General features: G+C 35.4%; 4 protein-coding genes and 1 pseudogene across 4 annotated transcripts; all 5 read right to left on the reverse strand.

Annotated features, from left to right (window-relative positions):
- Nucleotides 1-6,293: 6,293 nt before the first annotated feature.
- Nucleotides 6,294-6,780, reverse strand: LOC128869421 (probable fatty acid-binding protein). Its single transcript, XM_054111972.1, has one exon. The coding sequence runs from the start codon at nucleotides 6,742-6,744 to the stop codon at nucleotides 6,490-6,492; it is 255 nt and encodes an 84-aa protein (XP_053967947.1). The 5' UTR covers nucleotides 6,745-6,780; the 3' UTR covers nucleotides 6,294-6,489.
- Nucleotides 6,781-13,786: 7,006 nt separating this feature from the next.
- LOC128869265 (probable fatty acid-binding protein) lies at nucleotides 13,787-14,248 on the reverse strand (annotated as a pseudogene).
- Nucleotides 14,249-21,319: 7,071 nt separating this feature from the next.
- Nucleotides 21,320-21,661, reverse strand: LOC128869543 (probable fatty acid-binding protein). Its single transcript, XM_054112110.1, has one exon. The coding sequence runs from the start codon at nucleotides 21,608-21,610 to the stop codon at nucleotides 21,335-21,337; it is 276 nt and encodes a 91-aa protein (XP_053968085.1). The 5' UTR covers nucleotides 21,611-21,661; the 3' UTR covers nucleotides 21,320-21,334.
- Nucleotides 21,662-28,265: 6,604 nt separating this feature from the next.
- On the reverse strand, nucleotides 28,266-29,116 carry LOC128869544 (probable fatty acid-binding protein). The gene has a single exon (XM_054112111.1). The coding sequence runs from the start codon at nucleotides 28,997-28,999 to the stop codon at nucleotides 28,745-28,747; it is 255 nt and encodes an 84-aa protein (XP_053968086.1). The 5' UTR covers nucleotides 29,000-29,116; the 3' UTR covers nucleotides 28,266-28,744.
- A 6,601-nt stretch (nucleotides 29,117-35,717) lies between these two features.
- Nucleotides 35,718-36,498, reverse strand: LOC128869319 (probable fatty acid-binding protein). Its single transcript, XM_054111847.1, has one exon. It carries the CDS (start codon nucleotides 36,446-36,448, stop codon nucleotides 36,173-36,175), a length of 276 nt encoding a protein of 91 aa, XP_053967822.1. The 5' UTR covers nucleotides 36,449-36,498; the 3' UTR covers nucleotides 35,718-36,172.
- Between the last annotated feature and the right edge of the window lie 35,591 nt (nucleotides 36,499-72,089).

Genomic DNA, 72,089 nt, shown 5'->3' on the forward strand with positions numbered 1-72,089 from the left:
TACTTATGTTTCGGGTTTCAAAAAAAAAGGAAAAGAATTATGTCATTGAAATTAAAGAGTAGAGTAAATTGAAATGAAAAAAAGGAAAAGAACTATTGTATGTCATTGAAATTAAAGAGTAGAGTAAATTGAAATGGTTAACATAATTTAAGTTTGAGTTCATTTACCTATTAAAAATATATTTAAAGAATTCGAAAGAAGTTTGAAAGTGAAGTGAGGGTACTCTTCACCCCTATGGTTAAGATTGAAAATTACTGTGCTAAAAAAATTTGGTTAAATTTCGCAAGTTCAGTAGTTTTCAATAAAAATAATTTTATGACTTTAAAAGTTTCTTAGTATATTTAAATTTATTTTTAATTGTACGTTTTATAGTAAATTTTTCTTTAATTTGTTTAATATGATAATATTTTAGGTGATTTTGTATTTCTTAAGGGTATTATTATGATATTCCTTAAGCTTATTGTTAATTTGTAATACAGAATTGACTCCTTTACGCTCCACTATGAGATAAGGGCCATGATATGGACTTTGCTGTTTTCTTCTACTTTCTAGTTTTACAAATACCCAGTCACCTACTTTTAATTCTGATGTGTTACTGCTCTTGTCATATAGTTCTTTTCTCTTTTGTTTTGTTAGTTTTATCAGCTCTTGTGCCCTAAGAAGTGACTCTTTTAGTCTAAGTTTCATCTCATTTGCGTAATTGTTTAAGTTATATACTGGTTGATTGTCCTCGATTATGTCAGTTGGTAAGCGTGGAAGTTTTCCGTATATTAACTCGTACGGTGAAAATTCCGTCTCTATGTTCGGTGTGGTATTAAAAGCAAATGCAAAATAAGGTAGCCTTTGGTCCCATTCGTGATTTTCTACGAAGTGTAACAGAAATTCATTTAGGACTCTGTGACTCTTTCAACTGTTATTGTCTGATGGTGATAGGGTGCTGAAAAGGTCTGCTTTATATTTAGTATTTCGCATATATTTTTCATTAATTCATTTGCAAACTCTGTACCTCGATCAGATTTTAATGTATTAAAAAGTCCGTATTTTAGTATTACCTGTTCTACTAGTGTCTTTGCGATAGATATTGCTTCTTTAGTTTTCATTGGGAATAAGATTACGTATTTTGTCAGTTCGCATTGTACCGTTAAAATATATCGGAAACCATTTGATATAATCAATGGTCCTACTGTATCTATGCTTAAATTTTCAAACCTTGTACTAGGTGTGTCCGTTATTGTAATTTTTTCTTTTATGTACAATACTTTGTCTGTTTGTTTCGAGTACATACTTTACAACTGTTTATATATTGTTTTATTATTTTTCTCATGTTCTTCCATATGTATTTTTGTTTTAATTTTAAGATAGTTTTTCTTATACCCAGGTGTCCTCCTAGTGCTGAATTGTGATACTCAAAGATTAGACTTTTTATAATTTCTTCGTCATTAATTTGTTTTGGGGCTTTATATAAAATTATTTTTAAGGGTCTTAAATTTTGTTCTAATCTTTCAGTTTGCAACTTGTTGAATGCTTTCTTAAAATTTTCAATATTCATTTCTCTTAATAAATTATCTTTTTCTAGCGCTAGCTTTTCTATATTTCTTTTAGTCGCTATTGATGATAGTTTCGCCATGATTGAAACGTATTTCAGAGGCTCCTCACTATATCGGACTATTATATCCCCATTTTTATTTATCTGTATTTCGGATCCTTTAATTTTTTCTTCGTATACGAATTTTAATCCTTTTATATTTCTTATATCGGCTGTGGACTTACAATCCAGAATGTGAAGTTGGCCTGACTTCGAATGAGAGTTGTAGTTCTCCTTGTCTACCCTGGTGTTATTTTTGGCAGACATTCCCCTTGTTATTACAAACATTTTATTATTGTCATCACAATCCGTTGGTATCATTTTTTTTTAGTATGTCTGAGTCTATCTTTATTCGTGACTAGCGTACCCTCGCCCGCTTCGCTAGACGATAAATTCAATGATTTGCTGAAAGAGAATAAAATTAATACGAAACAAAGCAAATTCTTTGATACAATTCATCTTTCGCGTGAATAATGACGATGGTTTGCCAACTCGTCCGCAAGCTACATACAATTGTCCATGAGAAAAAATTGGGTATTCTAAATTAATACCGCACATTTGTAGAGACTGTCCTTGCGCCTTATTAATTCTCATAGCGAAGGCAAGGCGAATAGGGAACTGCAAACGTTTGAAATCGAATGGTAAATCCGCCGGAATCAGTGGAATTCAGGGTATCAAAATGTCTTCTCCTTTGTACTTCCCTTTCAAAATTGTTGCTTCGATAACGTTACCCATTAGCTTCTTCACAGCGAGTCTGGTACCGTTGCAAAGTCGGGGCACATTACTATTGCGCAGCATAATAATCGGTGCTCCAATTTTTAATCGTAAATTAAATATGAGGTGGTAAGCCTGGCAAATCGAGTGAGTTTAAGAATTCAGTTGGATAATTTACGACCTCATCTTGATCAGTAATAGTGTCCATTGACTTATACGCAACTATGTCACCAGGTATTTGATCTAAAATAGCTGAATTTATATCATTGACGTCCTTATTTTTCCCAGCTAAAATTGCTCTTTCGCTGAGTCAATCATGGTTTTTGTAATGTTGAACTATGTTTGGAAATACACTCTGTATCAATGCCTCTTTAGACTGTGCAAAAGTGCAGAAATTGTTGGGCAATGTTATCATTCCTGTTGTTTTTGAAAAAAGGTTTTTTTTTTGGTTAAAAAGTGTTTTTTGAAGTTTTGAAAAACACTTCGCTCTAACAAATTTCTTCTCAGTTAATTGCTGAAAATTAAATATTTTGAAAAAACTATTTTTTTTTTAATTTAACGTTTTTGAGAAAATTTTGTTCTTGAAAAAATGTCAAATTTTTGTAAAAGTTTAAATTGATTTGTTAAAAAAGATTTTTTTACGCTTTGAAAAACACCCCCTCGAAAAAATGTATTCTCTATTAATAGTGGAATATGAAATGCTTTGAAAACACCTTTTTTTTTTAAATTTTATTTGGTTTTCAGAAAATTTTGTTTTGAAAAAATTTCATACCCTTGAAAAAGTTTTATTTTATTTTATTTGTTTAAAATTTTTGAAATTTTTTTTTTTGTAATTTTAGAAAAACACCTCTTCGAAGAAAGTTCTTTTATCTTTTTGAGGAAAATTTGGTTTTGAAAAAATTTCATGCTTTCGAAATTTTTTTATTTTACTTTATTTCTTCAAAATTTTTCAAAACAATTTTTTTTATAATTTTCGAGAAACACACCTTTGAAAAAATGTTTTTTATGTGTCATAGTGGTATTCCATTAACTTTTAGGATTATAGTCAAATACTTACAAATATCTACGCTTTCACAAATAGCAACAATAAACAAATTTCCTCAAAACCAAAAAATTTACTTTTTTTCTAAAAAAATTCTAAACGAACAACGTAATAAATTTAGAATTTTGTGTTCACGAAAAAACAGTATTGTTTTTATTGTATTAACTGAAAACCAAAATGTTGCAAAAAATCAAAACAAAACTAAATTATTTTTTTGTGTTCATTTGGTCCATATGTTCCATAAAAAGTTGATATGGTAAATAATATGCAGGGTCTGATACACGCAAATTTCCATTGACCATTATAGTGACAAAATTATCGATCACCAATTCCAACAGGATTTCAAAATCAGAGTTGGAATGAGTTGTTGTGTGGTGTACTTCTGAAAAAATGAGAAATAAACAAAATAAATCTAAAAATTCGAATTCTAACTTTATCTTGTGTATGTTCTTATTACCTTTGAATTTTTCCAATGAAGCACCATTCATTTTAAATTTTCCAAGAATTTTTTTTATCATTTCGCGTTTCTTTCCTTTTTCATTCGATTCCAACATTTGTTCATAGCCGAAAATATTGCTCAATTGAATTGAAACATTATTTTCATAAATACTTAGGACCTTAACTAATGCACCTTGGTACATACCTAACGCAGATATTCATCGCGACCTTGACATCGATACTATTGATGAAACAATACAAAGCGCTAGCAGAAGACACATAAATAGACTATTAACGCATACAAATCCTATGATGAGAAGACAACCAAATAAAGAAAAATCTACCCAAAGTCGGCTTAACCGTCAAACACCAACAGATCTTGCAAAATCCTTGTAATCAATTGTCAACTAATCGTATATGTCATTGTTTGTTAACCACTTGTTTTTAAATAATGTGTATATATTTCTTCTAAATGAGCTTGGGGGCATTGGCCCTTCAATATCACTCTCATTCCATCTTTTTGTAAATCAAATTACTTATTGTCTAACGACAGGTGTAATATTTTATGGAAGAAATAAAAAAAAAAAAAAAAATTTCATTCGAATCATTTGAAATTTCTGTATACAATAACGAAAAATTCAAAAAAAGTTGTACACATAAAATGAATGTCGATTCGAAACTTACTTTAATCTAAGAATCGAGCAAGTTTTGTTTTGTACAATATTTTGATTTTTTCTTTTTTTTATATGAAGAAAATATTTAAAAGAAATTTTTTTTTGCTAAAAACCTTCCCCTAGTGGATCCCTATAATATGAAAAAAGAACGAATAAAATTGGCCTCGTATCGGCCCAAAAAAATGCGTACAAACGAACATCATTTCATTTTTATATATATAGAAGATAATGCATCGGCATTTGTGTTCATTTTGCCTTGCTTGTAGACCATTTCGAAATCATAGTCTGACAAATCAAGTCTAATCCTTGTCATCTTGGACGAAGGATTTTTGTGTGAAAATAAGGAGATAAGAGGTCTGTGGTCCGTTACCACGGTGAATTTTCTACCCATTAGGTATGGACGGAAGAAGTTTATTCCCCAGTGAATCGCGAGTAGTTCTTTTTCTATGACCGATTTATTTATATCATGTTTTACTAAAGTTTTGCTTGCATATGATATAGGCAAATCTTTTCCTATTTCTCCTTGACTAAGTACTGCACCGAGTGCGAAATTAAATGCGTCTGTTGTGAGCACAAATGGTTGCTCGAAATTTGGATATTGTAAGATAGGTGGATTGATTAGTTTTCTTTTTAGTGATTCGAATGCTTTCTGACATTCGTCAGTCCAATCAAATACTTGTCCCTTCTTTACAAGATTATTTAGGCACTTGGTTATTTGAGCAAAATTGTGTACAAAACGTCTATAATAATTGCAAAAAGCTACAAATCTCCTAACCTCGTCACTACTTTTGGGTACGGGGTATTTTTTTATCACTTAAAATTTTGATGGGTCTGTTTTTATGCCATTTTGCGTGATCAGATGTCCTAGGTACACGACTTCGGATTTTAAAAATACGCATTTTTTCGCATTTAGTTTTAAGTTATATTTTCGTAGTCTTTCAAAAACTGCAATTAAATTACTGTTGTGGTGTTTTAGACTACAGCCAAACACTATAATATCGTCTACGTATAAAAATGCATTGCTATCTAAACCACTCAAAGCTATTGTGAGCATTCTTTGAAAGCTATTGCTAGATATTTTGAGTCCAAATGGTAAGCGTTTAAATTGGTAATGACCTTGTCTTGTGGAGAATGCAGTCAGGTGTCTTGAGTGTTTGTCTAGCGTTATCTGGTGAAATGAGCTTGTCATGTCGAGCGTTGAAAAATATTTTGCGCGACCCAGTTTGTCTAGTACGTCTTCTATTCTTGTCAACGGAAATTTCTCATTAATAATCTTTTTGTTTAGTTGTCTATAGTCTACTACAAGCCTCCATTTCTTTTTGTCTCCGCTACTTTTCTTTGGTACAATCAAAAGAGGTAAATTATAGGCGCTCACTGATGGTGATTTTTTTTTTTTTTTAACGCCATTGTGCATTTTATTAAAGTTAATACAAATTCTACACTTTTTTTTTCACTAAGGTGCACGAATATTCAATTTAATGTTTATTTAACTGAATGCAAAAAGTCACATTTGTTCTTATGCCGGTTTTGCGCTTAAATATTTGTCAATGATACAAATTTTAAATTAAATGTTAATATAATATATTTAAATGCATTAGCGAAAAATCTCTATTCAACAATATTTATCATAGCATGTGTGAACAATTTGGTGCGCGTCGTTAATAATATTGAGAATTATTTCACTTTAATTAGCCGCCTAATCACATAAAAATAGTTAATTGCTACCTAATAACAACTTCATACTTTTAATTACATTATTTTATGCATTAATCAGCAAATAATCAGCCATAAACAAAATTGGGATATTCACAATCCAAAATATATATATATGTATATATAATTATATAAAGTACAATGTATGCTGTATGATAGTTAGTTTTTCAATCATTAGTTTATCGCAAGAAGTGGCATTTTTTATTTTAAATTACTTTAGCTTTTTGTTACTGTTGTTTTGAACTTCGCATGTAGCGCACTGCGCATTTATACAGCCTTGTAGACTCTGACGGACTTCACGTCGTTGGGGGTGAGAGTAGTCACTAGGAGTCAGTGAATTCACGAATAATGGTCGGTGGTTTGTCACCCTTCTGTTCTTGCACCAATTTGTTGCCATCCAGAGTGAAGACGCTCTTCACTTTGCGACCATCAAGTGTCTCTTCATCGAATTCCTCGCCCAGCTTGAAGTTGACCGTAGTTGTCTTAAAGGTTGAGGTAGTGGTGAAAGAGTAATTATCACCATCCTTCTTCAGTTCAACGGTGGGGCTGACACTGTTACCCATTTTGCGTAGAACCATACCGACACCCAATTCCTGTATTCGTCGAAGTTTTCACTCTTTTCTATTTAATTTGTATTTCTTTCCTTCCCAGACAGCCATTTTTACTAATGATTTATTTAGCGTTTACTTTAAAATTGAAAATAGACTTTTTCAAATATGTTCAAAAAGGTATTTCAAAATTTAAAGATCGACCGCAGGATCGCCATGAAAAGTACTTTTCTTCGGGGAAGAGCTTTAGAGCAAACCTGCCGACTAAAGGTTCACCACGAGAAGTCTTTACTATCCGGGAAGAGCTTTAGAGCAAACCTGCCGACTAAAGATTCCTTTTAAATAAAAGATTTCTTTTTATTTAGTTAGGGCAAATGACTGCCTTCCAACTACCAGACTGCTACTAAGACTGAATTGCCCGCCTTCTGATAGAATGGCTTTATTTTATACTTTCTTTTTGCCTTGTCATCAATAAAATATATAATTACAACCAAACATAGTTACAAGTAGAAATCAATAACAAAATTATAAATTCATAAAAATACTATACAATAAAATTTTGCTTAGGTTGACTTAAATTTTGCTTAGCCAGACTTACTTCACAGTAAGCTATGGTTTTGCTTTGGAGTGAATGTATTTGGTGTGTGCCATGTGTTTACTTATGTTTCGGGTTTCAAAAAAAAAGGAAAAGAATTATGTCATTGAAATTAAAGAGTAGAGTAAATTGAAATGAAAAAAAGGAAAAGAATTATTGTATGTCATTGAAATTAAAGAGTAGAGTAAATTGAAATGGTTAACATAATTTAAGTTTGAGTTCATTTACCTATTAAAAATATATTTAAAGAATTCGAAAGAAGTTTGAAAGTGAAGTGAGGGTACTCTACACCCCTATGGTTAAGATTGAAAATTACTGTGCTAAAAAAATTTGGTTAAATTTTGCAAGTTCAGTAGTTTTCAATAAAAATAATTTTATGACTTTAAAAGTTTCTTAGTATATTTAAATTTATTTTTAATTGTACGTTTTATAGTAAATTTTTCTTTAATTTGTTTAATATGATAATATTTTAGGTGATTTTGTATTTCTTAAGGGTATTATTATGATATTCCTTAAGCTTATTGTTAATTTGTAATACAGAATTGACTCCTTTACGCTCCACTATGAGATAAGGGCCATGATATGGACTTTGCTGTTTTCTTCTACTTTCTAGTTTTACAAATACCCAGTCACCTACTTTTAATTCTGATGTGTTACTGCTCTTGTCATATAGTTCTTTTCTCTTTTGTTTTGTTAGTTTTATCAGCTCTTGTGCCCTAAGAAGTGACTCTTTTAGTCTAAGTTTCATCTCATTTGCGTAATTGTTTAAGTTATATACTGGTTGATTGTCCTCGATTATGTCAGTTGGTAAGCGTGGAAGTTTTCCGTATATTAACTCGTACGGTGAAAATTCCGTCTCTATGTTCGGTGTGGTATTAAAAGCAAATGCAAAATAAGGTAGCCATTGGTCCCATTCGTGATTTTCTACGAAGTGTAACAGAAATTCATTTAGGACTCTGTGACTCCTTTCAACTGTTATTGTCTGATGGTGATAGGGTGCTGAAAAGGTCTGCTTTATATTTAGTATTTCGCATATATTTTTCATTAATTCATTTGCAAACTCTGTACCTCGATCAGATTTTAATGTATTAAAAAGTCCGTATTTTAGTATTACCTGTTCTACTAGTGTCTTTGCGATAGATATTGCTTCTTTAGTTTTCATTGGGAATAAGATTACGTATTTTGTCAGTTCGCATTGTACCGTTAAAATATATCGGAAACCATTTGATATAATCAATGGTCCTACTGTATCTATGCTTAAATTTTCAAAGCTTGTACTAGGTGTGTCCGTTATTGTAATTTTTTCTTTTATGTACTTTGTCTGTTTGTTTCGAGTACATACTTTACAACTGTTTATATATTGTTTTATTATTTTTCTCATGTTCTTCCATATGTATTTTTGTTTTAATTTTAAGATAGTTTTTCTTATACCCAGGTGTCCTCCTAGTGCTGAATTGTGATACTCAAAGATTAGACTTTTTATAATTTCTTCGTCATTAATTTGTTTTGGGGCTTTATATAAAATTATTTTTAAGGGTCTTAAATTTTGTTCTAATCTTTCAGTTTGCAACTTGTTGAATGCTTTCTTAAAATTTTCAATATTCATTTCTCTTAATAAATTATCTTTTTCTAGCGCTAGCTTTTCTATATTTCTTTTAGTCGCTATTGATGATAGTTTCGCCATGATTGAAACGTATTTCAGAGGCTCCTCACTATATCGGACTATTATATCCCCATTTTTATTTATCTGTATTTCGGATCCTTTAATTTTTTCTTCGTATACGAATTTTAATCCTTTTATATTTCTTATATCGGCTGTGGACTTACAATCCAGAATGTGAAGTTGGCCTGACTTCGAATGAGAGTTGTAGTTCTCCTTGTCTACCCTGGTGTTATTTTTGGCAGTCATTCCCCTTGTTATTACAAACATTTTATTATTGTCATCACAATCCGTTGGTATCATTTTTTTTTAGTATGTCTGAGTCTATCTTTATTCGTGACTAGCGTACCCTCGCCCGCTTCGCTAGACGATAAATTCAATGATTTGCTGAAAGAGAATAAAATTAATACGAAACAAAGCAAATTCTTTGATACAATTTCATTCGAACTTTATTGTAACACTTTTTGGTAGACAACGTTTTTGGTTTTTTCATCTTTCGCGTGAATAATGACGATGGTTTGCCAACTCGTCAGCAAGCTACATACAATTGTCCATGAGAAAAAATTGGGTATTCTAAATTAATACCGCACATTTGTAGAGACTGTCCTTGCGCCTTATTAATTCTCATAGCGAAGGCAAGGCGAATAGGGAACTGCAAACGTTTGAAATCGAATGGTAAATCCGCCGGAATCAGTGGAATTCAGGGTATCAAAATGTCTTCTCCTTTGTACTTCCATTTCAAAATTGTTGCTTCGATAACGTTACCCATTAGCTTCTTCACAGCGAGTCTGGTACCGTTGCAAAGTCGGGGCACATTACTATTGCGCAGCATAATAATCGGTGCTCCAATTTTTAATCGTAAATTAAATATGAGGTGGTAAGCCTGGCAAATCGAGTGAGTTTAAGAATTCAGTTGGATAATTTACGACCTCATCTTGATCAGTAATAGTGTCCATTGACTTATACGCAACTATGTCACCAGGTATTTGATCTAAAATAGCTGAATTTATATCATTGACGTCCTTATTTTTCCCAGCTAAAATTGCTCTTTCGCTGAGTCAATCATGGTTTTTGTAATGTTGAACTATGTTTGGAAATACACTCTGTATCAATGCCTCTTTAGACTGTGCAAAAGTGCAGAAATTGTTGGGCAATGTTATCATTCCTGTTGTTTTTGAAAAAAGGTTTTTTTTTTGGTTAAAAAGTGTTTTTTGAAGTTTTGAAAAACACTGCGCTCTAACAAATTTCTTCTCAGTTAATTGCTGAAAATTAAATATTTTGAAAAAACTATTTTTTTTTTAATTTAACGTTTTTGAGAAAATTTTGTTCTTGAAAAAATGTCAAATTTTTGTAAAAGTTTAAATTGATTTGTTAAAAAAGATTTTTTTACGCTTTGAAAAACACCCCCTCGAAAAAATTTATTCTCTATTAATAGTGGAATATGAAATGCTTTGAAAACACCTTTTTTTTTTAAATTTTATTTGGTTTTCAGAAAATTTTGTTTTGAAAAAATTTCATACCCTTGAAAAAGTTTTATTTTATTTTATTTGTTTAAAATTTTTGAAATTTTTTTTTTTGTAATTTTAGAAAAACACCTCTTCGAAGAAAGTTCTTTTATCTTTTTGAGGAAAATTTGGTTTTGAAAAAATTTCATGCTTTCGAAATTTTTTTATTTTACTTTATTTCTTCAAAATTTTTCAAAACAATTTTTTTTATAATTTTCGAGAAACACACCTTTGAAAAAATGTTTTTTATGTGTCATAGTGGTATTCCATTAACTTTTAGGATTATAGTCAAATACTTACAAATATCTACGCTTTCACAAATAGCAACAATAAACAAATTTCCTCAAAACCAAAAAATTTACTTTTTTTCTAAAAAAATTCTAAACGAACAACGTAATAAATTTAGAATTTTGTGTTCACGAAAAAACAGTATTGTTTTTATTGTATTAACTGAAAACCAAAATGTTGCAAAAAATCAAAACAAAACTAAATTATTTTTTTGTGTTCATTTGGTCCATATGTTCCATAAAAAGTTGATATGGTAAATAATATGCAGGGTCTGATACACGCAAATTTCCATTGACCATTATAGTGACAAAATTATCGATCACCAATTCCAACAGGATTTCAAAATCAGAGTTGGAATGAGTTGTTGTGTGGTGTACTTCTGAAAAAATGAGAAATAAACAAAATAAATCTAAAAATTCGAATTCTAACTTTATCTTGTGTATGTTCTTATTACCTTTGAATTTTTCCAATGAAGCACCATTCATTTTAAATTTTCCAAGAATTTTTTTTATCATTTCGCGTTTCTTTCCTTTTTCATTCGATTCCAACATTTGTTCATAGCCGAAAATATTGCTCAATTGAATTGAAACATTATTTTCATAAATACTTAGGACCTTAACTAATGCACCTTGGTACATACCTAACGCAGATATTCATCGCGACCTTGACATCGATACTATTGATGAAACAATACAAAGCGCTAGCAGAAGACACATAAATAGACTATTAACGCATACAAATCCTATGATGAGAAGACAACCAAATAAAGAAAAATCTACCCAAAGTCGGCTTAACCGTCAAACACCAACAGATCTTGCAAAATCCTTGTAATCAATTGTCAACTAATCGTATATGTCATTGTTTGTTAACCACTTGTTTTTAAATAATGTGTATATATTTCTTCTAAATGAGCTTGGGGGCATTGGCCCTTCAATATCACTCTCATTCCATCTTTTTGTAAATCAAATTACTTATTGTCTAACGACAGGTGTAATATTTTATGGAAGAAATAAAAAAAAAAAAAAAAAAATTTCATTTGAAATTTCTGTATACAATAACGAAAAATTCAAAAAAAGTTGTACACATAAAATGAATGTCGATTCGAAACTTACTTTAATCTAAGAATCGAGCAAGTTTTGTTTTGTACAATATTTTGATTTTTTCTTTTTTTTATATGAAGAGAATATTTAAAAGAAATTTTTTTTTGCTAAAAACCTTCCCCTAGTGGATCCCTATAATATGAAAAAAGAACGAATAAAATTGGCCTCGTATCGTCCCAAAAAAATGCGTACAAACGAACATCATTTCATTTTTATATATATAGAAGATAATGCATCGGCATTTGTGTTCATTTTGCCTTGCTTGTAGACCATTTCGAAATCATAGTCTGACAAATCAAGTCTAATCCTTGTCATCTTGGACGAAGGATTTTTGTGTGAAAATAAGGAGATAAGAGGTCTGTGGTCCGTTACCACAGTGAATTTTCTACCCATTAGGTATGGACGGAAGAAGTTTATTCCCCAGTGAATCGCGAGTAGTTCTTTTTCTATGACCGATTTATTTATATCATGTTTTACTAAAGTTTTGCTTGCATATGATATAGGCAAATCTTTTCCTATTTCTCCTTGACTAAGTACTGCACCGAGTGCGAAATTAAATGCGTCTGTTGTGAGCACAAATGGTTGCTCGAAATTTGGATATTGTAAGATAGGTGGATTGATTAGTTTTCTTTTTAGTGATTCGAATGCTTTCTGACATTCGTCAGTCCAATCAAATACTTGTCCCTTCTTTACAAGATTATTTAGGCACTTGGTTATTTGAGCAAAATTGTGTACAAAACGTCTATAATAATTGCAAAAAGCTACAAATCTCCTAACCTCGTCACTACTTTTGGGTACGGGGTATTTTTTTATCACTTAAAATTTTGATGGGTCTGTTTTTATGCCATTTTGCGTGATCAGATGTCCTAGGTACACGACTTCGGATTTTAAAAATACGCATTTTTTCGCATTTAGTTTTAAGTTATATTTTCGTAGTCTTTCAAAAACTGCAATTAAATTACTGTTGTGGTGTTTTAGACTACAGCCAAACACTATAATATCGTCTACGTATAAAAATGCATTGCTATCTAAACCACTCAAAGCTATTGTGAGCATTCTTTGAAAGCTATTGCTAGATATTTTGAGTCCAAATGGTAAGCGTTTAAATTGGTAATGACCTTGTCTTGTGGAGAATGCAGTCAGGTGTCTTGAGTGTTTGTCTAGCGTTATCTGGTGAAATGAGCTTGTCATGTCGAGCGTTGAAAAATATTTTGCGCGACCCAGTTTGTCTAGTACGTCTTCTATTCTTGTCAACGGAAATTTATCATTAATAATCTTTTTGTTTAGTTGTCTATAGTCTACTACAAGCCTCCATTTCTTTTTGTCTCCGCTACTTTTCTTTGGTACAATCAAAAGAGGTGAATTATAGGCGCTCACTGATGGTGATTTTTTTTTTTTTTTTTTTTTTTTTTTTAACGCCACTGTGCATTTTATTAAAGTTAATACAAATTCTACACTTTTTTTTCACTAAGGTGCACGAATATTCAATTTAATGTTTATTTAACTGAATGCAAAAAGTCACATTTGTTCTTATGCCGGTTTTGCGCTTAAATATTTGTCAATGATAAAAATTTTAAATTAAATGTTAATATATTTAAATGCATTAGCGAAAAATCTCTATTCAACAATATTTATCATAGCATGTGTGAACAATTTGGTGCGCGTCGTTAATAATATTGAGAATTATTTCACTTTAATTAGCCGCCTAATCACATAAAAATAGTTAATTGCTACCTAATAACAACTTCATACTTTTAATTACATTATTTTATGCATTAATCAGCAAATAATCAGCCATAAACAAAATTGGGATATTCACAATCCAAAATATATATATATGTATATATAATTATATAAAGTACAATGTATGCTGTATGATAGTTAGTTTTTCAATCATTAGTTTATCGCAAGAAGTGGCATTTTTTATTTTAAATTACTTTAGGTTTTTAGTTACTGTTGTTTTGAACTTCGCATGTAGCGCACTGCGCATTTATACAGCCTTGTAGACTCTGACGGACTTCACGTCGTTGGGGGTGAGAGTAGTCACTAGGAGTCAGTGAATTCACGAATAATGGTCGGTGGTTTGTCACCCTTCTGTTCTTGCACCAATTTGTTGCCATCCAGAGTGAAGACGCTCTTCACTTTGCGACCATCAAGTGTCTCTTCATCGAATTCCTCGCCCAGCTTGAAGTTGACCGTAGTTGTCTTAAAGGTTGAGGTAGTGGTGAAAGAGTAATTATCACCATCCTTCTTCAGTTCAACGGTGGGGCTGACACTGTTACCCATTTTGCGTAGAACCATACCGACACCCAATTCCTTCATGTATTCGTCGAAGTTTTCACTCTTTTCTATTTAATTTGTATTTCTTTCCTTCCCAGACAGCCATTTTTACTAATGATTTATTTAGCGTTTACTTTAAAATTGAAAATAGACTTTTTCAAATATGTTCAAAAAGGTATTTCAAAATTTAAGGATCGACCGCAGGATCGCCATGAAAAGTACTTTTCTTCGGGGAAGAGCTTTAGAGCAAACCTGCCGACTAAAGGTTCACCACGAGAAGTCTTTACTATCCGGGAAGGCTTTAGAGCAAACCTGCCGACTAAAGATTCCTTTTAAATAAAAGATTTCTTTTTATTTAGTTAGGGCAAATGACTGCCTTCCAACTACCAGACTGCTACTAAGACTGAATTGCCCGCCTTCTGATAGAATGGCTTTATTTTATACTTTCTTTTTGCCTTGTCATCAATAAAATATATAATTACAACCAAACATAGTTACAAGTAGAAATCAATAACAAAATTATAAATTCATAAAAATACTATACAATAAAATTTTGCTTAGGTTGACTTAAATTTTGCTTAGCCAGACTTACTTCACAGTAAGCTATGGTTTTGCTTTGGAGTGAATGTATTTGGTGTGTGCCATGTGTTTACTTATGTTTCGGGTTTCAAAAAAAAAGGAAAAGAATTATGTCATTGAAATTAAAGAGTAGAGTAAATTGAAATGAAAAAAAGGAAAAGAACTATTGTATGTCATTGAAATTAAAGAGTAGAGTAAATTGAAATGGTTAACATAATTTAAGTTTGAGTTCATTTACCTATTAAAAATATATTTAAAGAATTCGAAAGAAGTTTGAAAGTGAAGTGAGGGTACTCTACACCCCTATGGTTAAGATTGAAAATTACTGTGCTAAAAAAATTTGGTTAAATTTTGCAAGTTCAGTAGTTTTCAATAAAAATAATTTTATGACTTTAAAAGTTTCCTAGTATATTTAAATTTATTTTTAATTGTACGTTTTATAGTAAATTTTTCTTTAATTTGTTTAATATGATAATATTTTAGGTGATTTTGTATTTCTTAAGGGTATTATTATGATATTCCTTAAGCTTATTGTTAATTTGTAATACAGAATTGACTCCTTTACGCTCCACTATGAGATAAGGGCCATGATATGGACTTTGCTGTTTTCTTCTACTTTCTAGTTTTACAAATACCCAGTCACCTACTTTTAATTCTGATGTGTTACTGCTCTTGTCATATAGTTCTTTTCTCTTTTGTTTTGTTAGTTTTATCAGCTCTTGTGCCCTAAGAAGTGACTCTTTTAGTCTAAGTTTCATCTCATTTGCGTAATTGTTTAAGTTATATACTGGTTGATTGTCCTCGATTATGTCAGTTGGTAAGCGTGGAAGTTTTCCGTATATTAACTCGTACGGTGAAAATTCCGTCTCTATGTTCGGTGTGGTATTAAAAGCAAATGCAAAATAAGGTAGCCATTGGTCCCATTCGTGATTTTCTACGAAGTGTAACAGAAATTCATTTAGGACTCTGTGACTCCTTTCAACTGTTATTGTCTGATGGTGATAGGGTGCTGAAAAGGTCTGCTTTATATTTAGTATTTCGCATATATTTTTCATTAATTCATTTGCAAACTCTGTACCTCGATCAGATTTTAATGTATTAAAAAGTCCGTATTTTAGTATTACCTGTTCTACTAGTGTCTTTGCGATAGATATTGCTTCTTTAGTTTTCATTGGGAATAAGATTACGTATTTTGTCAGTTCGCATTGTACCGTTAAAATATATCGGAAACCATTTGATATAATCAATGGTCCTACTGTATCTATGCTTAAATTTTCAAAGCTTGTACTAGGTGTGTCCGTTATTGTAATTTTTTCTTTTATGTACTTTGTCTGTTTGTTTCGAGTACATACTTTACAACTGTTTATATATTGTTTTATTATTTTTCTCATGTTCTTCCATATGTATTTTTGTTTTAATTTTAAGATAGTTTTTCTTATACCCAGGTGTCCTCCTAGTGCTGAATTGTGATACTCAAAGATTAGACTTTTTATAATTTCTTCGTCATTAATTTGTTTTGGGGCTTTATATAAAATTATTTTTAAGGGTCTTAAATTTTGTTCTAATCTTTCAGTTTGCAACTTGTTGAATGCTTTCTTAAAATTTTCAATATTCATTTCTCTTAATAAATTATCTTTTTCTAGCGCTAGCTTTTCTATATTTCTTTTAGTCGCTATTGATGATAGTTTCGCCATGATTGAAACGTATTTCAGAGGCTCCTCACTATATCGGACTATTATATCCCCATTTTTATTTATCTGTATTTCGGATCCTTTAATTTTTTCTTCGTATACGAATTTTAATCCTTTTATATTTCTTATATCGGCTGTGGACTTACAATCCAGAATGTGAAGTTGGCCTGACTTCGAATGAGAGTTGTAGTTCTCCTTGTCTACCCTGGTGTTATTTTTGGCAGTCATTCCCCTTGTTATTACAAACATTTTATTATTGTCATCACAATCCGTTGGTATCATTTTTTTTTAGTATGTCTGAGTCTATCTTTATTCGTGACTAGCGTACCCTCGCCCGCTTCGCTAGACGATAAATTCAATGATTTGCTGAAAGAGAATAAAATTAATACGAAACAAAGCAAATTCTTTGATACAATTTCATTCGAACTTTATTGTAACACTTTTTGGTAGACAACGTTTTTGGTTTTTTCATCTTTCGCGTGAATAATGACGATGGTTTGCCAACTCGTCCGCAAGCTACATACAATTGTCCATGAGAAAAAATTGGGTATTCTAAATTAATACCGCACATTTGTAGAGACTGTCCTTGCGCCTTATTAATTCTCATAGCGAAGGCAAGGCGAATAGGGAACTGCAAACGTTTGAAATCGAATGGTAAATCCGCCGGAATCAGTGGAATTCAGGGTATCAAAATGTCTTCTCCTTTGTACTTCCCTTTCAAAATTGTTGCTTCGATAACGTTACCCATTAGCTTCTTCACAGCGAGTCTGGTACCGTTGCAAAGTCGGGGCACATTACTATTGCGCAGCATAATAATCGGTGCTCCAATTTTTAATCGTAAATTAAATATGAGGTGGTAAGCCTGGCAAATCGAGTGAGTTTAAGAATTCAGTTGGATAATTTACGACCTCATCTTGATCAGTAATAGTGTCCATTGACTTATACGCAACTATGTCACCAGGTATTTGATCTAAAATAGCTGAATTTATATCATTGACGTCCTTATTTTTCCCAGCTAAAATTGCTCTTTCGCTGAGTCAATCATGGTTTTTGTAATGTTGAACTATGTTTGGAAATACACTCTGTATCAATGCCTCTTTAGACTGTGCAAAAGTGCAGAAATTGTTGGGCAATGTTATCATTCCTGTTGTTTTTGAAAAAAGGTTTTTTTTTTGGTTAAAAAGTGTTTTTTGAAGTTTTGAAAAACACTTCGCTCTAACAAATTTCTTCTCAGTTAATTGCTGAAAATTAAATATTTTGAAAAAACTATTTTTTTTTTAATTTAACGTTTTTGAGAAAATTTTGTTCTTGAAAAAATGTCAAATTTTTGTAAAAGTTTAAATTGATTTGTTAAAAAAGATTTTTTTACGCTTTGAAAAACACCCCCTCGAAAAAATGTATTCTCTATTAATAGTGGAATATGAAATGCTTTGAAAACACCTTTTTTTTTTTAATTTTATTTGGTTTTCAGAAAATTTTGTTTTGAAAAAATTTCATACCCTTGAAAAAGTTTTATTTTATTTTATTTGTTTAAAATTTTTGAAATTTTTTTTTTTGTAATTTTAGAAAAACACCTCTTCGAAGAAAGTTCTTTTATCTTTTTGAGGAAAATTTGGTTTTGAAAAAATTTCATGCTTTCGAAATTTTTTTATTTTACTTTATTTCTTCAAAATTTTTCAAAACAATTTTTTTTATAATTTTCGAGAAACACACCTTTGAAAAAATGTTTTTTATGTGTCATAGTGGTATTCCATTAACTTTTAGGATTATAGTCAAATACTTACAAATATCTACGCTTTCACAAATAGCAACAATAAACAAATTTCCTCAAAACCAAAAAATTTACTTTTTTTCTAAAAAAATTCTAAACGAACAACGTAATAAATTTAGAATTTTGTGTTCACGAAAAAACAGTATTGTTTTTATTGTATTAACTGAAAACCAAAATGTTGCAAAAAATCAAAACAAAACTAAATTATTTTTTTGTGTTCATTTGGTCCATATGTTCCATAAAAAGTTGATATGGTAAATAATATGCAGGGTCTGATACACGCAAATTTCCATTGACCATTATAGTGACAAAATTATCGATCACCAATTCCAACAGGATTTCAAAATCAGAGTTGGAATGAGTTGTTGTGTGGGGTACTTCTGAAAAAATGAGAAATAAACAAAATAAATCTAAAAATTCGAATTCTAACTTTATCTTGTGTATGTTCTTATTACCTTTGAATTTTTCCAATGAAGCACCATTCATTTTAAATTTTCCAAGAATTTTTTTTATCATTTCGCGTTTCTTTCCTTTTTCATTCGATTCCAACATTTGTTCATAGCCGAAAATATTGCTCAATTGAATTGAAACATTATTTTCATAAATACTTAGGACCTTAACTAATGCACCTTGGTACATACCTAACGCAGATATTCATCGCGACCTTGACATCGATACTATTGATGAAACAATACAAAGCGCTAGCAGAAGACACATAAATAGACTATTAACGCATACAAATCCTATGATGAGAAGACAACCAAATAAAGAAAAATCTACCCAAAGTCGGCTTAACCGTCAAACACCAACAGATCTTGCAAAATCCTTGTAATCAATTGTCAACTAATCGTATATGTCATTGTTTGTTAACCACTTGTTTTTAAATAATGTGTATATATTTCTTCTAAATGAGCTTGGGGGCATTGGCCCTTCAATATCACTCTCATTCCATCTTTTAGTAAATCAAATTACTTATTGTCTAACGACAGGTGTAATATTTTATGGAAGAAATAAAAAAAAAAAAAAAAATTTCATTCGAATCATTTGAAATTTCTGTATACAATAACGAAAAATTCAAAAAAAGTTGTACACATAAAATGAATGTCGATTCGAAACTTACTTTAATCTAAGAATCGAGCAAGTTTTGTTTTGTACAATATTTTGATTTTTTCTTTTTTTTATATGAAGAGAATATTTAAAAGAAATTTTTTTTTGCTAAAAACCTTCCCCTAGTGGATCCCTATAATATGAAAAAAGAACGAATAAAATTGGCCTCGTATCGTCCCAAAAAAATGCGTACAAACGAACATCATTTCATTTTTATATATATAGAAGATAATGCATCGGCATTTGTGTTCATTTTGCCTTGCTTGTAGACCATTTCGAAATCATAGTCTGACAAATCAAGTCTAATCCTTGTCATCTTGGACGAAGGATTTTTGTGTGAAAATAAGGAGATAAGAGGTCTGTGGTCCGTTACCACAGTGAATTTTCTACCCATTAGGTATGGACGGAAGAAGTTTATTCCCCAGTGAATCGCGAGTAGTTCTTTTTCTATGACCGATTTATTTATATCATGTTTTACTAAAGTTTTGCTTGCATATGATATAGGCAAATCTTTTCCTATTTCTCCTTGACTAAGTACTGCACCGAGTGCGAAATTAAATGCGTCTGTTGTGAGCACAAATGGTTGCTCGAAATTTGGATATTGTAAGATAGGTGGATTGATTAGTTTTCTTTTTAGTGATTCGAATGCTTTCTGACATTCGTCAGTCCAATCAAATACTTGTCCCTTCTTTACAAGATTATTTAGGCACTTGGTTATTTGAGCAAAATTGTGTACAAAACGTCTATAATAATTGCAAAAAGCTACAAATCTCCTAACCTCGTCACTACTTTTGGGTACGGGGTATTTTTTTATCACTTAAAATTTTGATGGGTCTGTTTTTATGCCATTTTGCGTGATCAGATGTCCTAGGTACACGACTTCGGATTTTAAAAATACGCATTTTTTCGCATTTAGTTTTAAGTTATATTTTCGTAGTCTTTCAAAAACTGCAATTAAATTACTGTTGTGGTGTTTTAGACTACAGCCAAACACTATAATATCGTCTACGTATAAAAATGCATTGCTATCTAAACCACTCAAAGCTATTGTGAGCATTCTTTGAAAGCTATTGCTAGATATTTTGAGTCCAAATGGTAAGCGTTTAAATTGGTAATGACCTTGTCTTGTGGAGAATGCAGTCAGGTGTCTTGAGTGTTTGTCTAGCGTTATCTGGTGAAATGAGCTTGTCATGTCGAGCGTTGAAAAATATTTTGCGCGACCCAGTTTGTCTAGTACGTCTTCTATTCTTGTCAACGGAAATTTATCATTAATAATCTTTTTGTTTAGTTGTCTATAGTCTACTACAAGCCTCCATTTCTTTTTGTCTCCGCTACTTTTCTTTGGTACAATCAAAAGAGGTGAATTATAGGCGCTCACTGATGGTGATTTTTTTTTTTTTTTTTTTTTAACGCCATTGTGCATTTTATTAAAGTTAATACAAATTCTACACTTTTTTTTCACTAAGGTGCACGAATATTCAATTTAATGTTTATTTAACTGAATGCAAAAAGTCACATTTGTTCTTATGCCGGTTTTGCGCTTAAATATTTGTCAATGATAAAAATTTTAAATTAAATGTTAATATAATATATTTAAATGCATTAGCGAAAAATCTCTATTCAACAATATTTATCATAGCATGTGTGAACAATTTGGTGCGCGTCGTTAATAATATTGAGAATTATTTCACTTTAATTAGCCGCCTAATCACATAAAAATAGTTAATTGCTACCTAATAACAACTTCATACTTTTAATTACATTATTTTATGCATTAATCAGCAAATAATCAGTCATAAACAAAATTGGGATATTCACAATCCAAAATATATATATATGTATATATAATTATATAAAGTACAATGTATGCTGTATGATAGTTAGTTTTTCAATCATTAGTTTATCGCAAGAAGTGGCATTTTTTATTTTAAATTACTTTAGCTTTTTGTTACTGTTGTTTTGAACTTGGCATGTAGCGCACTGCGCATTTATACAGCCTTGTAGACTCTGACGGACTTCACGTCGTTGGGGGTGAGAGTAGTCACTAGGAGTCAGTGAATTCACGAATAATGGTCGGTGGTTTGTCACCCTTCTGTTCTTGCACCAATTTGTTGCCATCCAGAGTGAAGACGCTCTTCACTTTGCGACCATCAAGTGTCTCTTCATCGAATTCCTCGCCCAGCTTGAAGTTGACCGTAGTTGTCTTAAAGGTTGAGGTAGTGGTGAAAGAGTAATTATCACCATCCTTCTTCAGTTCAACGGTGGGGCTGACACTGTTACCCATTTTGCGTAGAACCATACCGACACCCAATTCCTTCATGTATTCGTCGAAGTTTTCACTCTTTTCTATTTAATTTGTATTTCTTTCCTTCCCAGACAGCCATTTTTACTAATGATTTATTTAGCGTTTACTTTAAAATTGAAAATAGACTTTTTCAAATATGTTCAAAAAGGTATTTCAAAATTTAAGGATCGACCGCAGGATCGCCATGAAAAGTACTTTTCTTCGGGGAAGAGCTTTAGAGCAAACCTGCCGACTAAAGGTTCACCACGAGAAGTCTTTACTATCCGGGAAGGCTTTAGAGCAAACCTGCCGACTAAAGATTCCTTTTAAATAAAAGATTTCTTTTTATTTAGTTAGGGCAAATGACTGCCTTCCAACTACCAGACTGCTACTAAGACTGAATTGCCCGCCTTCTGATAGAATGGCTTTATTTTATACTTTCTTTTTGCCTTGTCATCAATAAAATATATAATTACAACCAAACATAGTTACAAGTAGAAATCAATAACAAAATTATAAATTCATAAAAATACTATACAATAAAATTTTGCTTAGGTTGACTTAAATTTTGCTTAGCCAGACTTACTTCACAGTAAGCTATGGTTTTGCTTTGGAGTGAATGTATTTGGTGTGTGCCATGTGTTTACTTATGTTTCGGGTTTCAAAAAAAAAGGAAAAGAATTATGTCATTGAAATTAAAGAGTAGAGTAAATTGAAATGAAAAAAAGGAAAAGAACTATTGTATGTCATTGAAATTAAAGAGTAGAGTAAATTGAAATGGTTAACATAATTTAAGTTTGAGTTCATTTACCTATTAAAAATATATTTAAAGAATTCGAAAGAAGTTTGAAAGTGAAGTGAGGGTACTCTACACCCCTATGGTTAAGATTGAAAATTACTGTGCTAAAAAAATTTGGTTAAATTTTGCAAGTTCAGTAGTTTTCAATAAAAATAATTTTATGACTTTAAAAGTTTCTTAGTATATTTAAATTTATTTTTAATTGTACGTTTTATAGTAAATTTTTCTTTAATTTGTTTAATATGATAATATTTTAGGTGATTTTGTATTTCTTAAGGGTATTATTATGATATTCCTTAAGCTTATTGTTAATTTGTAATACAGAATTGACTCCTTTACGCTCCACTATGAGATAAGGGCCATGATATGGACTTTGCTGTTTTCTTCTACTTTCTAGTTTTACAAATACCCAGTCACCTACTTTTAATTCTGATGTGTTACTGCTCTTGTCATATAGTTCTTTTCTCTTTTGTTTTGTTAGTTTTATCAGCTCTTGTGCCCTAAGAAGTGACTCTTTTAGTCTAAGTTTCATCTCATTTGCGTAATTGTTTAAGTTATATACTGGTTGATTGTCCTCGATTATGTCAGTTGGTAAGCGTGGAAGTTTTCCGTATATTAACTCGTACGGTGAAAATTCCGTCTCTATGTTCGGTGTGGTATTAAAAGCAAATGCAAAATAAGGTAGCCAATGGTCCCATTCGTGATTTTCTACGAAGTGTAACAGAAATTCATTTAGGACTCTGTTATTGTCTGATGGTGATAGGGTGCTGAAAAGGTCTGCTTTATATTTAGTATTTCGCATATATTTTTCATTAATTCATTTGCAAACTCTGTACCTCGATCAGATTTTAATGTATTAAAAAGTCCGTATTTTAGTATTACCTGTTCTACTAGTGTCTTTGCGATAGATATTGCTTCTTTAGTTTTCATTGGGAATAAGATTACGTATTTTGTCAGTTCGCATTGTACCGTTAAAATATATCGGAAACCATTTGATATAATCAATGGTCCTACTGTATCTATGCTTAAATTTTCAAAGCTTGTACTAGGTGTGTCCGTTATTGTAATTTTTTCTTTTATGTACTTTGTCTGTTTGTTTCGAGTACATACTTTACAACTGTTTATATATTGTTTTATTATTTTTCTCATGTTCTTCCATATGTATTTTTGTTTTAATTTTAAGATAGTTTTTCTTATACCCAGGTGTCCTCCTAGTGCTGAATTGTGATACTCAAAGATTAGACTTTTTATAATTTCTTCGTCATTAATTTGTTTTGGGGCTTTATATAAAATTATTTTTAAGGGTCTTAAATTTTGTTCTAATCTTTCAGTTTGCAACTTGTTGAATGCTTTCTTAAAATTTTCAATATTCATTTCTCTTAATAAATTATCTTTTTCTAGCGCTAGCTTTTCTATATTTCTTTTAGTCGCTATTGATGATAGTTTCGCCATGATTGAAACGTATTTCAGAGGCTCCTCACTATATCGGACTATTATGTCCCCATTTTTATTTATCTGTATTTCGGATCCTTTAATTTTTTCTTCGTATACGAATTTTAATCCTTTTATATTTCTTATATCGGCTGTGGACTTACAATCCAGAATGTGAAGTTGGCCTGACTTCGAATGAGAGTTGTAGTTCTCCTTGTCTACCCTGGTGTTATTTTTGGCAGACATTCCCCTTGTTATTACAAACATTTTATTATTGTCATCACAATCCGTTGGTATCATTTTTTTTTAGTATGTCTGAGTCTATCTTTATTCGTGACTAGCGTACCCTCGCCCGCTTCGCTAGACGATAAATTCAATGATTTGCTGAAAGAGAATAAAATTAATACGAAACAAAGCAAATTCTTTGATACAATTTCATTCGAACTTTATTGTAACACTTTTTGGTAGACAACGTTTTTGGTTTTTTCATCTTTCGCGTGAATAATGACGATGGTTTGCCAACTCGTCCGCAAGCTACATACAATTGTCCATGAGAAAAAATTGGGTATTCTAAATTAATACCGCACATTTGTAGAGACTGTCCTTGCGCCTTATTAATTCTCATAGCGAAGGCAAGGCGAATAGGGAACTGCAAACGTTTGAAATCGAATGGTAAATCCGCCGGAATCAGTGGAATTCAGGGTATCAAAATGTCTTCTCCTTTGTACTTCCCTTTCAAAATTGTTGCTTCGATAACGTTACCCATTAGCTTCTTCACAGCGAGTCTGGTACCGTTGCAAAGTCGGGGCACATTACTATTGCGCAGCATAATAATCGGTGCTCCAATTTTTAATCGTAAATTAAATATGAGGTGGTAAGCCTGGCAAATCGAGTGAGTTTAAGAATTCAGTTGGATAATTTACGACCTCATCTTGATCAGTAATAGTGTCCATTGACTTATACGCAACTATGTCACCAGGTATTTGATCTAAAATAGCTGAATTTATATCATTGACGTCCTTATTTTTCCCAGCTAAAATTGCTCTTTCGCTGAGTCAATCATGGTTTTTGTAATGTTGAACTATGTTTGGAAATACACTCTGTATCAATGCCTCTTTAGACTGTGCAAAAGTGCAGAAATTGTTAGGCAATGTTATCATTCCTGTTGTTTTTGAAAAAAGGTTTTTTTTTTGGTTAAAAAGTGTTTTTTGAAGTTTTGAAAAACACTTCGCTCTAACAAATTTCTTCTCAGTTAATTGCTGAAAATTAAATATTTTGAAAAAACTATTTTTTTTTTAATTTAACGTTTTTGAGAAAATTTTGTTCTTGAAAAAATGTCAAATTTTTGTAAAAGTTTAAATTGATTTGTTAAAAAAGATTTTTTTACGCTTTGAAAAACACCCCCTCGAAAAAATGTATTCTCTATTAATAGTGGAATATGAAATGCTTTGGAAACACCTTTTTTTTTAATTTTATTTGGTTTTCAGAAAATTTTGTTTTGAAAAAATTTCATACCCTTGAAAAAGTTTTATTTTATTTTATTTGTTTAAAATTTTTGAAATTTTTTTTTTTGTAATTTTAGAAAAACACCTCTTCGAAGAAAGTTCTTTTATCTTTTTGAGGAAAATTTGGTTTTGAAAAAATTTCATGCTTTCGAAATTTTTTTATTTTACTTTATTTCTTCAAAATTTTTCAAAACAATTTTTTTTATAATTTTCGAGAAACACACCTTTGAAAAAATGTTTTTTATGTGTCATAGTGGTATTCCATTAACTTTTAGGATTATATATTAGTCAAATACAAATATCTACGCTTTCACAAATAGCAACAATAAACAAATTTCCTCAAAACCAAAAAATTTACTTTTTTTCTAAAAAAATTCTAAACGAACAACGTAATAAATTTAGAATTTTGTGTTCACGAAAAAACAGTATTGTTTTTATTGTATTAACTGAAAACCAAAATGTTGCAAAAAATCAAAACAAAACTAAATTATTTTTTTGTGTTCATTTGGTCCATATGTTCCATAAAAAGTTGATATGGTAAATAATATGCAGGGTCTGATACACGCAAATTTCCATTGACCATTATAGTGACAAAATTATCGATCACCAATTCCAACAGGATTTCAAAATCAGAGTTGGAATGAGTTGTTGGGTGGTGTACTTCTGAAAAAATGAGAAATAAACAAAATAAATCTAAAAATTCGAATTCTAACTTTATCTTGTGTATGTTCTTATTACCTTTGAATTTTTCCAATGAAGCACCATTCATTTTAAATTTTCCAAGAATTTTTTTTATCATTTCGCGTTTCTTTCCTTTTTCATTCGATTCCAACATTTGTTCATAGCCGAAAATATTGCTCAATTGAATTGAAACATTATTTTCATAAATACTTAGGACCTTAACTAATGCACCTTGGTACATACCTAACGCAGATATTCATCGCGACCTTGACATCGATACTATTGATGAAACAATACAAAGCGCTAGCAGAAGACACATAAATAGACTATTAACGCATACAAATCCTATGATGAGAAGACAACCAAATAAAGAAAAATCTACCCAAAGTCGGCTTAACCGTCAAACACCAACAGATCTTGCAAAATCCTTGTAATCAATTGTCAACTAATCGTATATGTCATTGTTTGTTAACCACTTGTTTTTAAATAATGTGTATATATTTCTTCTAAATGAGCTTGGGGGCATTGGCCCTTCAATATCACTCTCATTCCATCTTTTAGTAAATCAAATTACTTATTGTCTAACGACAGGTGTAATATTTTATGGAAGAAATAAAAAAAAAAAAAAAATTTTCATTCGAATCATTTGAAATTTCTGTATACAATAACGAAAAATTCAAAAAAAGTTGTACACATAAAATGAATGTCGATTCGAAACTTACTTTAATCTAAGAATCGAGCAAGTTTTGTTTTGTACAATATTTTGATTTTTTCTTTTTTTTATATGAAGAAAATATTTAAAAGAAATTTTTTTTTGCTAAAAACCTTCCCCTAGTGGATCCCTATAATATGAAAAAAGAACGAATAAAATTGGCCTCGTATCGGCCCAAAAAAATGCGTACAAACGAACATCATTTCATTTTTATATATATAGAAGATAATGCATCGGCATTTGTGTTCATTTTGCCTTGCTTGTAGACCATTTCGAAATCATAGTCTGACAAATCAAGTCTAATCCTTGTCATCTTGGACGAAGGATTTTTGTGTGAAAATAAGGAGATAAGAGGTCTGTGGTCCGTTACCACGGTGAATTTTCTACCCATTAGGTATGGACGGAAGAAGTTTATTCCCCAGTGAATCGCGAGTAGTTCTTTTTCTATGACCGATTTATTTATATCATGTTTTACTAAAGTTTTGCTTGCATATGATATAGGCAAATCTTTTCCTATTTCTCCTTGACTAAGTACTGCACCGAGTGCGAAATTAAATGCGTCTGTTGTGAGCACAAATGGTTGCTCGAAATTTGGATATTGTAAGATAGGTGGATTGATTAGTTTTCTTTTTAGTGATTCGAATGCTTTCTGACATTCGTCAGTCCAATCAAATACTTGTCCCTTCTTTACAAGATTATTTAGGCACTTGGTTATTTGAGCAAAATTGTGTACAAAACGTCTATAATAATTGCAAAAAGCTACAAATCTCCTAACCTCGTCACTACTTTTGGGTACGGGGTATTTTTTTATCACTTAAAATTTTGATGGGTCTGTTTTTATGCCATTTTGCGTGATCAGATGTCCTAGGTACACGACTTCGGATTTTAAAAATACGCATTTTTTCGCATTTAGTTTTAAGTTATATTTTCGTAGTCTTTCAAAAACTGCAATTAAATTACTGTTGTGGTGTTTTAGACTACAGCCAAACACTATAATATCGTCTACGTATAAAAATGCATTGCTATCTAAACCACTCAAAGCTATTGTGAGCATTCTTTGAAAGCTATTGCTAGATATTTTGAGTCCAAATGGTAAGCGTTTAAATTGGTAATGACCTTGTCTTGTGGAGAATGCAGTCAGGTGTCTTGAGTGTTTGTCTAGCGTTATCTGGTGAAATGAGCTTGTCATGTCGAGCGTTGAAAAATATTTTGCGCGACCCAGTTTGTCTAGTACGTCTTCTATTCTTGTCAACGGAAATTTATCATTAATAATCTTTTTGTTTAGTTGTCTATAGTCTACTACAAGCCTCCATTTCTTTTTGTCTCCGCTACTTTTCTTTGGTACAATCAAAAGAGGTGAATTATAGGCGCTCACTGATGGTGATTTTTTTTTTTTTTTTTTTTTTAACGCCATTGTGCATTTTATTAAAGTTAATACAAATTCTACACTTTTTTTTCACTAAGGTGCACGAATATTCAATTTAATGTTTATTTAACTGAATGCAAAAAGTCACATTTGTTCTTATGCCGGTTTTGCGCTTAAATATTTGTCAATGATAAAAATTTTAAATTAAATGTTAATATAATATATTTAAATGCATTAGCGAAAAATCTCTATTCAACAATATTTATCATAGCATGTGTGAACAATTTGGTGCGCGTCGTTAATAATATTGAGAATTATTTCACTTTAATTAGCCGCCTAATCACATAAAAATAGTTAATTGCTACCTAATAACAACTTCATACTTTTAATTACATTATTTTATGCATTAATCAGCAAATAATCAGTCATAAACAAAATTGGGATATTCACAATCCAAAATATATATATATGTATATATAATTATATAAAGTACAATGTATGCTGTATGATAGTTAGTTTTTCAATCATTAGTTTATCGCAAGAAGTGGCATTTTTTATTTTAAATTACTTTAGCTTTTTGTTACTGTTGTTTTGAACTTGGCATGTAGCGCACTGCGCATTTATACAGCCTTGTAGACTCTGACGGACTTCACGTCGTTGGGGGTGAGAGTAGTCACTAGGAGTCAGTGAATTCACGAATAATGGTCGGTGGTTTGTCACCCTTCTGTTCTTGCACCAATTTGTTGCCATCCAGAGTGAAAACGCTCTTCACTTTGCGACCATCAAGTGTCTCTTCATCGAATTCCTCGCCCAGCTTGAAGTTGACCGTAGTTGTCTTAAAGGTTGAGGTAGTGGTGAAAGAGTAATTATCACCATCCTTCTTCAGTTCAACGGTGGGGCTGACACTGTTACCCATTTTGCGTAGAACCATACCGACACCCAATTCCTGTATTCGTCGAAGTTTTCACTCTTTTCTATTTAATTTGTATTTCTTTCCTTCCCAGACAGCCATTTTTACTAATGATTTATTTAGCGTTTACTTTAAAATTGAAAATAGACTTTTTCAAATATGTTCAAAAAGGTATTTCAAAATTTAAGGATCGACCGCAGGATCGCCATGAAAAGTACTTTTCTTCGGGGAAGAGCTTTAGAGCAAACCTGCCGACTAAAGGTTCACCACGAGAAGTCTTTACTATCCGGGAAGAGCTTTAGAGCAAACCTGCCGACTAAAGATTCCTTTTAAATAAAAGATTTCTTTTTATTTAGTTAGGGCAAATGACTGCCTTCCAACTACCAGACTGCTACTAAGACTGAATTGCCCGCCTTCTGATAGAATGGCTTTATTTTATACTTTCTTTTTGCCTTGTCATCAATAAAATATATAATTACAACCAAACATAGTTACAAGTAGAAATCAATAACAAAATTATAAATTCATAAAAATACTATACAATAAAATTTTGCTTAGGTTGACTTAAATTTTGCTTAGCCAGACTTACTTCACAGTAAGCTATGGTTTTGCTTTGGAGTGAATGTATTTGGTGTGTGCCATGTGTTTACTTATGTTTCGGGTTTCAAAAAAAAAGGAAAAGAATTATGTCATTGAAATTAAAGAGTAGAGTAAATTGAAATGAAAAAAAGGAAAAGAATTATTGTATGTCATTGAAATTAAAGAGTAGAGTAAATTGAAATGGTTAACATAATTTAAGTTTGAGTTCATTTACCTATTAAAAATATATTTAAAGAATTCGAAAGAAGTTTGAAAGTGAAGTGAGGGTACTCTACACCCCTATGGTTAAGATTGAAAATTACTGTGCTAAAAAAATTTGGTTAAATTTTGCAAGTTCAGTAGTTTTCAATAAAAATAATTTTATGACTTTAAAAGTTTCTTAGTATATTTAAATTTATTTTTAATTGTACGTTTTATAGTAAATTTTTCTTTAATTTGTTTAATATGATAATATTTTAGGTGATTTTGTATTTCTTAAGGGTATTATTATGATATTCCTTAAGCTTATTGTTAATTTGTAATACAGAATTGACTCCTTTACGCTCCACTATGAGATAAGGGCCATGATATGGACTTTGCTGTTTTCTTCTACTTTCTAGTTTTACAAATACCCAGTCACCTACTTTTAATTCTGATGTGTTACTGCTCTTGTCATATAGTTCTTTTCTCTTTTGTTTTGTTAGTTTTATCAGCTCTTGTGCCCTAAGAAGTGACTCTTTTAGTCTAAGTTTCATCTCATTTGCGTAATTGTTTAAGTTATATACTGGTTGATTGTCCTCGATTATGTCAGTTGGTAAGCGTGGAAGTTTTCCGTATATTAACTCGTACGGTGAAAATTCCGTCTCTATGTTCGGTGTGGTATTAAAAGCAAATGCAAAATAAGGTAGCCATTGGTCCCATTCGTGATTTTCTACGAAGTGTAACAGAAATTCATTTAGGACTCTGTGACTCCTTTCAACTGTTATTGTCTGATGGTGATAGGGTGCTGAAAAGGTCTGCTTTATATTTAGTATTTCGCATATATTTTTCATTAATTCATTTGCAAACTCTGTACCTCGATCAGATTTTAATGTATTAAAAAGTCCGTATTTTAGTATTACCTGTTCTACTAGTGTCTTTGCGATAGATATTGCTTCTTTAGTTTTCATTGGGAATAAGATTACGTATTTTGTCAGTTCGCATTGTACCGTTAAAATATATCGGAAACCATTTGATATAATCAATGGTCCTACTGTATCTATGCTTAGATTTTCAAAGCTTGTACTAGGTGTGTCCGTTATTGTAATTTTTTCTTTTATGTACTTTGTCTGTTTGTTTCGAGTACATACTTTACAACTGTTTATATATTGTTTTATTATTTTTCTCATGTTCTTCCATATGTATTTTTGTTTTAATTTTAAGATAGTTTTTCTTATACCCAGGTGTCCTCCTAGTGCTGAATTGTGATACTCAAAGATTAGACTTTTTATAATTTCTTCGTCATTAATTTGTTTTGGGGCTTTATATAAAATTATTTTTAAGGGTCTTAAATTTTGTTCTAATCTTTCAGTTTGCAACTTGTTGAATGCTTTCTTAAAATTTTCAATATTCATTTCTCTTAATAAATTATCTTTTTCTAGCGCTAGCTTTTCTATATTTCTTTTAGTCGCTATTGATGATAGTTTCGCCATGATTGAAACGTATTTCAGAGGCTCCTCACTATATCGGACTATTATATCCCCATTTTTATTTATCTGTATTTCGGATCCTTTAATTTTTTCTTCGTATACGAATTTTAATCCTTTTATATTTCTTATATCGGCTGTGGACTTACAATCCAGAATGTGAAGTTGGCCTGACTTCGAATGAGAGTTGTAGTTCTCCTTGTCTATCCTGGTGTTATTTTTGGCAGACATTCCCCTTGTTATTACAAACATTTTATTATTGTCATCACAATCCGTTGGTATCATTTTTTTTTAGTATGTCTGAGTCTATCTTTATTCGTGACTAGCGTACCCTCGCCCGCTTCGCTAGACGATAAATTCAATGATTTGCTGAAAGAGAATAAAATTAATACGAAACAAAGCAAATTCTTTGATACAATTTCATTCGAACTTTATTGTAACACTTTTTGGTAGACAACGTTTTTGGTTTTTTCATCTTTCGCGTGAATAATGACGATGGTTTGCCAACTCGTCAGCAAGCTACATACAATTGTCCATGAGAAAAAATTGGGTATTCTAAATTAATACCGCACATTTGTAGAGACTGTCCTTGCGCCTTATTAATTCTCATAGCGAAGGCAAGGCGAATAGGGAACTGCAAACGTTTGAAATCGAATGGTAAATCCGCCGGAATCAGTGGAATTCAGGGTATCAAAATGTCTTCTCCTTTGTACTTCCCTTTCAAAATTGTTGCTTCGATAACGTTACCCATTAGCTTCTTCACAGCGAGTCTGGTACCGTTGCAAAGTCGGGGCACATTACTATTGCGCAGCATAATAATCGGTGCTCCAATTTTTAATCGTAAATTAAATATGAGGTGGTAAGCCTGGCAAATCGAGTGAGTTTAAGAATTCAGTTGGATAATTTACGACCTCATCTTGATCAGTAATAGTGTCCATTGACTTATACGCAACTATGTCACCAGGTATTTGATCTAAAATAGCTGAATTTATATCATTGACGTCCTTATTTTTCCCAGCTAAAATTGCTCTTTCGCTGAGTCAATCATGGTTTTTGTAATGTTGAACTATGTTTGGAAATACACTCTGTATCAATGCCTCTTTAGACTGTGCAAAAGTGCAGAAATTGTTAGGCAATGTTATCATTCCTGTTGTTTTTGAAAAAAGGTTTTTTTTTTGGTTAAAAAGTGTTTTTTTAAGTTTTGAAAAACACTTCGCTCTAACAAATTTCTTCTCAGTTAATTGCTGAAAATTAAATATTTTGAAAAAACAATTTTTTTTTTTTAATTTAACGTTTTTGAGAAAATTTTGTTCTTGAAAAAATGTCAAATTTTTGTAAAAGTTTAAATTGATTTGTTAAAAAAGATTTTTTTACGCTTTGAAAAACACCCCCTCGAAAAAATGTATTCTCTATTAATAGTGGAATATGAAATGCTTTGAAAACACCTTTTTTTTTTTAATTTTATTTGGTTTTCAGAAAATTTTGTTTTGAAAAAATTTCATACCCTTGAAAAAGTTTTATTTTATTTTATTTGTTTAAAATTTTTGAAATTTTTTTTTTTGTAATTTTAGAAAAACACCTCTTCGAAGAAAGTTCTTTTATCTTTTTGAGGAAAATTTGGTTTTGAAAAAATTTCATGCTTTCGAAATTTTTTTATTTTACTTTATTTCTTCAAAATTTTTCAAAACAATTTTTTTTATAATTTTCGAGAAACACACCTTTGAAAAAATGTTTTTTATGTGTCATAGTGGTATTCCATTAACTTTTAGGATTATAGTCAAATACTTACAAATATCTACGCTTTCACAAATAGCAACAATAAACAAATTTCCTCAAAACCAAAAAATTTACTTTTTTTCTAAAAAAATTCTAAACGAACAACGTAATAAATTTAGAATTTTGTGTTCACGAAAAAACAGTATTGTTTTTATTGTATTAACTGAAAACCAAAATGTTGCAAAAAATCAAAACAAAACTAAATTATTTTTTTGTGTTCATTTGGTCCATATGTTCCATAAAAAGTTGATATGGTAAATAATATGCAGGGTCTGATACACGCAAATTTCCATTGACCATTATAGTGACAAAATTATCGATCACCAATTCCAACAGGATTTCAAAATCAGAGTTGGAATGAGTTGTTGTGTGGTGTACTTCTGAAAAAATGAGAAATAAACAAAATAAATCTAAAAATTCGAATTCTAACTTTATCTTGTGTATGTTCTTATTACCTTTGAATTTTTCCAATGAAGCACCATTCATTTTAAATTTTCCAAGAATTTTTTTTATCATTTCGCGTTTCTTTCCTTTTTCATTCGATTCCAACATTTGTTCATAGCCGAAAATATTGCTCAATTCAATTGAAACATTATTTTCATAAATACTTAGGACCTTAACTAATGCACCTTGGTACATACCTAACGCAGATATTCATCGCGACCTTGACATCGATACTATTGATGAAACAATACAAAGCGCTAGCAGAAGACACATAAATAGACTATTAACGCATACAAATCCTATGATGAGAAGACAACCAAATAAAGAAAAATCTACCCAAAGTCGGCTTAACCGTCAAACACCAACAGATCTTGCAAAATCCTTGTAATCAATTGTCAACTAATCGTATATGTCATTGTTTGTTAACCACTTGTTTTTAAATAATGTGTATATATTTCTTCTAAATGAGCTTGGGGGCATTGGCCCTTCAATATCACTCTCATTCCATCTTTTTGTAAATCAAATTACTTATTGTCTAACGACAGGTGTAATATTTTATGGAAGAAATAAAAAAAACAAAAAAATTTTCATTCGAATCATTTGAAATTTCTGTATACAATAACGAAAAATTCAAAAAAAGTTGTACACATAAAATGAATGTCGATTCGAAACTTACTTTAATCTAAGAATCGAGCAAGTTTTGTTTTGTACAATATTTTGATTTTTTCTTTTTTTTATATGAAGAAAATATTTAAAAGAAATTTTTTTTTGCTAAAAACCTTCCCCTAGTGGATCCTTATAATATGAAAAAAGAACGAATAAAATTGGCCTCGTATCGGCCCAAAAAAATGCGTACAAACGAACATCATTTCATTTTTATATATATAGAAGATAATGCATCGGCATTTGTGTTCATTTTGCCTTGCTTGTAGACCATTTCGAAATCATAGTCTGACAAATCAAGTCTAATCCTTGTCATCTTGGACGAAGGATTTTTGTGTGAAAATAAGGAGATAAGAGGTCTGTGGTCCGTTACCACGGTGAATTTTCTACCCATTAGGTATGGACGGAAGAAGTTTATTCCCCAGTGAATCGCGAGTAGTTCTTTTTCTATGACCGATTTATTTATATCATGTTTTACTAAAGTTTTGCTTGCATATGATATAGGCAAATCTTTTCCTATTTCTCCTTGACTAAGTACTGCACCGAGTGCGAAATTAAATGCGTCTGTTGTGAGCACAAATGGTTGCTCGAAATTTGGATATTGTAAGATAGGTGGATTGATTAGTTTTCTTTTTAGTGATTCGAATGCTTTCTGACATTCGTCAGTCCAATCAAATACTTGTCCCTTCTTTACAAGATTATTTAGGCACTTGGTTATTTGAGCAAAATTGTGTACAAAACGTCTATAATAATTGCAAAAAGCTACAAATCTCCTAACCTCGTCACTACTTTTGGGTACGGGGTATTTTTTTATCACTTAAAATTTTGATGGGTCTGTTTTTATGCCATTTTGCGTGATCAGATGTCCTAGGTACACGACTTCGGATTTTAAAAATACGCATTTTTTCGCATTTAGTTTTAAGTTATATTTTCGTAGTCTTTCAAAAACTGCAATTAAATTACTGTTGTGGTGTTTTAGACTACAGCCAAACACTATAATATCGTCTACGTATAAAAATGCATTGCTATCTAAACCACTCAAAGCTATTGTGAGCATTCTTTGAAAGCTATTGCTAGATATTTTGAGTCCAAATGGTAAGCGTTTAAATTGGTAATGACCTTGTCTTGTGGAGAATGCAGTCAGGTGTCTTGAGTGTTTGTCTAGCGTTATCTGGTGAAATGAGCTTGTCATGTCGAGCGTTGAAAAATATTTTGCGCGACCCAGTTTGTCTAGTACGTCTTCTATTCTTGTCAACGGAAATTTATCATTAATAATCTTTTTGTTTAGTTGTCTATAGTCTACTACAAGCCTCCATTTCTTTTTGTCTCCGCTACTTTTCTTTGGTACAATCAAAAGAGGTGAATTATAGGCGCTCACTGATGGTGATTTTTTTTTTTTTTTTTTTTTTAACGCCATTGTGCATTTTATTAAAGTTAATACAAATTCTACACTTTTTTTTCACTAAGGTGCACGAATATTCAATTTAATGTTTATTTAACTGAATGCAAAAAGTCACATTTGTTCTTATGCCGGTTTTGCGCTTAAATATTTGTCAATGATAAAAATTTTAAATTAAATGATAATATAATATATTTAAATGCATTAGCGAAAAATCTCTATTCAACAATATTTATCATAGCATGTGTGAACAATTTGGTGCGCGTCGTTAATAATATTGAGAATTATTTCACTTTAATTAGCCGCCTAATCACATAAAAATAGTTAATTGCTACCTAATAACAACTTCATACTTTTAATTACATTATTTTATGCATTAATCAGCAAATAATCAGTCATAAACAAAATTGGGATATTCACAATCCAAAATATATATATATATGTATATATAATTATATAAAGTACAATGTATGCTGTATGATAGTTAGTTTTTCAATCATTAGTTTATCGCAAGAAGTGGCATTTTTTATTTTAAATTACTTTAGCTTTTTGTTACTGTTGTTTTGAACTTCGCATGTAGCGCACTGCGCATTTATACAGCCTTGTAGACTCTGACGGACTTCACGTCGTTGGGGGTGAGAGTAGTCACTAGGAGTCAGTGAATTCACGAATAATGGTCGGTGGTTTGTCACCCTTCTGTTCTTGCACCAATTTGTTGCCATCCAGAGTGAAGACGCTCTTCACTTTGCGACCATCAAGTGTCTCTTCATCGAATTCCTCGCCCAGCTTGAAGTTGACCGTAGTTGTCTTAAAGGTTGAGGTAGTGGTGAAAGAGTAATTATCACCATCCTTCTTCAGTTCAACGGTGGGGCTGACACTGTTACCCATTTTGCGTAGAACCATACCGACACCCAATTCCTTCATGTATTCGTCGAAGTTTTCACTCTTTTCTATTTAATTTGTATTTCTTTCCTTCCCAGACAGCCATTTTTACTAATGATTTATTTAGCGTTTACTTTAAAATTGAAAATAGACTTTTTCAAATATGTTCAAAAAGGTATTTCAAAATTTAAGGATCGACTCTTGTGCATTCAACAAGTGATTTTAATCGCGGATAGAAGCACGTGTTGTTTAAAAGTAAAATGGAATCTTCGAACGCGTATAAGAGGCATATTTTGTATTTTTTTTTATAGTGTTAAAAATGCAACAACTGCTGCTGCAGAAATAAACACTGAGGATACCGTGAGTGTAAGGACTGCGCAAAAGTGTTTTTCAAAATTCCGAAGTGGTAACTGGGACGTGGAGGATGCCCCGCGCGCTGGTCGTCCTGAAGTCTTTAGCTCCGACGCCTACCTCGAAGTCGTGGAAGCTGAGCCAAGTTTGACAGTCGAGCTATCATACAGAGGATAAATTCATCGCATGGAACAGTTCACAGGCACCTGGTTCAATTGAGAAAGGTTTAAAAGCTGGGAAAATGGGTTCCGCAAAGACTTTCCGTCGCCAACCTTCAGCAGAGAGTGAATGTGTGTTCTCAGCTGCTGGAACGGCTTGAAAATGAAAGTTTTTTGAACCGTATCGTTACTGGTGATGAAAAATGGAAGAATACTCTCCTGTCTATTTGGTGGGATATGGGCGGTATTGTTTATTAGGAACTTCTGGAACCAAACCAGATGATAACCGCTGATTATTATTCCCATCACCTATCAAACCTGAATGAGGCACTTAAAAAAAAATGACCGTCTTTAGTGAATTGACGCGAAGTTTTGTTTCACCACGACAACGCAAGACCTCATACCGCAAGGCAAGCATTAGACAAGCTGAAGGAGCTCGATTGGGAGCTAATGCAGCATCCACCATACTCTCCGGATATTGCACCTTGTGATTATCATCTTTTCCGGGGCCTTCAATCCAATATGAGTAACAAGAACTACTCCTCAAAAGAAGCTATAAAAGGGATATCGAAGCGTATTTTGGCTCCAAGGTCAAACAATTTTTTGAGCAGGGAATTAAAAATCTGCCTAAACGTTGGGAAGACATTGCAAATAATGAAAGAAAACGTATTATTGATTTATAAATACTTTAATCATTTTTTTTTTATTAATTTTAAAACTACCTTTAAAAAACGCACGAGCTTATGGACTGACCGGATACAAGTCGTGTACCTAAAACAGTAAGATGAGGGATAAGTATAAATACGACTGTCAAATATGTTGGCAGCCAGTCCACTATTAAGATAGTGTTAAGAACTACACTGAAATTAAATTCAGAAAAATAATTTTTATGTTAATCGCAATTCAAGCAAGTCCTTAACTAACTTCCAAGTCTTTAACTGGTGATCATGCCAGGAGTATCATATACATTGATGCTCCAGTGAGCGGACCAAAAAATAGTCATCCTTGTCGCAGCAAGGACATACATACATAATCCTTCGTAATAAAGGACAACATATTATGTAAAAAAATAAAGGCTGTAAGGAAAAGAAATGAAAATACAGTGAATAAAGGAATAAAAAATTGAATGATAGAAACTCCATTCGTGTTTCTTCCATTAAAAAAACAGAAAAAGTGATCTAATTCTCATAGAAAGGAGCCGATGAGAAAATCTTTCGAGAAACGTAATAAACTTAATACACGAAGAAATTTGATGTTAAGGAATGGCCAATTTGCAAGTAATGCTTCAGAGTATCCAAGCAGAAAATGCAACATAAAGAGTCCGGATAGATCAGATCCAAGTTAACCCAGCAATGATTCCACAAGCAGCAGAACGATTGGAACCACTCAACGTAACTTATACCAATCCAATCGATATCAACCTGGTCATTTTTAAAGCACTACTGGTATTTGACGGCAACATTCCCAAATACCGCGTATGGAGGGACGATGTCTCTAGACTTATGGATGTAATTAGTAATCATAGGAATTCCAACAGATACGTAGAATCTTTATCAGTTATAAAAACTAAAATACATGGTGCAGCAGCTGACGTGTTGACCAACAATAACACAATATTTAAATTTGATGCAGTCAGGAATATATTGGACTATACTTATTCTGATCAACGACCTTTATATGTATTGCAGGACGAGATGAAGAGACTCACACAAGGTAAACACAATTTGCCCTGGCGCTTATCACGTCAAAAATATCTATGTCAGGTCATAGCAAAGAAATGACCAAAGTTATGACTGGTGAGGCAACACAAGAAGCTTAAGGATGGAATAAATAACTCATATATTCGTTCCACTCTATACGGAAATTCTATAAGGGATTTAGAGCAAGCATTTGCAGTAGCCCGTGCCATAGAGCACGATGACGAGCATCGAAAGTTACGTCTAGGTTATGCACAACAGAATATTCATCCAACCAGCAATAAACACTACTATGAGAAACAACATCACCAGAAACGTTCCATGTATTAGCAGAAATACAACTATAACCAGCCGCCATCACAATTATCAAAACCAGAACCCATGGACACAACGTCTAGAAACACAACATTCAGCATCAAAACAACTACTACGACGTGAATAGAAACAATAAAAATTGGAAAAGACCACGAGGTAACAGTGGCCAGTTCACCAATCAATACCAAGAACCAAAACTCATGCGGAACAACAACTTAACATCCGAAGAAGACAGCTCTAGCACAATTGTGGAGACCGGTAGACAAAATCATTTAGTAGTTAAGTACTTAAAACTAATAAACGGGTTGCCTAGTATAGTAATGAATGATGGGGAAAGTAAATTATGATGTTTTAGTAGATACAGGTGCAACCCATAACTATATTAAGAAAACTTTAAATTTAATATAACCAAAAAAGTAAAACCATTACAAGTGATATGAATGCATGGTAATTCTATAATTAATACGAAACAAACTATTAAGTTTATGAATGAAGATTTAGATTTGTTTGAGATAGATGAGATAAATGGATTTGATTTGATACTAGAATGGAACGAAATAAAGCAATTGGGCCCGGTTATAAATTTGAACAAGATGACATTGGAGGTGTTAAGAAAATCGGAAATTAGTGAAAAAAATTATGCAAATTACACTATAGGGATAGACACATAAAGAGAAGAAATCGATAGATTAATGAAAGCCAATAATGTCATAGGACCGCTACCCTTCACTACAAGGATTGAAGCTAGCATACGGACAGATGCAAAGGATCCTATATAGACCAAAAAATATACAAGTAATATAAATGACGTAGAACTCGTAAATAAGGAAATTGACAAATTATTGAAAGAGGGAGTAATACAAAAAAGTTACAGCTCATACAATACATCCATGTTAACCGTACATAAGAAAGGTATAGATGAGAGCGGAAAACCCAAAAGACATATGATTAGAGATTTAGAGATTTAGGAAATTAAATGAACATACGATCACAGACAGATACGTAATACCAGACATAAATATTAAGCTGCGAAACTTAGGGAAAACCAAATGTTTCACTTCACTTGATTTGGAGTCTGGCTTCCATCAAATTAAGATAAAAGAAAGTGACAGAGAGAGAACAGCGTTTTGTTGGAATGGAGGTAAATATGAGTTCTTTCGGATGCCTTTCGGATTGAAGAACGCCCCATCTATTTTCCAAAGATGTGTGGATGACATCCTGCGCGACTTCATATGTAAATTCGCATATGTTTACATTGACGATGTAATCATTTACTCCTCATCCTATGAAGAGCATATGAAACACATCCGAACTATTTTTAACGCATTAAATAATGCCTCTTTAAAAGTATCCAATGAAAATTAAAAATTTTTCATGGACGAGGTAGAATACTTAGGTCATATTGTAAAGCACAATAGAATTTCAACTGATCCGGATAAAATAAAAACTATAGAAAATTACCCAATGCCAGAAACCTTCAAAGACCTTAGAGAATTCTTAGGACTTACTGGATACTACAGAAAATTCGTAAAAAACTATGCAGCTCTAGCTAAACCCTTAACTTTACATCTTAAAGGAGATAATTCTCATATTGGAAAAAAAAGTAAGAATGCAAAAATTAGTTGAGATCAAACGGCCATACATAGAAGCCATAAACAAACTGAAAAACTGCTTAAAAGAGCAGGTGGAATTATGCCAGCCAAATTATGAGAAAGATTTTGAACTCACTACATACGCTATATTGGATAGCCCTTGGAGCTGTATTGAGTCAAAATAAAAATTAAATTTATTTTTTATCACGCACACTCAGTACCACAGAACAAAACTATAGTACCAACGAGAAAGAGGGTCTCGCTATTATATGGTCGCTACAAAAATTTCGAAATTACGTATACGGCATAGCCGAATTAACCATATATACCGACCATCAATCGCTTACTTACGCCATATCGGATAAGAATCCGAATCATAAACTAAAGAGATGGAAAAATATTATCCAAGATTATGGAGCAAAAGTTATTTATAAACCAGGCACACAGAATGTTGGAGCTGACGCCTAGTCACGACAAATAATTATCGTATCTTCTATAGGTACTATACACTCATCTGATAGTTCATACAACGACATAATCAAGGCAGTACGCCAACCGCTAAATGTCTACGGTATCCAAATAGAATTGATACCAAACACACAAAAGAATGAGACAAGTTCGCGTATTATATTTCAAAGTAAAATACGTCACATAATAACCTTTTCTGTCGAAAATTATCTGATATCGGAATTAAAAAGGTTTTTTGAAGCCGAGAAAAATTGCAGCAATACATACAACAGCCGAGGATTTATTTATATAACTCGACATAACCAGGTAACACAACCAGATAGATAGTTAGAATTAGTTAAACAAACATACGAGCAAGCACACAGGGGATACAAAAATAGTATAAAAGAACTATTAGAACAATACGATTGGCCGAACATAAAACAACAATGCAAGGCATACAACAAAAAGTGCACAGCTTTTCTTTACGGCAAATACGAACGGAATCACACAAGAGAACCATTAAAATAATCAGACGTAACAACACAACCAGGGGAATCCATACATTTAGATATTTATTTTAATGAACACAAAACAAATTTAGTGGCAGTAGATAAATTCTCAAAATACATATGTAACAATCAGACAATTAGACTCAAAAACAGAAATGGACAAAAGAGTAGAAGAAGTTCTTATCAACAGTTTTCCGAACTGTAAACGACTCATGACAGATAACGAAAGTTGTCTGAATACACCAATGTTAAAACAAATGTGTATAGAATAAATATCTCCAAAATACAGACACCAATATATAGATCAAAGGCAAGCGGTCAGGTAGAACGAACGCACAATATCACATCAGAATATGTCAAGAATACTATAAATAAAGCATTCAACATCAGCAACCGAGGAGCTATTTGTAGCTATAAAGGAATTGAGCAACACAACCCATACCGTCACAGAAAAAAAACCAAAGGATATACATTTTAATCTAATAACATACAGCAAGGAATATATAGAAAAAAATTAAAAAACGCATCGTCAACAACAACGTCTAAACCAGGGAACTAGACACCGAACTTTCAAACAAGGTGACCAGATATTGGTGTTAAGGACTAACACCAGAAGTAAAAGCGACAGTCGATACAAAAAGTACGTAGTGCAGGAAGATCGTGAGGACACGATTTTGACAACGTAAAAAATTACACAGTTACAGGAGACGACAAAGAATTACCTGATATTACTAGCCATGGTCATTATAATCGCAATTCAATCAGAAGGAGACACCAAAATATCAATCATAACTAACAGGAAATATATTCTAACTAGAACCGACGATGCATATTTATTTGACGAATTCACATTTTTATTCTACGTAACTAATTGACAAACAATTACCACATCATATGACCAAATATTTAATAAGAACTGAAAATCCTATCATTGCTATTTAAAAATATCCTATCATAAAAAATCATTGTAAACTATTTAAATTCACACCACTTAGAACTAAGGATGTCAAAATTTTCACCGATAAGGAAATTGCTCTTTGCAACAATATTTACACTAGAGTGAATAACTTAAAAAATTATTTAGGCAAGAACAAGGAACAAACAAATTCGGTATAAATCGGGACGATTTAATTTAGGAAGGGGAGAGTTAAGGAATGATTTCATTCACAAATAATAAATAAAAATAGTTAAGTAAATGCTAAGTATAATCATGCAGAGCTGAACAAATCCAAACATATGTATGTATTTTAAGAATAACAAAAGATAAACATATCGCACTTGTTACGTTAAAGCGTAACAACTCAAAATCTGAATATTTTCAGTAGAGACGAAAAACTGTTTGCGTAAATATTAATAATAAATATATTACAAGGAAAAAATATGTATCTGCACGAAAATATCATTAAAAACAATATATCGGTTGTTTCATTCTTATTTTTTTAGTAGTTGCGCTAAAATAACAAATTTTTGAGTTGTTACTCTTTTCCTGAAGTTTTTTTATACACTTAGTGGTACACTTAGTATATTTTAAACAAACCGTTTGGTTGTAGACAGGCACAATTCAAAATGTTACACTTTATGTGACAAATTTGTTCAAACACTTGGAGACAACTAAAAATGTAACTCTTTAGTTGAGACAAAAGAAGTCATTCTGAAAACAAAGAGAGAGTCATAACGGTTTTTTTAATGAAAGGCTAGACAAACCACTGAACGATTTTTACAGTGGGTAGAGATGACCACTGTACATTGTTTTCTTGCAAAAAACTAAAATTTGGAAACTTCGAGTTGTTACGCTTTAACGTAACAAGTGCGATATGTTTTTTAAGAATAACAAGAGTTAAACATGCTTTTCATAAACAGCAAACAAAGAAACTAATATACAAGTCGTATACCTAAAACAGTAAGATGAGGTATAAGTATAAATACGACTGTCAAATATGTTGGCAGTCAGTCCAGTATTAACATAGTGTTACCCTAAAAAAAAATTCAAAACAATAAATTTTTATATTTTTCCAAAGTCAGTTCGATTTGAGTGACGCCGCTATTATTAAATATACGCGAGAAGGACTTAGACATCTTGAGTTGCAAATGGCAATTCCTGCTTTGAAATTTCTTTCGGTCAAACATATGCGGGAGATTATTGAAAATGATGTTTCTAATTCACGAGTACACAACAATAAAGCGAATACACGACATGAGTTTACACCGAAGTTTTAACCTAAAATAGATAACGCTAAACCAAGTCCTTTCTCGACGAACAAAACTAACACTCTACAAGGCTCTCATCATGCCCGTGCTAACGTATGGCGCAGAAACTTGGACGATGACAACATCCGATGAAGCGACGCTTGGAGTGTTTGAGAGAAAGATTCTGCGCAAGATTTTTGGACTTTTGCACTATGGCAGCGGCGAATATCGCAAGCGATGGAACGATGAGCTGTATGAGCTTTACGACGACATAGACATAGCGCAGCGAATAAAGATCCACCGTCTACGTTGACTGGGTCATGTCGTCCGACTGGATACAAACGCCCCGGCTCTGAAAGCATTTGATGCGGTACCAGCTGGTGGTAGCTGAGGAAGAGGAAGGCCTCCTCTGCGTTGGAAAGATCAGGTGGAGAAGGACTTGGCTTTCCTTGGAGTGCCCAACTGGCACCGGTTAGCACGAGAAAGAAACGACTGGCGCGCTTTGTTAAACTCGGCCAAAATCGCGTCAACGGTTATAGCGCCAATTAAGAAGAAGAAGAAACTAAGGGCTAATGAGACGGCAAATAAACGAGCTATTGTCTACTATAATTGTTCCGAGGTAGGGCATATTCAAACCACAACGGCGTCAGCCTTGTGCTGACTGCAACAAAGTTCATGGCCGCGGTGAACCAAAAGACTGTGGAACGAGAACAGTGAACGTGCTGCAAGAAATTTCGAATTATAAATGACTGAAATATAATTGACTTAGATTCGGGTTATTACCGAAAGTCACAAATATACCGCGTTAATTACTACTGAAGGTCTATATAATTTTAAGTGCATACCAATCGGACTAAAGAGCGCACCAGCTGTATTTCGAAGGCTCATGGCGAAAATTAAAGACAGAATTAAATCATCTGACATGAGTCACTACATGGATGATATCAAAGTAGGGAGCAACACAATCGCCGAAATGTTTAATAAAATCAAACGAGTTTTTCAAGCAATACGTGAGCTACATTTAACGCTTAATATTAAAAAAAGTGAGTTCTTGAAAACAAAAATTGAGTTTTTGGGTCATGGTCTTGGTACCGGTGGTATTCAACTAGGGTCAAGATAACCGATTGCAGTTGCACAATTTAAAGCACTAACTAACGTCATGAAGTCCGCCAATTTTTAGGGCTTAGTGGTTATTTTCGACGATTCGTTCCGGGGTATGCTATTTTATCTGAACCGTTAAGAAAACTTTTACGAAAAGACAGCCAATTTAATTAGACCAACAGATAGCTTTCGACAGACTTAAAGATATTCTCTCATCTCAACCAGTAATGATGCCGTATAACGCCAAAGCAGAACATGAAATCTATACTGATGCCTATACAATTGGTTTAGCAGCTGCACTTTTGCAAAACGAAGAAGGTAAATGGAAACCCGTACTCTACTATAGCCGATCAATAAGCAACGATGAAAGAAAGTATCACAGCTACGAGTTCAAGACGTTGGCGATTGGGGAAGCTCTTGAACGCATGCGATATTATGTGTATGGTAAGCGATTGAAGGTTGTCACAGATTGCAACGCAATTAGCACTGTGATGCAAAATCGTGAAATTATACCACGTATAGCGAGATGGTGGTTGAAGGTTTAAGATTATGACATCGTCATTGAACGTCGCACCGGAAGGCGAATGGAACACGTTGATGCGCTTAGCCGAGCTCCAGTTGAGGGTGCAAATTAACTTTTGCTTCAATAGCAAAAGCTTTTTAAAAAATGTGCACAGCGGATACAAACTAAAAAACAAACTTTATTAATTTCAATATTTATACAGAATCTGCTTACAACTACATTCATAAGTGAAGCTTAAATCTTAGGTTAATTCTACGTATGTCTTAATTCTATTGAAAGCGGACCATACGTGATATGTGATGTCCACTTCCTCCATTAGCAAAGTGTCAATGACATGTTTGACACTTTCGCTAATGGTAAGCGCTTATATTTATTGTTTATTTTTTGTGGCTTGCGCTATTAATCTATGGTTAATGGTTTACGTACTGGGTTAGTGGTGTGTGGTATAGGAGGCGTTAACTCCCCCTCTTCTAAATCGAAGCGTCCCGTCTTCGAATATAAAGCTGTTAAGTGATTAATTCTGTTTGATAATTGCAATAATAATTCTTCTTTTTCTTTTGCATTTTTTAATTTAATTTTCAGATTAATGTATATGACAAATTTAAAGACAAAATATGCAGATAATATTATTACAATTAAAGTGGTAAATGTCCACCAAACAAGATTTCGTTTTATTTCTTGCTTTAATGGTGTGAGTATATTAATATTGTTTAGTTTTAAATCAATATTTTTTGTTTCAATGTATTTATTTACAAAAAAAGATTTTAATTTTCCTTCCCTTAAATATCTTAAAATTTTTCCTGTAGGATTTTCATATTTTCTATTGTCAATTATAACATTATCTTGAAAAGTTATGAAATAAACTCCTTCTATAGTGTGATTATTAATTTTATGCTTTCCTGATGCTATTATAGCACCATCTTTTACAATATTTATTGATTCGTTTGCTTCATTTATTTTTGTGCAGTTGGCATGTTTATTATTTAACATATTGGACAAACATGTGTTATTTCCTTTTATCATACAAAAAGCATTATTTAATTCCTTTTTACAAAATTTGACTGAATAAAATTTATCTCCACATTTTATTATTTCATTTTCAATCAACAATTTTCCATCATTTTGCGCTACAGCTATTGCTTTATACAATTTACAAACAATTTTTACTTTTGGATACTTAATGTAAACAACTATCAAATTAATTACTTTTTTGTACAATTTTAAATTCCGAAACATCTATAAGATCTGATATTGTTACATTTACTTGCTCGTTGCTTATTATTTCTTTTATTTCTGACACATCTAAAATTAAAGGATTTAATATTCCTACTTTTGACAAGGTAATTGTTTCCACTATATTTTCAAGCTCTGTAATTATTAATTTATTTCTTTGCCTTAAAACAGTTTTTTCATTAGAACTGCCCTGTAATTGCTTAAGGATTTGCGTTAATTCTGTGATTGTTTTGAATATTTGACTTTATTTCCTAAATCTTCTACTACTACTTGCTTTTTATATTTGGGTTTTAATTTATTTCGTTCCCCATATACTTTTTCATATATAATTTCACCCCTATGGTAATTTTTTTGAAGCCTTTTCTTGTTGTGGTATTCTAACATTTTTTCCTGATTATTTCTTAATATATCCCTTATATTCTCATGCTTCTCTTTATTAAACAAAATATTACAAGGTTGTTTATCTGTTACTGAATGTATAGTTTTATTATACTGCTGCACCGCCCTCATAATCGATTCGAAATCGCTAACTAAACTGTGTTCCTCTTTTAAACATCGAGATATTTCTATAAGTGTGGAATGAACCCTTTCTATTTGACCATTACTCGTACTATGACGTGGTGTACAATAATAGATTTGTATGTTGAGTCTTTCCATTAAAGACCTGAATTGTATCGTACCTAAACCTGGTTCATTATCCATAACCATACTTTTAACATCTGGAAATGTTTGCAGAAGTTCCAAAATTTTTTCCTCCAAATTAAGATTATCCCCAATATATTTTACAATTAAATATTTAGAATAAGAATCTATACAAGTTAAAAATTTTAATTTTTGCCCGAAAAAAATATCAATATGGAGTTGTTCAACCTCCCTTTCCGGAATAGGTGCCTCTCCTATCGGAATAAGTTTTGGGTGCCTTTCATATTTATTATTGTTGCATATGTTACAATTTTTTACATATTGCTTCAACTGTTTTATCATCAATGGCCAATAATATTGCTGCCTAATTTGGGCCAAATTTTCCCTATAATTTCTATGTGCCCTATTGTGAGTTTGCTCAATAATCGCTCCGTGATCCTCTCTATTAGTAATATCGTTTGGGAACAATTTCGGATGAAAAAATTTTACAGTTGGAAATGCCTTCCTCAATACGTTCTTTGTTTCGTAAAGCACCTCAGGTGTGCAATATATTCCCGTAACCAACTTTGGGTTAATATATTCTTTTAAAACTCCAACAATATTTTCCGGTATGTCGTATTCGATCAAAAATCGTTTATTATTAAAATAAGAAATTGTCTCTAACACGGTTATTTTCGCCCCGCTTTCTATCAAAATTTGTTGCTTAAAATGATTTAATGGCTTTTTTGTTTCATGAATCTGATATTCATCACTGCTTTCAGCAGAATGTTGTGTGTCCGCTAACGAATCACCGGAGTCACTATGTTCTTCGGAATTCGTCAAATTAGACTGTGGAACAAATTCAGGTTAGCAAAAATTAGGTCCATTCTGAGAGTGGCGGGTGAAAATAGAGGCGAAATTAGATGACCCGTATCGCGCCGTTTTTTTATGTTAGTTCGAATTTTTTTTTAATCGGGCAAGTACAACTTGTGAGGTCGCGAAATTTTTCTGGCCACGTGTGGGCTGGGGGCGCTCGAGCGAGCTTCTGAGGTTCACAAAATATCAGCTCTTGAATATCGTGGGTTTTCTCACAGGTCACTATGCGCGAGGAATGTATGCTGTGAGACTTGGAATCACCTCGAGTCCTGGAGGATGAGGTGGAATCATCTCAGCACCCTCTCCTAAGCTGCCCTGCTCTGGCGTGGCTAAGATCCAGGCATCTTGGGTCTTATTCTTTGCTACGCCTGCTGATATAGCTGGCGCCGACATTAAAAATCTGATGAATTTTATCAGTAGCACAAAGCGGTTGAGGCAAACGCAGCATAGTCATCGTTCGTTAATCCACACGCACCTAACCATCCCAGCACTGCCTTTCCCTGCCCTCTCTCTGTATCCCATTGGTCTTTACCTTTCACCTCACCTCCTTCATAATGGTATCGAAAAGGACGAATCCATTTTTTTTCGTCCAAGTGCGCTCATTCCTTGGGCAACCATAACAACCTAAAATAACGCACAGCACTTCAATAAACATCGAATTGAAACTAAACTTTGTAATGTCACAATTTTCTCGAAATAAATAAAATCAATAAAATGGTTTAGAATGAATTGAATATTTGTGAACTGAATTTTCATTTGTAAAGTAATTTTTCTTAAATTTATTGTAGTACAGCTAGTAATCTAATATATGGAATATAATATAATATAATATAATATAATATAATATAATATAATATAATATAATATAATATAATATAATATAATATAATACAATATAATATAATATAATATAATATAATATAATATAATATAATATAATATAATATAATATAATATAATATAATATAATATAATATAATATAATATAATATAATATAATATAATATAATATAATATAATATAATATAATATAATATAATATAATATAATATAATATAATATAATATAATATAATATAATATAATATAATATAATATAATATAATATAATATAATATAATATAATATAATATAATATAATATAATATAATATAATATAATATAATATAATATAATATAATATAATATAATATAATATAATATAATATAATATAATATAATATAATATAATATAATATAATATAATATAATATAATATAATGGACTATGAATAAGTTCGTGCGGTTTTTTTTCGAAATTTGAAACTTTATTGACGTAAAATGGTTACAAATTTAATATTCAAAATATTGTCCATCGCTTACTACTACTTTTTCCCATCTTTCTGGCAATTCACGGATTCCCTTTGTGAAAAATTCGGTCGGTTTTGCCGCAATCCACGAATCGATCCATTTTTTGACTTCATCGTAATTACGGAAGTGCTGGTCAGCCAGGCCATGTTGCATCGATCGGAAGAGATAGTAATCGGATGGCGCAAGGTCTGGACTATACGGCGGGTGGGGTAGGACATCCCATTTGAGCGTTTCTAAGTATGTTTTGACCACTTGTGCAACATGTGGCCGAGCATTGTCATGTTGCAAAATAACTTTGTCGTGTCTATCGGTGTATTGCGGCCGTTTTTCTCGCAGTGCTCGGCTCAAACGCATCAATTGTCGTCGGTAGACATCCCCCGTAATCGTTTCATTCGGTTTCAGTAGCTCATAATACACAACACCCAGCTGGTCCCACCAGATACACAGCATAACCTTCAGGCCATGAATATTCTGCGCCGACGTCGATGTTGAAGCATGGCCAGGGTATCCATACGTTGCCCGACGTTTTGGATTGTCGTAATGGACCCACTTTTCATCGCCAGTCACAATTCGATGCAAAAAACCCTTTCTTTTGTGCCGTTGAAGCAGTTGTTCGCATGCCATAAAACGGCGTTCAACGTCTCTTGGCTTCAATTCATACGGCACCCAATGGCCTACCTTTCGGATCATTCCCATGGCTTTTAAACGTTTGGAAATGGTTGATTGATCAACTCCCAAAGTTTTTGCAACCTCTTCTTGCGTTTGAGCCGGATCTTGATCGAGCAATTCCTCCAATTCGGTATCCATGAACTTTGGCGGCGCACCCTCGCGTTCTTCGTCTTCCAAGCCAAAATCACCACTTTTAAAGCGTGCAAACCACTTCTGGCACGTTCGCTCAGATAGAGCATGCTCACCATAAACTTCCACCAAGATACGATGACTTTCGGCTGCTTTTTTCTTCATATTAAAATAATGAAGAAGAATTCCCCGCAAAAACACATTATTTGGCACGAAATTCGACATTTTCAAGTGTGGTAAAAATATTGTTGTTTACGCTTCAAATAAAAAACTTATACTGACGTTTGTGCCTTACGACAGTAGCTCTCCAATGAATGTTTGGAAATGTGGATCGATGGAATAATAATCAAGTTACGCCATCTGTTGTAAAACCGTAACGAACTTATTCATAGTCCTAATAATATAATATAATATAATATAATATAATATAATATAATATAAAAGTGGGCGCCTTGCCACAGTACTGCTCTATATACACAGCAGAGACAGCGGCACTGTATGAAGCGGTTTCCCTCGTCTCGCGATCAGATAAAAAATGTATAATTTGCACAGACAGTAAATCGGCAATAGAGGCTCTTCTAAACCCGAGAAATAATTCAATCCTCATAGACAATATTCGCGATATCCTATATCGCTGCAAAAGCACAATTAAAATTAAGTGGGTTCCGGGTCACGCTGGTGTCCGAGGCAATCACCTAGCAGACGAGCGGGCTAAAGAAGCAGCCAGAGAAGCACTGGAACTGTTTACGTATATTACAACGAATGATATTCGTAAGCATGTGGCAAAATACTTCGCTGCTAAACATAATACAGAGTAGAGAAACTACCAACACCATTACAAAGAACATAACCCTATTGGTTTGAAGCCTAACTACCCACCAAATTGTTTATTGAATATCAATAAAGTTCAAATTAAATAGAACTTTAGAAAACGTTTATATGGGAAGAAGAAAAGTGCTGTTTATAGGGCTTCCCCGGCAATTATTGGAATTTTTCTCACCTTTTAAACCTCCATGGACATTTCAAGACCAAGATAAGATAAATCCGTTCAGCCGTTCTCTAGTTTTAGTGAGATTAAGGAACAGCAATTGATTTTAATATATTATATATAGATGTAGCAGAGTGTCGGTGTAATTAACGCTTTTATTCTAAGTGCCGTTTTACATTCGTGGCATCGTCTTAAATACTATTTAATGTGTAACTGTTTTAGTGAGTATATAAATTCCATGTAAATGAAGTACATACTGTTAGTATAAGATAGAAGGACTGGTTTCGGAAGCTTTGGTAAATATTTCGGATGCATTCTCATTTGTCGGAACATACTCGACCTCAATTTGTCCGCATTCGTGTTTCTCTCATATAGATATAATGGAATCGAATGTCGATGTGTTTGCTTCGTTTCTTCACCATGGGATTTTTTAACCATAATTTGCGCACTTTGGTTGTCACACAAAATCAAAGTAGGGCTTCTCGTATATTCCAGGTAACCCAACTCATTCAACAGACCACGAAGAAAAACTGTTTCTTTAGTACCTTGGCATTATGCGATGTACTCAGCTTCCATTGAACTTGACGCAACCACAGACGGCTTTCGCAACTCCCAAGCTATTGCTCCAGCAGCCATTGTAACCAAAAAACCTGTAAAGGACTTCCTGTTCAAGCTGCCGCTACACCAGTCAGCGTCTGTGAAACACAAAAGATTCTCAAAATTAGCAGAAAAAGTTAATTTACCATAAGGGGTTTTCTTCATATATCGAAGAACGTATTTTGCCGCCTGCATGTGCTCTGTATGGGGATGTGATCTATATTGAGATAACTTTGACACCACATGCGCGATATCCGGACGAGAGATGACAGCCAGGTACATCAGCCCGCCAATAAGACTTTGGCAGTCTTTCGCCTTCAAGTCACTGCACTGCTTGTCACATTTATGAAGTACCGTACCTGGAGCCCATGGAGTTGCAGCTGGCTTACAATCTTCCATGCCCCATTGCTGAAGAAGTTGCTCGATATGCCGCTTCTGATGTATAATGATGTCACCTTGATCACCATCCCGTTCAGCTTCCACTCCCAAATAAAATGATATCGAACGCTTCAACGTATTGATTCAACGTTGCTATTATATTCCGCCTCTCATGCTTGTTTGAGCATGCCAAGATCATATCGTCTACATAGAGCAATATTTGCGTAACTTTCCGGATCCATTCTCGACCGGCTTGCTTCAGGCCATATAAAGCCTTTTTAAGTCTTCATACCTTATAAACATTTTTCGAATCTTCAAACCAGCAACAAGTCTGTTCCCATATTGGGCGGTGCGTTGGTCAGTGTCTGTTCACCATGTTAGGTGCGACTGTATGTAAACAGCATGACCGGTATGCAACGGGGCGCACTGGGAGTCCCTGGATGGATCGATATAGCCTTCCACCTGCGACCTCAAATGGGTGATGTGAGTTCGCTCTGCCGATGTTTTAGCTCCGGTGTATATCAGTAACCAGCCGCATGGACCCTGGTCAGGAAGTGTTCAATGGGCAAGTGAGTAGTAGCTTTCGTTGCTCTGGACGAGCACCGCTTCGTCTGTGTTTTCCGGGATCGGTAAAGCGTAGGTCATGCCTCAGGGAACTGGGGTAGGAGCATTGCCTCCGAGGGTACACCCGCCCTTGATTATTTCGGCCCGCTCCCCTGCACACGATGCGCTGGTTAAATAAAAAAGTATGGAAAAAAGACAAAAAGAAGACAAAGAGCAGAAGGCCATTAATGATGGAGATCTAGAGCAGAGCCTTGCGTAAGGAAACCTCGATTGCTTTTCTCGCCACCACAGAAAACGAATACGCCTCTTGGATCATTGCCAACTATAGAAAAATACAAGACAGTCATAGAAGGAGCTGAAACGACGCCTCAATAATTAGACATAAGAGTAACATCAAAAGAGACTAAAAATACTGCAAATGCGCTGTCACAAATCCCAGTAACTGTAAAGGAGGCAAACACAGAAAGGGGAAAACTGCATCTCCGCGACAAGAGTTTATTCTCAAAATGCGAGCGGAAGAAGAGGAAGCCGTAGAGAAATGTTTGAGAGTGCTTAGGAAGATGAAAGCAGTTGTACTGAAGATGAGGAATTCATCCACGGAAATAAAGACCGGAGTCTCAGAGCTCGATGAACTATTCAACGTCGTGAAAAACTGCAGAAGAGGTTGGATTCGATCTGAGAAAACCGGTAAAGGTCGCCTCTTGCCGGACACATCAACGAAAGAAATTGGAGGTGACACCCTCGCAACAGCTCGAAAGGCAGGTGTTGTCTAGGAGAGTACTCCTTTAACCGCAAAATGGAATGCACCAAGTCCTGCCGCATCCGACTCTTTGAAGAAACTAAGAGTTCGAGAGCCTAAGAAATGGCAAGAGGAAAGCCGGCAAAAATCTAGGCCCGATACCGCGCCATTACAACCCTCAGACCAATTGGAACTGAAGAGATCAGAGACTTCAGTGCTGTCTCGGAGAAAATGGAAGTTGATGACGCTATGAGAAAAAAGTCAGCCGGCACTAACGAAAATATCGATGTTAGGATCACAAAACCTAATCAACGACAACATGTACGGGCTTATGTTACTCTCGCTATTGAAAGCGCAGAAAAGCTGCTCAAGCTAAATAATATCAAAATCGGATGGGTTAGTGCAAGAATGAGAGCTAGCACATCTCTGAAGCGGTGCTACCGCTACCGTGCTACCGAAAGCCAAGTTGCTTCGGTGTCGAACACCTTCAATCAAACTGCGAAGGACCAGACAGAAGCGGAAAAGGTATATGCATACAAGCTGGGCACAAACTGAAAGAGTGCACCAAAGAGCCCAAATGCTGCCTATGTACTGATACCAATCGCAGCGAGACAAAGCATATACCAAGCTCGGGCAAATGCCCGATGACAAAAGAACATGCCAACATATGATTATACAATATTTCAAGTAAACATGCACAGGAGTAAAAATGCAGACCTGCTTATGGAGCAGATGGTCTTAGAAAAAGGAGTTTAAACAGTATTTATAAGCGAACAATATGCTCAATACGAGAAAGCTTGGATCGAAGACGAGTCCAGAACTACCGCCATCTGGCTGCTTAGGGGCACAAATTTCGTAATAACCGCGAAAGGATCAGGCGATGGTTTCGTCTACGTTCAAAACAGCCAATTCACAATAATAAGCTGTTACCTTACACCGAACGATAACATAGATGAATTCACCCGGAAACTGGAAAGTACGAAGGACAAAGCCCTAAGTTTAGAGTGACGATTAATAACAGCGGGAGACTTTAACTCAAAAGCAATCGAATGGGATTCGGCGACAACGAACTCAAGAGGTAGACGTGTCAGCCAGACTAGGTTTAGTGGTGCTCAACACAGGAACGACTACGTACCGAAAGCCAAGTTGCGAAGACACCACACCCGACATAACCCTAGCGTCGTTAAGCATAGTCACCTTTACTAAAAACTGGAGAGTCCTGGAAGATTGCAATGGGAGTGGCCATCACGTTTTATATTGAAATGGAAAACCAACGAGTGCGTGAAAATCGAAATAAAAGTACACGCAAATGGAACATAAAGAAGCTAACCCCAGCGACGCTCCGTGCAACTATTGACGAAAATAAAACGACGATCTGTACGAATAGTACAGCAAAAACCCTAGTAAAGACAACAATGCAATGCATTACCATAGGTTGCAACGCATCGATGCCTAAAATAGAAGCGTAGAAATGTTGTATACTGCTGGACACATGAGATCGCAGAACTTAGAGATAGGTGCATTCATAAGCGTAGAAAGTATACTAGAGCCAGAAGATTGGGCGCAGCGATAACGGAGTCCGAAAAATACAAAAAGAGCAGAAAAGAACTGAGGAAAGTTATAAGCCAAAGCAAAAAAGACAAATGGGAAAAGCTAAGAAAAGATCTAAACAATAACTCATGGGGGTTGGGCTACAAAATCGTTATGAAAAAGCTAGGAGCCAAATCCCCTCCTGGTGATATGGAAACCGAAGTGCTAAGCAAAATAGTTGACACACTGTGCTGAGAGGGAAGAACTCGAGTATGAAGCAACGGAACTTGTCCCATTCACAGATGAAAAACTTATGGATGCTGCAAAAGACATGAAATGCAATAAAGCGCCAGGACTTGATGGCATAGTTGTAGAAATATTGAAACTATTGGCAATCGAACGCTCTCTTTTGCTGCTAAATATGTACAACGCATGCCTAAAAGAAGGAATTTTTCCAGAAATATGGAAAAAACAAAAACTAGTACTAATCAGTAAGGGAAATGGAGATCCAACATTAGCGTCCGCTTATAGACAGCTATGTATGCTGCATAGCGCAGGAAAACTTTTTGCGAAACTGATAAAGCATAGGCTTAGAGGAGCCGTAGAAAACAGTGGCGGCCTGGTTTTAGAAGTGGCAGATCTACCTTAGGAGCCATCAAAGATATAATAACTAGCGTAGAACATGCCCAGGTAGGTAATTGATACTCCAAACGCTTAGTATTACCAGCCACACTGGATATTAGAAATTCTTTCCACAGTTTAAGTTGGGACGACGTATAACTAACTATAACTCTACTAATTATAAATCAACTAAAAACATCCGCTAAAGCCATGGGGCAAAAGCGTGATAACAAAGGTCCCTCGAGGTATAAACTCTGCCAGAGGCCTCTCATTATCCTTGGCAGGACTCGAAAAAACGATGGTAAAGTTCATCCCAAAGATGAGACCGGCAAAGCAAAATGTCAAAAGGTGGTTGACGAATACTTGGCTTCCCAAGCCGCCAATAAGACAGAGGCCAAAAACCGAAACCGCTCGCACGACGCAACTGGGAATGTAACGAAGAAGCACAAGATCTTAGATCAGGGTGCAGTTGCCTCCAAACCTACTAAGTGATTTAGTGAGGTGGCACGGGACCATCTTCAAATGGCATTGGTAGATAAAACCTCTAACGGCGGAAAACAAATGCTTCACAGATGGTCACGGTTGTTTCGCATAGCCGTTGACTATGTCATGACGAACCCGGAGAGTCAAACACCAGGCTTCGACTCGATGGTGGTAGTCCGCGTCATTAAATGCGATGACCAGTTCTCGCTGCATTTTCTGAAAACCGTGATTGGTAAAAACTTAAGCTAATTCCGGCTAGCGAGTTTCCACGAAGGCCGAGGGCTGGTATCTGGGTATTAAACATGGGGTTTGAAGCCAATCAATTAATCGCCTACCTCCAGGCTTATAATGGCTCGGTGCCGTTGACCGACTGGTCAATCCTGAAAGCGAAGGGCTCCGCAAAAGCACAGCATGTCTTTCCTCTTTCCAATTACAGAAGAGAACTTGGGACCACTGGAGAAAGTGGAAAACAAATTTCGGTTCGGCGTTAGGAAGGCCCTGCTGAAGATATTCCGTTCTACGAACTCGGAAGAGGATGGTGAAACCGAACTGCTGACTGGCATGCAGCTAGATGTCACCGAGTCCGAAAAAGGAAACAAGTAAACATGGGTATAAAGTTTGTCAAAATTAATCTGCAGCACTCAAAGACTGTAACGGACAACATAACCGTTCTCTTGGTGGAGCAGGACGTGGACATCGCCTCAATTCGGGAACTCTAGGTGCACTGGAAAAAGATACAACATCTACTATAAACGGGTTGAAGGTAATCCCACATCAGGTATTGAAGCGAAAAAACATGTAAAATGTAAGTTCACAGGATGTGACGGATGTTGAGGTGGAGGCCAATGACGTAGTCAGAATAACACTTCCCTCTATATATTGTACATGGCACATGCTGACCAACACCGGCTTAAGCTTGTGCATGAAAACTCTAGCAAAATCCTGCTTCTCGGATGCGATGCCAAGGCGAGGCACGCCTTATAGAGGAGCTCCGAAACAAACGACCGAGGTGAGTCTTTTTATGAGTTCATAATTAAAACTAACTTGTCGGTATGTAACAGGGGTAACACGCCCACTTTCACCTTTCCCATTACGGAGTACTTCAGGGAATGGGAGAAAGTGAGCGGTGTTACTTTATTGTCGGATCAATGCTGGATCTTCTACGATCTGGATCTTAATGTTGATCCACCCTTAACATATAGAAATCCATTAAGGACCAATTGGAACAGGTTCGAAAACGTAGTAAATAAAACCATAGGAGAGCGTAGGGTTATAACACTGGAAAAGGCATTTAGTAGGGCCTACAAAACGTCCTGACCCATAAAATTTAGCAAAAAAAACCCACCCTCCTGTAGCAGTGAGCTCTTAAAACTAAGGGGAAAATCTAGGTCAACGTTTTAGTTCAGCTACTCGACAGGAAATTGGAAATTGTGCAGAGAGAGTCGGAGACAGTTCAAGAAGACAATTAGGCAAGGAAGAGAGATGGAGAGAATTTCGTTCGCCAATCAAATCCACTAGGGAGTCTGCTAGGCTTATATATATATATAATTGGCTCATACACCCTTTTTGGGTGTTTGACCTCCTACTTGTGGTGCGCGTCTTGATGTTGTTACACAAAATGGAGGGACCTACAGTTTTTGGCCGACTCCGTACGGCAAATATTTTTATGAGAAGCTTTTTCATGGCAGAAATACACTCGGAGGTTTGCCATTGCCTGCCGAGGGGCGACCGCTATTAGAAAAATGCTTTTTTTAATTTTGGTGTTTCACCGAGATTCCAATTTACTTTCTCTCTGTGAATTCCGAATGGTAGTCACGCACCAACCCTTTTACCTACGGCGGCCGCCAGGCTAGGCTTAGCCGTGATTTTTTCCAAGATCATTCACTGGCTTCTTGGGTCAAGAAACCTGATGGTACTTGGACAGCTACGACAGAGGAATCGCTAGAACTTCTGCTAAACACGCATTTTCCGGGGTGCAGCGCCCATGAAAGTGAGAGGGAAAATATCAGGCGGAGCCAATATAATCCACAGCATCTTGCAAAAGAAATATTTAGAAGGAGAAAGTTGCATGGGCAATTAAATCTTTTTCACCTTTTAAATCTCCGGGGCCAGATGGGATCATTCTGAAGATGTTACAAGAAACCTTGGACTGTACCCTACCATGGTTAGAGGAAATTTTTAAAGCTTGTTTAAACTTAGGTCATATTCCAGATAGTTGGAAACTAGTCAAGGTCGTCTTCATTCCAACAATAGGTAGGATGGGACATGAATCAGCGAAGAACTATAGGCCAATCAGTCTTTCGTCCTCCCTGTTAAAAACCTTTGAAAGACTTTTGGATATACATCTCAGAAGTGCTTTGGAGAGCTCTGGTATATCAACTGCACAACATACGTACCTTAAAGACAAATCTACGCAGACAGCGCTTCACGAGGTGATCCGAGCAATAGAGGGCTCTCTAGAGAACAAACATTATACCATGGCGGCATTCTTGGATATAGAAGGCGCCTTTAACAATGTTAGTACAGATGCCATCCAACGGGCGTTTGGGCATAATTGGGTCACCTCTATGATAGAAACCAGGATCATCAAAGCTAATATGTGTAATATCAATATACCCAAGAAGGTCCACAGGGGGCATGGTGGTCTTAATAGAGGTGGGTGATGTGGTGTTAATGGCGTCAGGACGACTGTCCTAATTGAGATCATCCAAAGGGGGTTAGGTGAGCTTAACTCTTGGGCCACACTGCTTAATATGCCTGTAAACGTATGCTTGGAAGAAGATGAGGTCTTGAACCTAAGCATACGTTATGGTTGTATAAGGCGATTATACTAAATATTTTATCGTATGGTTCGGTAGTTTGGTGGAAAGCTCTAGGGAGAAAGTACAACAGAAAATTGCCCGGCATAAAAAAAAATCAGCCTGTGCAATAACGGTGGGTGCAATCAGATCATATCCTATAGAGGCTCTCAATGCGCGGACGCACGTTATTCCAATATACCTATTATTATATATTAAGAAGATAACAACCATGAGTGCATCTAGGTTAAATGTACTGGGCCGCTGGAAGGAAAAAACTTATGGTTGCGACGAACTCAGTTAACCTCGGAGTGGACTGACTACATCGACCTGACGGTCACATAGAAATTGTGCCACACTCTCTCCATCTAAGGAAGAGTAGAATAAAAGATTCTCTCTAAACAACTTCGACACTACATTCTATACAGATGGATCTAAAATGGATTGCGGTGTTTGAGCTGGTATATATTCTGATACATTTAAAAATGAAAAATCTGTACGCCTCAGTAATGCCTGCAGTGTCTTCCAGGTGGAAGCATGTGCAATTGGGGAAGCTTGTAAGCTTCTAATCGCAGATTTCTCTTTTAAGGTCAATATCGCTATTCTTGCGGATAGCCAAGTTGCTATCCTGGCACTGCGTTCGCCTACGAAAACCTCTAAAGTGGTGAAACACAGTAGGAATAGCCTTACCACCTTGAGTTAAAACCATAATGTTAGCTTAATCTGGGTCCCGGGACATCGGCACATTGAGTGCCCGCAAGAAAGGTTGAGCCTGAAGCCCAAACCTTTCAGCCTAATTGCAGTTCGTGCAGCGGCAGTTTTGCTCTCAATATTTGCAGGTACCACATTTAACCTTACAATAAGCGCTAGAGTAGGAGTGGTTCGAGGCGCCCCACTGATTCCAATCAGTGCCGGCCTTTAGACTCTCTCCAGCTTCTTAACCAATGTCATCCTCTTCAGGGATTTCCACCAGACAATGACTCCATATAACAAAATTGGTTTATTATGGTAGTATTATAGAGCCAAAATACAAATCTAGGCGAGAGGCCCCAACTTTTTTCAATGGCGCCTTTGCACCCATACAAAGGTATTGTTGCCTTCCTAACTCTCTCCTCAATGTAAGGTTTCAACGTTAGCTTACTGTTAAGGATTAGGCCTGGGTCCTTCACCTTGTCAGAAAGCACCAATGGGGTGCCCCTATTGGGGGTAGTTGAGCTCTGGGTATCTTATTATTTCCTCGTGAATAAGACGAGCTTCATCTTAAGAGGATTAAGCAACTACGTTCAGATATCCCTGAATCAAATCGTACAGTGTATCTACAAACTTTCCTCTCACAATCAGGGCTACGTCGTCAGCGTAGGCAATCACCTTACAGCCAATCCTAACCAGCTCCATCAGTAAAGCATTGATAACAATAACTTAGAGAAGTGGTGAGAGAACACCGCCTTGCTGAGTGCCCCTACCTACCTGCCGTTCTGTCGCTCACATTCTGTAGATAAATTTAGAAAGGTCTGCTCCAACCCCCAGTTTACCCAGAAATTTAATGATTGCATCGGAAGGACGTTATTAAAGGCCCCCTCAATGTCGAGTAAGCAGGCCACTGTGAGGTCTTTCTGATATAGAGACTCCTCAATATCTTTAACAATTGTGTGCAGGGCAGATTCCATTGATCTGTCTTTACAGTAAGAATTTTGGGTATGCGACAAACACACCCGAGGAATTTCGCTTCCTATGTACAGGTCAGTCAGTTTCTCAAGGGTTTTGAGCAAGAAAGATGAGAAAATGATTGGGCTGAAATCCTTAGGGGAGACATGTGAGCTGTTGCCTGGCTTGGTATGAATACAGCCCTCCAAGATCCCGGTATGTAGCCCCTGGCTATGCAGCTCGCATAGATAGGGCTCACCTTACGACAGATTTCTGCAGTTGGGCAGTTGTCATCCGAACCAGGCGATTTGAAGGGCCCGAAGGAGCTAATAGCCCAAGCCAAGCGACGCTAATCAAGCATCCAGCCTCGGTTCCCCAAACAGATTGACATACTTCCCAGGCTGGTGCTACCAGGTACTGGATTGGTCGGAAAATGAGCGTCGAAAAGTAACTTTAGTGATTCCTTGCCGCTCATCTCCCAACGTTTGAACTCATCCCTCAAGCACCCCAAGGGAGAGGAGTTCCTCGTGAGTACTCGTCTGAACCTTGAAGATTCATGACAGCGCTCTACGCTTCCACAGAGGTTTCTCAAAGAGTCCCTCTTGGCTTTCCTAATTTCAGACTTATAGATTCCTAGCCCTACTTTATACAGTTACTGAGGGAGACTTAATTCTTTTAGCCCGATTGAAAAGGCGTCTGCCCGAAGCTCTAAGTTCAGAAAAGTCAGCTGTCCACCAAGGCGGTGTTTCCTTCTTAGGGAGTGTTGTAAGCAAGCAGGAGTCTTCAAGAGCCTTATCACATGCTGCAGTGAAGATTTACACCAGACCATCGATCGCTTCCTCCGAGACATCTAGATTTTCCCTTGGTTGCCTCAGGGATAAGGCTTAGCAGATTTCTGCAGTATGTATCCCAGTCCGTTCTCCTCAGACTTCTTTAAGAGGAATCTATAAGTTTTGTTGGTAGTCGGAAACTAAACGGCAACCCATCAGACTACATTGTTGCTACTATAGACTTCGAACTAGATTTCAAGGTAATGCTTTCCACGCGAAAGGAACGAGAGTTAAATTCCAAGATGGAGTGCGGCGTCGGGGCGGGTGTATGTTCGAAAGACCTCAAAACTTTGCCCGGTGAATTGGAATAGCATCTTTCAAGCAGAGGTTCTCGGGATAAGGGAAGCTTGTAGGATAATCAGGAATCATCCACAACAACTATCAGGAGCACGTATTTTTAGTCAAGCAGCCATTTTAGCTATAAAGTCACCAACAACGAATTCAAACATTGTCAGACAATGCAAGACAGGGAGTTTCCTCTAGTGTATCCGAAGAGAAAAAAGTGGGCTGCATCCGAAGCGTTTACAAAACGGGGATCTTTCTGCTGTTCCAGAAGCAAGCTGTTGACAGATGGGCCAACACCGATACCAAAATAGCGAAGAAAACGTGGCCAAAGTACAACAAGTTGAGAACTGACGAGCTATTACAAAAGCCAAGAACAGTAATCCTTAGAATTACGTCAACAGTAACCGGCCACTGGCCTATTCGAGACCATGCTGGGAAGATGGGGTGAACGTTTAACGATAGATGTAGAAGCTGCAATCAAGAGGATTCTAGGGAGACCGTCTTGCACTATCTGTGTGAGTGCCCAAGCTATGACATAGAAAGCTTGGGAAATTCTCAATGGACAACTTGGTAGAAATTGCAAGGAAGAAAAAAATCGCATCGGCAGATATATAGTCGAATAAAGATGGTTTGACTAAATAACGACAGTGGTTCTGCTAGTGGTGTACCAAATTGGAACCTTTTGTGCTAATAGAGCCTAGGACGTGTGACCTAGATATCACCTCACCTGACCAGAATATCATGCCGCCGCAGAAAGGAAGGATGCTCCCTATAGCGCCACGCTGCGATCAGGCGCAACGCGAGCCATGTGGTGTCGCTACCGAGAAGTAAAATGGCATAGAGATGTATTATCAGAAAGAAGAAACAAAAGCCCGAAATACGGCAGTGCAAGGAGCAATAGGAAAAATGCCCGACACTTCTACCAGGAAATTCGGCAGCTAGCAGAAACCATCAAGACCGGGCCATCTTCCTGTGACAGCGCATGTCACAGAGAATGTGAACATCCCGATACCCCAGTCGTTGACGACAGAACTGTCGTTCCACTACTCGACCACGACGAGGTGAGAATAGCGATAATGCGGCTACAGAACAACAGAGCCGACGGATTGCCGGATGAGCAATTCAAACATGGCGGCGAGATGCTGGTAAGGTGCATGAATCAGTTTCTATGCAAAATCTGGTCGCATGAAAGCATTCCTGCCGATTGGAATTTTAGGGATGATCCTGCCATCTGTACCAATTACCGCAGGATAATTCTTCTAAATAATACCCACAGGGTTCTAGCGAACATATTTTGTGAAAGGCTGAAGCCCACCATCAACCAACTAATGGCACCTCATAAGGGAGGCTTTGGACCTGGAATGTCCACCACCGGACAAATATTCACAATATGTCAAGTCCGGGAAAAGATGAATTAAAGGAGAATCGATACATTATCTTTTCGTCAATTTCAAAGCTGCATTCGACAGTATGAAAATGAGTTACCTATATACCGCGATGTCTGAATTCGGTATACCCGCGAAACTAATACAGCTATGCACAACCACGTTGCTCAATACCAGCCGTCAGAGTTGGGAAGGACCTCTCCGACCTGTTTGATACCAAACGAGGTTTCAGAGCTTTGCACGTTGGCGACTGCGAATATCGCAAGCGATAGAGCGATGAGCTGTTTGAGCTTTACGACGACATAGACATAGTGGAGCGAATAAGGATCCAGCGGCTACGTTGGCTGGGTCATGTTGTCCGGATGGATACAAACGTTCCGGCTCGCAACGTATTCCATGCGGTACCAGCTTGCGGTAGCAGGTGCAGAAGGACTTGGTTTCACTTGATATGTTTAACTGGCGTCGGTTAACACGAGAAACGACTAGCGCGCTTTGTCAAATCCGGCCGAGATCGCGTAAGCGGTCAGAATCACTAAATTTTTGACAAACGGGGAAGAGGAAGGCTATCGCCGCGAGCAGCTTATAAGGGTTACGCCTTCGACATTTCGTACTATTAAAAATGTCTCCATTCCTTTTTGTTTTCTCGTAGAAGATAAATATATAACTAAGATTTATCTTCACGTACATATGTGATTATCCACTTAATAAATATCGGACGAAATAAGTAATATAGCCATGAAGCTAGAAATTTGCCTTGCAATAGACTCCTGCTTTTGTTGTTTGCTGTTGTGACAAGGAATGCGAACTTTTGAGAGTTTTTAGCAAGTCGTTATATATTTCTGTGTGACCGGCACGACACTTCTTTCGCCATTTTGTTTTTCAAAACCAAAATATCAAAGATTCAGCCCAATAAGGAACAAATTCATCCATTTGCACATTTTCGCCCACTGTTTATATGGAGCCACAGCACTCTGCGTCGTTTACTCTTTGTCTACCCGAGTAAAGCCATCATTGATCGCCTTTATAACTCGACACGATTGCTCGACACACGAAGAGAATTTTTCGTATAATATTTCTCTTAATCATCCAAGCTGCGACGCCATATGTTAGGACGGGCATGATGAGAGCCTTGTTAAGTGTCAGTTTTGTTCATCGAGAGAGGACTTTACTCCTCAGTTGCTTACTTAGTCCAAAGCAGCAAGGGAGTCGGCAAGAGAGATTCTACGTTGGATTTCCAGACTGACATTCTTATATGTGTTAATGTGCCGATATGCGAGTGAACCGACTTTTTGTTTTATGACAAGAGGTACCCAGACCCATTCGTTTTGCCTCTTTATCCGCTTGGGAAAAGGCAGAACTACACCAGGAATTGTATGCTGCTATAAAAATTTAATACGGGTCTTTTACTAAAAACCTCATTATAACAGTCTATACAGACGGCTTTAAAACGGATTGTGGTGTTGGAGCTGGTATATATTCTCATCGACTTAAAAATTAAAAATGTGTGCGTCTCCCTAATGCCTGCAGTGTCTTCCAGGTGGAAGTGGGGAAGCTTGTAAGCTACTAATCGCCGATTTCTCTTTTAAGGTCAATATCGCTATTCTTGCGGATAGTCAAGCTGCAATCCAGGCACTGGATTCGCCTACAACAACCTCTAAAGTGGTTGCACACAGTCGGAATAGCCTTACCACCTTGAGTGAAAACCATTACGTTACCTTAATCTGGGACATCGGTACATTGAAGGTAACGAAAAAGCAGATAAACTGCCAAGAGGGGAATCTACTATGAATAACGCTCTTGCAGAATCGGTATTCACACCATTAGGTGCAGTCAAGAACACATTTTCCCTAAAAAACCTCTGAATCGCGGATTCTAGATGGAGAGACCAGACGAAATGCAAAATTAACGGGAAGTTATGGCGCACCTACCAGCTCAAACAATCGTCAACGTTGTTAATCATGAAGCGATGGGACGCCTGCAGACTAACGGCAGTCATAACTGAATTTTGGTCTATCGGAGAACAAGCATCCAAAATGGGCATCCTTGGCAACGCATACTGTCATAGTTATAAGCAACCGAAGAAAAAGAAAACAATTTTCCATGTGAATACCCTGCCCTCTGGAAGGGCAAAACGTTAACTCTGAGCCAACCGCTACTCGAGTCTAGAACAAATGTCTGGCTGAGATGTCAACAACCGAATAAGGTTCTTAAACCGCACAGACTGGATACAGTCGTGCTGTAAATAACCGGTAAACAAGTTGATAACGAGGATGTGGTAACAAAATAGTGCCGAAACGCTAGTTGGATTCTGGATAAATCACCACTCTAACCAACAAACCACGGTTCTTTCAAACATCAGGCCAAACAAATCCCACATCAGCGAGTGACCCTGTCTGATCTTCCTTTGGTATCAAACGGATCGGAGAGGCCTTTCCCAATTCTGACAGCGCTGCCGGTATTGAACAACGACATCTCGCATATCTTTATTAGTCTTATGGGGATACCAAACTCAGACATCGCGGCCTAACTAGGTAACTCTTTTTCGTACTGTCGAATGCAGCTTTGAAGTCGACGAAAAGATGGTGAGTGTCTCTTCTCTTTCATGGATTTTTTCCAAGACTTGGCGTATTGTAAATATCTGGTCGATAGTGGACTTTCCAGGTCTAAAGCCACCCTGATAAGATCCAATCAATTGGTTGATGGTGGGCTTCAGCGCTTCTCATCATGCGCTCGCTAGGACCTTATAGGCGATATTTAGAAGACTACTCCCGCGGTCATTGGCACATATTGCAGAGCCACCCTTCTTGTGGATTGCGCAGAGTACTCTCAAATTCCAATGGGCAGGAATGCTTTCATCTGACCATATTTTGCAGAGGAGTTGATGCACCTCACTAGCTCCTCGCCGCCAAGTTTGAATAGTTCAGCCGGCAGTCCGTCTGCTACCGGGGCCTTGTAATGGCCGGGTAGTGGAACGACAGTTCCGTCGTCAATGATTGAAGTATCGGGAGCTTCCCCTTATCTCTTACATGCGTTGTCACTATTTAACAAGTTCGAAAAGGTTTTTCTTCATACTTCCAGTTCATTGTGGATATGAATCACCAGATCGCCGCCTTTTTTCTTACAGAAAAACGCCCCGTCCTGATGATTTCTGTAACTTACCGGATTTTCTGGTATAATTTCCGGGCATCTTTTCTATTGGCCAGTATCTTAAGCTGCTTGCGCTGGCGTACATATTTCGGGCTTTTGTTTCTTCTTTCCCGGTAGCGATCCCACATAGACACCATCTTTTCTTTGCGCGGCAGCGTGACATTTCTCGTCGTACCAATTGTTTTTTCGGACCATGAACTAAGAGGGAGTTTCCGTATAGGGATTGGTTGACCACCCATTCGCGAAACGGCGCGTGTGGCGTTCGTCAAATCCACTATACAGAAAGTACTGCACCAACACATTCTCAAGTCAAAGCGTGCTTGGAACCGTGCCGAGAACTGAATGGTAACTGTGGTCTTACCGCGGTAAGGGGCGCTGCCGCGGGGAGTTCCATTCTTCTTCTTCTTCTTAATTGGCGCAATAACCGCTTACGCGATTTTTGCCGAGTTTAACAAAGCGCACAAGGGAAGCCAAATCCTTCTCCACTTGGTCTTTCCAACGCAGAGGAGACCTTCCTCTTCTTCTGCTACCACCAGCTGGTACCACATCGAATACTTTCAACACCAGAGCGTTTCTATCCATTCGGTCGACATGACCCAGCCAACGTAGCCGATGGATCTTTATTCGCTGCGCTATGTCTCTGTCGTCGTAAAGCTCATACATCGCCTGCGATATTCGCTGTTGCCAACGTGCAAAGGTCCAAAAATCTTACACAGAATCTCTCTCTAAAACACTCCAAGCGTGGCTTCATCGGATATTGTCATCGTCCAAGCTTCTGCGCCATACGTTAGGACTCGCATGATGAGAGCCTTGTAGAGTGTTAGTTTTGTTCGTCGAGAGAGGACTTTACTACTCATTTGCCTACTTAGTTCAAAGTAACACTTGTTGGCAAGAGAGATTCTACTTTGGATTTCAAGGCTGACATTGTTATAGGTGCTAATACTAGTTCCTAACTAACGAAGTCCTTTACAACCTCGAAATTATAACTATTAACAGTGACGTGGGTACCGATACGAGAGTACGCCGACTGTTTGTTTGAAGACAGGAGGTACTTCGTTTTGTTCTCGTTCACCACCAGACCCATTCGAGTTGCCTATTTATCCAGTTTGGAAAAGGCAGAACTAACAGCGCGGTTGTTAAGGCCGATGATGTTAATATAAGGTGGTCTGTGTCGATTCTTCTTACGTGGGTCTTTTCCAAAATTTGGCGCATTGTAAATATTTGGTCGATGGTACACATTCCAGGTCTAAGGATGATGTTAACTGTTAAAGAAAAATAAAAAAATCCTGCCGCGCTGCGATACAAGAATGCTAAGAATGAACTCGCTGGAGCGACTGACAAGCGTGACCCGGCTGACAAAGTAAAATACCAACAGGTGGTAAAGGACTGTGTGTGAATACTTCATATTCAAAAAATCTAAAACGGACAACAACAAAAAAGGCGATGCGACGAAAGAAACTAGGTCACAGGACGTGATCGATCAGGCACCGAAGAGACCTAAAGTGTCCAACAGGAACGCGGAAAGAACAAAACAACGGCCATTAAGCGAGGTGGTTAAGGATCATCTCCTTTATGTAGTAGTCCTGCAGAAGTGGGGGCAGGTGGAGGCCAAACTGTCCAAGCTCGAGCTAGACAAGTTGGGGCACAGGATGTGCTTTCCCTTCTTTGATTCGGTAGGAGTACTTCGAGGCTGTAGAGTAATCAGTACGACGACGACTGGTCAAGGGTTGTCTTAGATAAGTGCGTTGCTGAGATCACCAACTCACTGACATTCCTTGCCCTCCTCACGCTCGCATTTGGAGGGTGACGGACTCAAACAGTGTTAAATCCCACAACCCTGCGGTGCTGATGAACGACTGGGCAATCGTGAAGGCAGAAAACCCCCAAAAAAGCAGCATTTGTTTTACAGATTAACGATGAGTGCTTACCAGTACTCAGAAAATTTTACAACAAAATGCGGTTTGGTCTGAAAAAGGCCAAACTGAAAATATTCAAAGACAGAAATTAAACTGAAGACGATCTAGATGAGGTCGACAACAACATACAGCTTAAAAAGAGGTGAGTGACTTTTTTAATTCTTATTAAATACCAATCTCAAGGTATGCAATGTAGGGACCACCCCAACCTTCACTTTTCCGAGGTCGGGAAATGTTCCAGGATGGGAAGAGGTCTCAGACGTTGCTTAATGAACAAATAATAACTCCCAAATAGTCACAAACCGGAGGGTATCGGACACGAAATCCTTTTCGGGTGAAGTTATTCTTAAGGCCGGCGGGCCAATTAGATGTCCTAAATTCAGTAGTTTTCGCGAAGCGTTGTAGGGTGAGAAAAAAACAATTAGCCAAATGAAGTTTTGGGGATAGTTTAATATATATTTGAACTAAAAAAAAAAAATGTGTACAATCTCCAACAATATATTGTAAGCCGAGTTATCAATAGATTCCCAGAGCGCCTTGCCACTGAAGTATCCAACTTCTGTACAAGATACAACTTGCAATTTTCATCTGAAAACAAAAAAAAAAGATTATTAATTTTGATGTAATTATCTTCGATGTGAACTAAGAAAATTGGGAGAAACACGTAAAATTCGAATTTTCGGGGAAGGTAGAAAAAAAAGTGGAAAAAACAACTATTCAACTGGGTAAAAAAGTCGCTTAAAAAAAGTTTTTGGATGTTTTTTTTTAGTTCACATAGAAGAGAAAACAATACTGAAGATAACGCATTTTGAATGAAATGGACAGCTCGTTTAGTTTTTTTACAATCGTATACTTAAATAAGGTAAAATCGTGAAAACGAAAAGCCGAGAAAACGCGCTTCAAACTACAACAATAAGCGCACGGTTGCTCGACGCCGCACTACGCTCGGCTCTGTAGCTCTGCAAATACTTGGAATTTAACTCTGAAAATTTGTGTCTCATGTTCTTGAATATCTAAGCTATTGATTTCAGGAAAAAAAAAATCGATTTTTTTGACCTTTTAATTGCCCCGCCGGCCTTAAAGCTTTCGAGTGATTATTGGATGTATATCTCAGAGAGAATATTACAAACACAACAACTTCATCATCCCAACATGCCTACCTAAAAGGAAAATCTACAGAGACTGCTCATCATGAGGTTGTAAGTACGATTGAGAGGAGCATAGAATACAAACAATACTCACTAGTCGATTTTCTCGACATAGAGGGGGCTTAAAACAATATTCGCACAAGATCCATAATTGAGGCTCTTAATATGTTAGGCGCAGACATTTGTAGGTCTCAACGAATGGATAGAGAACATGCTGAAAACTAGAATAATCATCAATGAGGTAGGCAGTAGCACGGTAAAACGCTCTGTCAACAAGGGAACCCCTCCGGGAGGGGTCTTATCCCCTTTGTTGTGGTTATTATCCTTACCAAATTCAACCGAAAGGGAATCAAAGCAATGGCGTACGCGGCTGACATAGTGCTTATGGTTTCAGGAATGCTTCCAACCATAATTAGTGAGATTATGGAAGAGCTCTGGGATTACTCGGCAATTTGACCAGCTTAAGTGTAAACCCGAGCGAAACTGAACTGATGCTATTCCCTAAGAGAACCAAGATACTAAACTTTAATCCCCGGCTAACCCAACAGGCAAAATACTTAAGAGTTATCTTAGATCCCAAACTCAGCTGGAGGTCGAACGTAGAGTACAGGGTAAAAAAGCGAATATAGCACCTTACACGTCTAGAGAATTTTGGGTAAAAACTATCCAATTGGTCCTACACAGCTATTGTAAGGCCAATACTAACATATGCGGCAGAAGCCTGGTGGCCCGCAATAGAAAAGAAATATAACCCAGCCAAGCTGAACAAGTTACAAAGAACAGCGTGTATCTTAATATAACTACAGGAGCGCTTAGCACCAGTCCTACTGAAGTGCTCCATGTATTAATTTATCTATTACCATTAGACTTACATATGAAAACAATCGCTACTTGCAGCGCGGTGAGACTCAGAGACATAGGAAGCTGGAAAACAAGATCGTACGGTCACAACAAGATCCCCCTACAGGGACTCTCGCTGCTCAAAACCAAATCAGACTACACGTTTTCAACCGAGAACCGAATGGGGCGAAGAGAAGATGATTGGAAGATACGGTATGAGCATATATGAAATCTACACTGACGGTTCTAGGATGAGCTTTGATGTGGGACCTGGCTTCCATTCGGAGCTACTCAACCTATTGCTCTGAAATGGGTTCTCGGTCATAGGAACATACGTGGCAATGAGATAGCGGATGAGCTAGCAAGAAAAGGTTCGACACTAGACATAGCAGAGGCGGTAGCAGTCTCCACTCCACTCAACACAATAAAAGCATCCATCGCTCACACTATCATCCAGCCTGACTCATCCTCCCTTTGAATCCCATTTGCAGAAGCTGTCAAGTGGAAGGGGTGAAGGAAAGTCTTTTCCACTACTTATTCACGACTTCGCTCTTTCGGTAAGCCTTTCCTACAGAAAATTAATGATATCTCAGACATCGAGATAGAGAATTGGCTGCTATATTTAGATCTCACAAAATGGATCTGACTTAGAAAAAAACACAGACATCACCACACGAGAACAGTGGTAGTAAAACGGTGCTGGTCACTAATTAGGATTATTTTTGTAGAAATACTCGATCACTTCAACAACAAAAACCGATTTTGGCTGCAACAAGATAATGGTCCGAGTCGATGTTGGGACCGTGGATTCTCGGTACATCTAAATCTATAGGAACGTGTCTTCCATCTACCGGAACATGATCGATCTGGTTGCGCGTTTGTCGATCAGGAGGCAGCCACGTAGCTTTATGTACTCTTTTATGGTGGAATCTGATGCTGCAGACTAGCATGTTTCGAGCCCCTGCAAAGTCGATTAGCCTCTGTCTGTTACCTGATAATAAAGAGATGGGTCTGTAGCTACGAAGAGATTTTGGTTTAGAATCTTATTTTGGAATTAATACAATTTTAGCACCTCTCCTGTGGTGAGGAGAATAGCCAATGTTATAGGCATGATTAAATAAAATTCCTAGATAACGCCAGAAATACGTATACATTGTATAAAATCTCCAATTTTATTCACCGCCGCGCTTCTTTTATTGTTGAGTAATGAGAATGAAATTTGAATTTATCTGCATTTGTAAGTTGTTTGCAATGACAGAACCGTCTTGTTGGCAAAATCTTTAATGCATGGTCAAGCACAAGTTCTGGCAAGTCCATATTTTGTTTAAGCACACATCAATTTTAGATTTTCCTGTACGTTTTATTATTCATTCGTATATTTGAAAGGCATTTCGCTCAATAATCATCTTCAACCAACCAAATGCGATCAGCTATAATTTTAATTATGCTTCGAATTGTCACCAGTAGTGCAATTCTCAAATTACTAACGATCGAGAGCCCTTATTGTTTACGAGCGACGTTTGTAGCTTGCAGTAAGGAATGTGTTATTCCCATAAAAAGCCTTAAAGGCAAAATCCGTTAAGTACGTCGTTGAAAGAGGTAATTATATTCGTCGTTAAATAAATTATATGGTAAATTTGGCTATTAGCATTTATTATTGGACATTTACTTTCTGAAACAGAGAATTGAAAACATTTGTCCGTGGGCGATTTCGTGAATAAAATAAAGAAAAAAATGGATAAAAGTTGTGGCAGGAAAAGAGCGAGTCTAAAGCAAAAGAATAAAATGATCGACTTTGTTTTGGAAAATAAAGGTCTGGGGAAGGGGAAGTTTAGTGCCATTCACGGCCGGATCTATGCTTCTCGGAAATGGGAGGAGCTAGCAATGTTACTTAATGGCGTAAATGGGGTAGAAAAATATGCAGCTCCATTGCAGGTGCTAAGTTACATTTCATAATCGCATAGGTTTAATAGGTTTTTAATTAGGCTGGACGTGATTTGCAAAGTTTTCATATCGGTGAAGGCAAGATAA

The sequence above is a fragment of the Anastrepha ludens genome, chromosome X, assembly GCF_028408465.1.
Source record: "Anastrepha ludens isolate Willacy chromosome X, idAnaLude1.1, whole genome shotgun sequence".
NCBI lineage: Eukaryota > Metazoa > Arthropoda > Insecta > Diptera > Tephritidae > Anastrepha > Anastrepha ludens.

Coding starts and splice junctions, on each gene's coding strand:
- LOC128869544 (XM_054112111.1), bottom strand. CDS start 28,999: ATGGTTCTACGCAAAATGGGTAACAGTGTCAGCCCCACCGTTGAACTG.
- LOC128869319 (XM_054111847.1), bottom strand. CDS start 36,448: ATGAAGGAATTGGGTGTCGGTATGGTTCTACGCAAAATGGGTAACAGT.
- LOC128869543 (XM_054112110.1), bottom strand. CDS start 21,610: ATGAAGGAATTGGGTGTCGGTATGGTTCTACGCAAAATGGGTAACAGT.
- LOC128869421 (XM_054111972.1), bottom strand. CDS start 6,744: ATGGTTCTACGCAAAATGGGTAACAGTGTCAGCCCCACCGTTGAACTG.